The sequence below is a fragment of the Lepisosteus platostomus genome, chromosome 5 (assembly GCF_059453375.1).
Source record: "Lepisosteus platostomus isolate fLepPlt1 chromosome 5, fLepPlt1.hap1, whole genome shotgun sequence".
Taxonomy (NCBI): Eukaryota; Metazoa; Chordata; class Actinopteri; order Semionotiformes; family Lepisosteidae; genus Lepisosteus; species Lepisosteus platostomus.
The window spans coordinates 6,744,104-6,812,940 of record NC_142615.1 but is presented as its reverse complement, the minus strand read 5'-3'; the positions used below and the strand labels follow the sequence as shown (position 1 = coordinate 6,812,940).

Genomic DNA, 68,837 nt, shown 5'->3' with positions numbered 1-68,837 from the left:
TTAAAAATGATTAAAATGTATAATCTTTCCATGTGTAATGTCATTAGAAAGTACAATAAGTCCCTGTTTTGTTTAAAGATCATTTAAAAAATAAAACGAACTGGTGAGAAAGCTATGTTTAATAGTAAAATATTTCAAGTTAAAATAAATTATTTACACTCTATTATTAAGTTTTAAAGGCAGGCGCACTCAGAGCCAAAAACACTGCGCTGCAGAATGGTGTCCTTACGGCGCCCTCCTTTTCTCTGACTGAGCTCAGTGGGTGCACCGTTTTCTCAATCTCCTGCTAATTCATTTCACACCACGGGAAAACAGGAGATTGTGATTGTTCTGTATCTGTAAGAAATTTGTGTTGCGTTTACAATATTAAAGTCTTTAAAATGTTTAATTTAAAAGTTTTAAAAATGTACAGCTTGCACAAAGATTCTAAGCTGATCACACAAAAGAAAAATGTTTTTTTAACTAAACCAGTTTTTATGGGTTTTAAAACCATGCAATGTCTATTTGAGACACACACTTTATTGTTTCCTATTTTTGATTTTCTTTAAAATTAAAAGAATCGGTTGCCCATCGTGCCACACAATATTATGTTACATTTTTATGTTTTTGAGAGACTTCAGCATGCTTCAAGTGATGCATAAAAAATATACCATAATGTCTTCTCACGTTATCACTTGCACCTGGGATCCGCTTTATTCAAACTAGGATTTCTAAAACTGCAAGCAGGTACTAGATATTGTTTAAAATAAAGCTGTGAAATTTTTCACAAATCACAATCTTTAAAACTGTAGGTTGCAGGCTCTGTCATTTGTTCACAAAATTATCGACATCTGAAACATTGTGTCTCTTAAACAGGTATATTAATAAGCGAAGCTTATGAAAACCGAAGAAAAAAATGACTCTGAAAAAGATACTTGAAATTATTATTATTAAATTAATACTGTTAATAATGACCAGACACATTATTATAGTTTCAATGGTATTTTTAATTTGTTATTCTCGATTCTAATTACAATATATACAACTTCATTTTAAGGCTTGAGGCGTCTGTTTAACTGCCCAACTGAATAAAAGTGTTTTGAATCAAATCGGTTGAACAGTTGACAGTATTCCCGTTTGATAATTCACGTTTTTATTTCATTATTAATATAAATTAACATTGAATATGTTATGATAAATATATATAAATATATATATATAAACATGTTAATATAGTGTACATAATACTTACTATTTTTTTTTTTCAGTATTTGTTAGAAGAAAAACTTGTGCCGTAAGCAGGTATTGAACTTGGATTGTCAAGGGCTCCTCGAAAACACAGCTGAGACGAACAGTTTTAAAATGTTTTGAAAGTAATCATGCGCGATTGAGTCAAATTAAAAATAAACCATGTTTACAAAGAATGTGGAGTACAGTAAATTAATATCATTATAATTTCTTTAGATAAGCAATTCCATCTTATATTTCCTATTTAGCGGATTCTAAAAAGTATGAGGTTTTTTACTGCGATAACGAGCACAAGTATTCATAGAAAAGGTTAATCACTTAACTCAGTTAACTTTAAATGTGTTGTGATATTTAGAAATACCATCAAATTCAATATATTTTCAATAATATTTACTATTTTAGTTTTTCAAAGAAATGTTTATCTGTTAAAAGAAAACTCATGGCAAGAGCTGGGTTCAATCCTCCAACTTACAGCATACAAGTCAGATGCCTAAGCCATTATACCAACACACTGCTTGACAGTTCAAGTTATAACTGAACAGGGCAGGCCAAAAGTTTCCAAGTAATCGCGGGTGAATGAGTCAAATTGATGCAGATGTTTACAAAGAAAGTCTACTACTGTAATATTTTGAGCTATATGAATAAAATAATATTGTTATCAATTTATTTAGATACACGGTTCCATATTATATTCCCTATTAATCAAATTATAAAACGTATGTGGTTTTTTACTGTGATATCGAGCCCAATTAAATATGAATAAATATTAATGAAGTTAATACTTATACTTTTACTTAGTATATACTTTTATATACATTTTATGAAGTTCTGTCTATAAACTTAATACAGTCAGAAGTACGTAAAACCTTTTCCAAAATAACCACAGTATGTAACCGAATGAAAGACTGATGCTTAAAATGTTTATGAAGAAAGTGGAATACTGGTGTGTATTTTTTATTTAAATTACCAAAACCAGACATATACATTTTACATAATATGTTTATGTTCCTAAATTAATATTATTTATGACCTTCAGACGCGTTATACTCCTCTTCTTTTAATGCTCAGCTACTAAAATTTTCCTTTAGTTGTAAAATGTCCATATTAATATTCAATATTAAGCGGATTTAAACATGCACAGTAAAGAGATCAAATGAAGCAATCGTTTCACTAACAACCAATTCATCATGAGTGCTGCCTGTCAGTCATTTTGGCCAGCCAATCACTTACTGCGGTACAACTCGGTGAACTGTAGAAAATTTCCACAGTACGGGGTCGTACTGTGCATTTTCAATGGCTGTATCTGTATACAGTATAGAAAAAAGGTGAGTGTGAATCTGGTATGTTATCGTCCAACTGTAAAAGGAGACAGGAAACCCTGTTATACTGTAGTTCAGAGTCATTTGTTTTCTCCGGTTTTCATAACCTTCGCTTATTAAAATGACTGTTTTTGAGACCACTATTTTTCAGATGTCAATAACTAAATCACACGCGTTTAAGAGATCGCGATTTGTGAAAAGTGTCGCAGCTTTTATTTAAACAATATCCAGTACCTGGCTGCATATTTAGAAAACTTAGTTTGAATAAAGTGAGTTCATAACGTGAGAACACATGATGTTACATTTTTATGCATTAGTTGAAGCCTTCTGAAGTCTCTCAAAAAATATAACATGATTGTAAATGTAACCTCTATGACTAAAGTGCGAAGAGGAATGGCTTAAGCTATAAGCCGAACAGAGCCGAAAAGGTCTGGTGCCGTTTTCTCTGCTTTAAAGGTACCGTCCTCGCAGAAGAATTTTCACGCCGAACGTTTGCCCACCAGCACGCAGACAAACCGAATAACAATACAGGATGTATTTTGCAAGAATAGCAATTACAGACGTTTAAAAACCGTACGTGCAAGATCACAGTAATCCACTGATATAATAAAACTAACACTCTATGGGCACCACACCGCGACTTCACAGGGGCAGCGTCACGTAGCTAAATCATGGCTGGATACAATTTTATCTTCCCTCCTGAAACCGAAAATCCAGACATATAAACAAAATCCAGACATATCAACATTACTAAATTTACTAAAATTATCCATCTCAGTAATCTCACTGTGCGCCCCGGTGTTCAGGCAATTTTCACACCCCATTATAATAAAAAACAAGAGCAAGGTGACTTTCTGCTCACGTAAATAAAAAATAAAGCTACATAACAGACAGATGTTTAATTCTTCAAACAAAATTATCTGTTTGTCAAAATCAGCTACTTTGCAATCAGTACACGACTTCTCTAAAGGTACCTTTTGTCTCTCGTGCACAAAGGTTTATTTTTTTATCATTCCGAAAGTTGGACGACACGCCCCCCGCGGGTCTCGCCTCCCGCTGTTCCACACACGCCAATCACAGGAAGTCAGATACACAGATATACTGAAACAGTAGCGCACACGGCAGTGAACGGCAGTGTACAAATATACTGCACTGTACCACGTGTGTCCTCTGGCTCATGTTGATTCTGAAGTCCGCTGGACTGACTTTGTCAGTGTTTTTGAGGATTTAGGATATTTCGAACCGTGATCCCTCATAGTTTTCTATCTCCGCAGTTTTCACAGTTCAAGACTAAAGAGAATCTGGACCATTAGATTCGTAGGGCGATGTGCATACTAAATAATTCATGACACGCAAAGCAACAGCTGGAAATCAAGTGTTGTCGGTAGTTTTCACTGCAGTCCGGCTCTGGGCTGAATTTAAGATTTTTACCAGGTGCTAATGCGATTCCTTTCAAATAAATGTGCTTGTTTCACATATCTAAATGCAAAGAAAACAAGATTACCCCATCTTAAAACTCTTAAAGAGCTGCAGGGTTATTGTTTATACTATAATCAAGATTGTCCTGTAAAGACTGTAAAAAGACAGAGTTTGGGCACAGCAACACCTAGTGGTCCAGAGCTGCAGCACCACAAGAGCCCAGTCTCACGTTCCATGTGACGCTTTTACTGCAATAAAAACTATGAATCACAAATTAAAAATATACAAGCAACTTTAATTTCAATTTTTTTTTTTTACCTACAGTACAATATTAAACTACATTAACAAAGAAAAAAAAATCATGTTACTTATTTCATCCATCCATTTGCAGTCTGCTTTATCCAGTCCAGGGCTGTGGGTGCAGCCAAGCCTGTTTCAGCAAGAAAGGGCCCCAGGCAGGGCACCCCATGGCAGGACGCCAGTCCAGCTCAAGACAGATGGACACACAGGCCCAGCAACAGCTCTGGCAGCAGCAACACTGAACACTATGCCACTGCGCTCCCCTGAACTCGGTTTAATAGTATGGAAATTAAGATAAAGCTCAATCATTTTACAGATTTTGTTTGACTACCTAAAAAACTGTAGCTTCTTACTACACTTTAACAAAAAGCCCCCAGCAGTGATCAGCGCATCAATACTGTACATGGCCACAATATTTGACGTGATTGGTCAGGGACAAATTTAATCTCTAATTCTGCATTTTAAAGAGTTTAAGTCATGTCCACATCATATTCTCCAGTGACTCACAAAACAGATGTAGAGTCGTGGGCCAAATCTGTATTATAATCTAAAATTCAGTATAATCTTGATGATATAAAAGTTTATTTACAAAAGTCATTAAAAAACTTCTTCAGCGTCTCTTCTGCATTTCTGAACCTCATGATAGCCAGTTAAAAGACTGAAATAAACTACAGATCAGTAATTACTGCAGACCAGGAGTTTGAATGCTTGGAGCTTTATTGAGTTTTTAAGGAGTGATCCTTCACAGCAGGCAGAACAGAGCCAAGAGTCTCACCAGGGAGAGAGGTCAGAAGATACACTGAAAGAAGAAAACACAGAATCTCCATGTAATAAACACCAACAACAGGACAGGAGATACAGTGAGAGGAAGAGAGGAGATAAAGATAGATAGATAAAGAGTTTATTGATCCCAAAGGGAAACTGATGTGTTACAGCAGTCCAGCCCAAGACAGGCAAAAACAGACATCAGAATAGACAAAAAATTAAAATACGTACAGTAATACAACATACATATAAAATAAATATATAGGTATATGCATAGGTATATACAGATTGAGTGTCCAAAAAGTACAATGGAGCAACATGCTATCCATAGACGAGCATATGAAGGGCTAACAGTCTAAGCCTAGGACAGTGTTATACATCCTGACAGCCACCGGGAGGAAAGACCTGCGGAAACGTTCCCTTGAACACTGTAGCTGGAGCAGTCTGTTGCTAAAGGTGATCCGCTGCCCAATAACAGTCCCATGAAGTGGCTGAGAGGTGCTGTTCATGATGGCTGTGAGCTTGGTCAGCATTCTCCTCTCAGCCACCATCTCCAGGGGGTCAAGACTCAGCCCCAACACAGAGCCAGCCTTCTTGGTGAGTTTATTGAGCCTATTTGCATCTCTAGTCATGATGCTGCTGCCCCAGCACACAACAGCGTAGAAGAAGGTTGCTTAAGAGGAAGGTTACGAGTAGATAACCAAACAAACTGACCACGTCGAAGTCTGGGTGGGATACAACGGCGCCGATCAGTCACCTTCTTCTGCTGAGCTGAGGTGCGAAGAAGGGTGGCTTTGGCCTTCCTCCAGAAGGTCTTCAGGTTAGAGATGTAGTCCTGAACCGAAGGTACCTCTGTGTTGGGATGGGAGTCAGGGATAAGAGGAGGCTGATAACCTAAAGCACACTTAAAGGGAGACATGCCAGTAGATGTGGTATACAAAGAATTGTGTGCATACTCTGCCCATGGGAGCAAGGACACCCAATTATCATGGGTAGAGGAGATATAAGTCCGTAAATAGGTTAGCAGTTCCTGATTCATTCGTTGGCCTGAGGGTGATAAGCTGAGGTAAGTGAGACTGAGGTGCCCAGTGACTTACAGAAGGCCCTCCAAAATCGGGAGACAAACTGAGGGCCCCTATCAGAAACAATATCCTTAGGGATGCCATGCAGTCGGAAGATATGTTGTACAAACAATTCTGCTAGTTCTCGAGCAGTAGGTAAGGATGGTAGTAGAATAAAATGGGTAGATTTGGAAAAACGGTCTACCACCACCATAATAGTCGTGTGTCCATGGCTGGGTGGAAGGTCAGTAATAAAATCTACTGAGAGGTGGGTCCAAGGACGGTCCGGGATGGGTAAGGGTTGAAGAAGGCCCGCTGCCCTCATCCGGGAAGACTTCATTTGGGAGCAGATAGAGCAGGCCTGGACATATTCCTTGACATCCTTGGCCATAGTTGGCCACCAGAAGTCTCTGGAGATGAAATCCAAGGTACAGTGGAATCCAGGGTGTCCGGCGAAGCGGGAGTCGTGTCCCCATTGTAAAACTGCCGATCTGACGGAATTAGAGACAAATAACTTGTCCTGAGGGCACTGAGGAGGTACCGTCTGCCCTACCAAGGCTCGTGGGACAATTACCTCAATGTCCCATCTTACCGCTGCCAGGAACTTACCAGACGGGATGATGGGTTCTGGAATCAATTCGGCCTCAGGGGGGTCGTGGATCCGTGAAAGGGCGTCTGCCTTGATGTTCTTGGAACCTGGAGTGTAGGTGATCAAGAAATTAAATCTGGAAAAAAAAAGGGACCACCTTGCCTGGCGAGGACAAAGACGTTTGGCCGACTGCAGATACTCCAGGTTTTTATGATCAGTGTAAATTAAAAAAGGGTGATGAGCACCCTCTAACCAGTGCCTCCATTCCTCCAATGCCAGCTAAATGGCCAAGAGCTCACGGTTACCGACGTCGTAGTTCATTTGGGCAGGGGATAGCTTCTTAGAGAAGAAGGCACAGCGATGAAGAACCTGTTTTTCTCCATGACATTGGGAGAGAACAGCACCCACACCATGGCCAGAAGCATCCACTTCGACCACAAAGGGCAAAGTTGGATCAGGGTGTTTTAGGATGGGGGCTGTAGTGAACAGGTGTTTCAGACGCTGAAATGCATCTTCGGCTTGAGGGGTCCATTTGCCTTGTTTAGGTCCTTTACGGGTCAAAGAGGTTATGGGAGTGACCACCGCGCTGAAGTTTCGAATAAACTTCCTGTAAAAGTTAGCAAAGCCGAGAAATCGTTGAATGTGTTTTAGATTCTTGGGAGTGGGCAAATCAGTAATCGCCGAGACTTTACTCGAATCCATTTCCACCCCCTCCGGCGAGATGACGTACCCTAAAAAGTGAATCCTCGAAGCATGGAAGGTACACTTCTCTAGTTTGACATATAGCTTATTCCTTAATGAGCCGGGAGAGTACTTCTCTGACATGGAGAACATGATCCTGGAAGGAATCAGAAAAAATTAATATGTCATCTAGATAAACCAAGACAAATCTTTGTAGGAGATCACGAAAGATGTCATTAATAAAAGATTGAAACACTGCTGGAGCATTAACCAAACCAAAGGGCATGACCAAATATTTGTAATGTCCATGGGTTGTCATAAATGCCATCTTCCATTCATCCACCTCCCGAATGCGGATTAGGTTATAGGCCCCTCGTAAATCCAGTTTTGTAAAGATCTTGGCTCCATGCACAGACTCAAGAGCTACTGGAATTAGAGGCAAAGGGTACAGATTCTTGATGGTGATCTCATTGAGGCCACGATAGTCGATGCAGGGACGGAGCCCACCATCCTTCTTCTCCACAAAAAAAAAACTGGCACATGCTGGTGAAGTGGATGGACGTATAAGCCCAGCCTTCAGAGAATCTTGTATATAGACTTTCAGGGCCTCAGACTCAGAATTGGAGAGTGGAAAAATACGACCTTTGGGAGGGATAGTACGAGGCAAAAGGTCAATGGCACAATCGTAAGGTCGATGAGGGGGGAGGGCCAAGGCCTCCTGCTCATTAAAGGCTTCCTGTAGATCAGAGTATTGAGGGGGTATGGTAGGAACCCCTGAAGGGGACGTCGCCATGAGTGCAATCTTCACTGGTAGGCGACAGCATTTTCTAATACATCTGGGTCCCCAAGCTACTTTCTCTTTACGGGACCAAGAAATGTGTGGGTCATGCTGCTGTAGCCAAGGAAAGCCTAGCACCAGAGGATGTCTTGGGGTCTCAAGGAGATAAAACCAGATGTCTTCCACATGGGTGGCGCATATCTGCAGGCTTATAATTTCCATTTGCCACCTAATAAGTCCTGGAAATACGGGGGAGCCATCAATAGACTGGACACGAAGGGTGAAGGGTAGTTTCCAAGCTCGAGCGACGGCGGCGTCTATAAAGTTACCCGCCGCCCCTGAGTCTATAAAAGCAAGAAGGGGTCTCCTTTCATTACCCCAGAATAGTGTAGAAAAAATAAAAAATCCTGAGGAAAGGTGAGGGAATTGAGTATTCTCACTCACTTTAGGATTCTGAGAAGGTGGGCGGCGCTTCAAGGATGAGTATGCAGCAGGGCAGGCCGCTTTAAAGTGCCCAAATTTCCCACAGTACAGGCAGCGACCCTCTCTTTGGCGCCTCTCACGTTCTTCAGGGGTTACCCGGGTGCGGGCTATTTCCAAAGGTTGTTCTGAGTCGGCAGATCTGAAAGGTGATAGCCGAGGAGCCTCTAGTATAGGGGACCGAGATCTCTCAGCACTCCTATGACGAATTCTGAGTTCTAATTGCAGTACCTGTGAAATAACTTCCTCCAAGGTATTGCCCAATTGCGGCATATTTACCAGATGGTCCTTAATTTCTTCACTGAGTCCTTGACGGAAAAAAAAAATAAGGACCTCATCGTCCCAGTGAGTCTCTGCTGCTGCTACTTGAAAATCAATAGCATAATCATGTACAGACCGACGGCCTTGATGGATGGAGGAGAGGCGGAAGGCAGAGTCTTGGCCAACTATGGGACGACAAAAAACCCCCTTAAATTGTTCTAAAAAAAAATCATAATCCTGAATTTCAGGAGCCCCGCGATCAAACAGAGCAATAGCCCATTCCAAAGCGCGGCCGGTTAGCCGTGAAACTATGAAGGCGATCTTGTCCTGAGGAGAAAAAAAAGTCTCCGGGTGAAGCCTGAGAACCAGCGCACACTGTGCTAAAAAGCCCCAACATTTCGTAGGGTTGCCGTCAAACCTGTCAGGTGGAGTTAGTGGAAGAGGTCGAGGGGCAGGTGTAGGAGCTGGCGGAGGCGGAGCCGAAGTGGCAGCTCCAGCGTTGCTTCCTCAATTGCCGATGGGCGGCATTGCAGACAGGTGCGCAGAGATCTGTTGGACAGAAGCCTGGAGCTGGAGTAAGGCTTGTCCGTGCTGATCCAAAGCCGAGCGAATCTCCTCTTGCTCCGCTGGGTCCATGTTAAGTGGCTCAGTATTCTGTTATGGGTTCGGTAATAGGGACCGAACCAGTGAGTGAACCCACTTGCAGGAGCGAACAAAACCAAGTCGTAATCCGAAAGCAAACCATAATCGTAGGAACGAGCCGAGAGTCCAGGGGAAGCCAGAAATCCGAAAGGGAACGAGTACCGAAGCCGAAGCGAGATCTGAAGTCGTAGTCCGTAGAGCAATCCAAGAATCCAGGGGTAGCCAGTAATCCAAACAGAGCGAAAGTAACCAATCCAAGCCGAGATCCGAAAAGCCGAAGTCCAAAGGGAAAAACCGCAAACCGAAAGCCAAGACGAACACAGAGTAGAAGTAGCGCAACCAGGAAGCTCGAAAGGGAAAACCAATACTGAGCAATGAGGTAGGGAAGGACAGGTGTTTAAGTAGGATGAGACGGGGGTGTGGTGTTGAATGGGAAAACTGATAGGTGAACTGATGGATAGGGGCTACGCCTACTTCTGCCTCCTCCGTTGCCGGGAGGCAGGGATCGTAACACTAATGAGTTTTATTGCCCTTGACATCTAACTTACTCCAGCCCCCCTTGTGGAAACAACCCCTAATTACTGTTCATGAGCTCCTGGCCACACTTGTTCCCAGTGGAACCAACCTGGAGCAGCAGAACAGAGGTTTTTGTTTCTTTAAGTTGTCTGCTGTTGTAAAACAAGTCATCCCTTAGGAATAAAAACTCTCCCTCTAGTCTGGTTGCTATCTCCTTTATTTGCCCTATATTCCCAGGGCAAAGCAGCTGAGTGATCCAAAGCTGAACTGCAAGGAGCTGAATTTCACACTGGGTTACAACAGACCCTGGTGGGAGAATGGGCAGGAGAGGGCCGGTTGTGCTCCTGAACTAGTCCCCTCCTCTCCTACTCTCGTATTTGCATCACAGTCTATAAACTCCAGGCCTATTGCTTTTCTTCCAGTTCATTTTTTTTAATACAGCTCATGCATTATGTATACTCTTGTGAAGTATCAAGAAAGCACTCTTATCTTTATTTCACGTACAGTATACAACAGACTGCTTGATAGTAACCACAACTCCAATAACTTTAACTAGAGGAAGAAACCCAGCTTCTGCTCAAAAGGAAAAAAAACATTGAAATCATAAATCTCCAACACTGGCTGGAGACTCTGTGTGTCCGTGCTCAACGGTTATATAGGACAGGACTCAGCGCGCAGCAGGTGCGGCTCATTGCTCTACGCTCCCCGTGCGGAATGCACGTCTCCTCCTTCCAGACTCGTAACACCGCTGCATACTGTACATCCCTCTTAAATCCCAGAAACACAGAAACTCCGGGGTTTCTGTGAGTCAGTACTGGGTTTCTCTGTTCGAGGTTACAAGCAGAAACCAAAAAAGCGCTGAAAGCAGGAAGTTATTTCTGTTCGTAGGCATAAACGTGTAAAAATACATTTTCTGATTCCTAAAACCCTAATAAAATCCATCTAAGTCTCCCTTTCGTTCCCAATGCACATAACTGAATATAAACCAGTCAAGTTCAGGTACTTTTCTGATGTACAGTATCTGAATAGTTCTGGCGCGGCTGTTGTAACAAAGATACTTACGAACTTTTTTTTCATACGAGCTCTTGCTGTTTTTAAAATGAATATTTTTTTGAATTCGCTAAATCACACGAAACACCAGCATCACTTATCGTAAGCATCTGACCAATTACATTGCTGAATGTTAAACCCATTTAGTCTTATATTTATTTATTTTATTTATTTATTTATTTTTATTTATTTTTAACTTGTTTTATTTTTTTTTAAATTACACACCTGTTAATGTAGTCCGGATCGCGGTCACCGAGGACCACTCCTGTCTCCCCAGGTGACACTTTTTATTTTTAAGATAAACGCGAGATAAACGTTTGTTTGAAACCGCTCCACAAATTTTCTCACATGCACATATTCTCCAATATCACCACAACAAAACCATAAAGTTTGTTTCCACAGACATGACACTATTATGCAATAAACCAATAAATTAATGAACTAGCAGAATCCCAAAACACATGGCAACCCGGCAAGCACAGCATGTCAATATCATACATTTTTACCAACAAAACCGCAAAAGCAAAAACCAGCAAATATATATATATATCCCATGTTTTTACCTTATTCTGGAGCATGATATATATCCAAAATAACCCAGACTAGTTTATCTCAAGAGCTAGAGACTAGTAAACGTTACTGATTACGTAGTAAATGTTTGAAGAACGAGCGCCAGAAATAAGGCGATTTGATTGGTAAAAACCGCTGTCATTCTTTGTATTTTCAGGCATTCAGAGCCCTTCGGGGGTGAGACTTCCTCTAGAAGCTTCAGGCTGCATTTTTAGCTGTCAATCATTGACTCAGAAGGGATAATCAATCAGTTTTTTATCAGTTTCTTATCAGTGCTCCTTTTTTTCACACCAGAAGGCAACTCTGAGGTTTTTTTTCATTGCATAACAGCAGATAAAGGCTCTCTAGCAGTGTCTTAAGGTTTTTATAGCAATTGCAATGGTTTTTATTCTTATTATTTTCAATATTTTTATGATTTTTTATTATAGGCGTGAAATTTCATTCCAGGTCCAGTCTTCACAAAACATGATGTAGAATTTTTTCTAATTGATCAATTTGTCCCAAATTTTATCCAAGCTAGAAGCCACCTAGAACAAGGTTTTCAAATCATTCCCAGGCCCTTGACATGCATATAGTTGAAAAATCTGACATCTGAAGACCAAAAAAAAAAATGTTCGCCAGCTTTTTTTTTTTTTCATATGTTTGTCTGCTGAGTGGACACATTAAGAAATACAAGACATTTGACTATTCACACTCAAAGCCATGGGGGCTAGCTTCAATTTAAGACCTGAACCAGGCTCCTGCTATGTTCTGCTGCAGAGATATAACAAATGTTTAAGGGGGAGGAAATTCCAGGCAGACATTGGCTAAATATGTCACTGGTAGTAAAAGGTTAAGTATTCTTGCCATTTTTAGCATATTGTAAGTGGATTTTTTGCAAACATTTTATTTTTTAAATCACATGAAACACAATCAACCCATTGTAACTTCACATTGATAATTCCTGAGCTTTATAACTGTGTATTATTTCTTTTTACCTTGTTTTAATATTTTTTATTATTTTTGCATTTTACAGAGCTTTTTAATATATTGTGAGCATTTTAGTGTCATTTTAAAATAGGACGATCAATGGTCCTGACTTTTAAACCTGTATTTATTCTGACATTATTCTCTCCACCTGCAGATGAGGGAGGTATTTGATTTTAAATTTGTTGATTTGGGGGGAAAATATACATTCATTTCCTTGTATGTATCACCAGTGGGAAACTTGGCATTTTTGGATGAATTGCAATCTTTACTGCAAGGCCTTCAGACTGATATAGAAATGACTGGAGATTTAAATGACACATTTGATAAATCAGACAGGAACTGCATAACATCTAAAATGGCAAAACCCTCTAAAGTACTGAAAAATTTCCGACACTTTCATAATAAATAAAATTTAATTTAAAGCATAAAATTTGCTTTAAAAAGAAAACCACAATTTGTACGATATCATATTTCAATATCGACATTCAGATGAAGAATTTGAGGATTTGAATATCATTGAAGAGTACATCGATTTTGGGACAATGTTTGCATCTGAATAATCCTTCCTCCTGGAAAGAAGGAAAAAAAAAGTTTTGAGTCTCAGTCTTCAGGATCCCCCCCAAAAAACGTGCAAATTTGTTTCCGATGTATTTTGGATAAGATATAACTCTCATAGAAGATACATTTTATCAGTTGAATGCAGTCGATACTTTCGACTTTTTATATGATGATAGGACCTACATTTAGGGCTCAGTACTGATAACACTGCTGCTATTGATGGAGTAGAAATATCTGGCAGTTTTTTTTTTCTGAGGCAAGAAGTCCTAGAACACCTCCTATAAAAATGTTAAGATTCAGAGCAAGAAATATTTTTCCACCTCACCTAATGCTATTGCATTAACGAGGCTGAAGTTGGCTTCTTATTCGCCAGCTGCTGCTTTGCGTTTTTCGTTCCATATTAAATGCTGCTGCTGTGATGTTATGTCGTCTTTCGCCTGTAGATGGCTCTCTACAGTCATTTTTAAAAATACTTATCCCGATGTATTACTGTATATTTCCTCAGTAAAGGGGAATATGTAAGTAGAGACTGTCCAAATTGCATTTTTGTATGAAACACATTTCAGAAACACAACTCACAATAAAACAAACTGGCATGTTATACCACGAGTAAATAAGACAAAGGCAAAACGTAAATTCACCGGCACTTCCTGCATATTTTCCACGACCTTGCCTTCTGATCATAAAAAGACTCAAACTCTTGCATTTGACAAGAAATTTTAATATAGCAGTTTTAAATTGGACATTTAGAACATGGTATATGAGACTATATGGTTAACTGAGGATGAGCAGAGGGTGATCGAACCTACCTCCTGGTTATAAAAATGTCTAAAAATTCTGACACAGATGTATGAGAGACAATGGAAAAGACTATAAAAATCCTGAACTTCAGGACATTGTACTGTACCGTTTTTTAAATACAACCCTCTGAACATGGCATGAGAGAATACATTGTCAAATGGTAAATGCAATGTTTGCTATATTTCTAGGGCCCTCCCTCCTGATTTTAAAATCGTCTCATATTTCTGACATCAAGGTGTGAGACACAATATAACAGACTGTCAAATTCCTGAACTTCAGGACATTTTATGATACCATTTTAAAAATATGACCCTCTGAGCATGGCATGTGAGAAAATGGCATGTGAGAATGCATTGGGAAAAGATGAATGCAATTTCTGCTGAATTGCTATGGCCCTCCCTCCTGATTACAAACTCGTCTCACAATTCTGACACTGAGGTGTGAGACACAATGTAACAGACACTATTAAATTGTGAAGTACAAGAGATTATACTGTTACATTTTTTTTAATATTGACCCTCTGGCATGTGAGGACTAAAAATAGCACACATTCTGCGAATTTGCTTTGTCCCTCCTTCCTCGTTACCAAAACATCTTAGTATACCGACACTAAGGTAAATGTCTCTTAATCCAGAAGTTAAGTTGTCAAAGTATATCGGAGTCAACCGATACTGATCAGGTTCTGCTGATGCTGAGCCCGCAGCCTTCACCATAAGGTCCAATTCCCCAAGCCTGCTGACCTTATATGTCCATCTCTTTGCAGTATAGAATGAAAAAAACTCCAATAGATATCGGCCACTGTTGGCGATTTTCCTTTAAGATGGAGTGTATCACTTTCACTGAGACCGAGAAGTGTTAAGCTGTACATGAGTCTTTGTGGCTCGGTTGTTAACCAAAAGGGTGGTGGTTTGAGACCTCCCTGGGACGCTATGAGCCTTTTAATGAACACACCCTCTTCACTTCATTTCTCCATGGCCGGTCTTGTACCGCAATCAAATACAGAGCCCGTAGGGGGCAGTAAGCCCGCATATATAGCTCACTGTGTATATAATGAAGAAGCGGAGGTTAGTTTCTAATCTGCATGTTGCAGAGCCTTACGCAACTCATACCAACAGTTGGGGTTTGATCCCTGCACGGGCTATTAGTTGAAAGACCATTGTAAATGACGTGTAACAGATTTATCCAGCTGGCTTTTATGTTTCATACTAAATTGCTATCTTGAAACCAAAATCATTAGAAATATGGAACACAACTGTTGTTCCCCATGAAGGAAAGCTGTTTTACACTGACGTCACTCCTTTTTATTTAATCCAGATTTTAAAAACAACTCCGACCTATCAAAGGAAAATGTTACACAAAAGCTGGAAAGCACACTCTGAATCCATCTGTATATTTGATTTCCGCAATCCGTTCAAGGCTGCCTATGTTAATCGTAAGTGTATAGATGAAACATTTAATATATTGTTCAGTTTAAATCAAAATGCTTTACTACTACAAGAGAGAAGTATAGTATGGAGGATGCGACAAATGTGTGATTTCTTGGAAGAAAACTACTTTTCTTTGCGTTCGAAATTAATTCGAAACAATTGACACACAAACCCTTTGTCTTTTTTAAAGAGATTATATCTTTAAACAGACAAATGTATAAAATGTGTTTTTTTTACCTAGAGATTTTGGACAGGGGCGATGTATTACTAGTAGAGGCTGCTGACTAACACTGTACTGTCTGGAGATCAGCTCCATTTGCAATAAAAAAACGTGCGTAACAAAGCTGGAGAGCAGCTGAACTTGTGCTCAGTAGTCAGTATGGTGCTGAGGGTTCAATACTGTCGTTGTTGTATTACCACGAGCTGCACAGGCTCTGAATCAGACCATTTCAATTAGTCTGATCAGTGCAGGACAAGTTAATGTAGAATTATTGCTTTGTCTGTCTCTTGTTTGTATATAAATGGATGTCTCTGATAACTTAATGTTAGTTTTTATTTTAGTTTTACGATGTAGGTCATGCGTTGATATTCCTGATTCAGCTCATGTTCCATAGGAGAGAAGAGATTCCTCCTGTTTCTCGTACAACCATATCAGAAAAGAAGCCCATGTCACCCAGCTCTGATTCAAGATCAAGTTGCATCTTCAACATTTTGTTTTTGTTTCTGATCATAATTTTCTTTAGTTATGATCAATATTGAACTTTTTCTAAGTAAAACAAAACTAATCAAACATGCAGGCAGATTTTTGAAAAGTATTAGGAGTTGATAGGGCGCTCCTTCGGAATAGTCGTCAGAAAATGTGAGAAAAAGAAAAGTTACGTAAACTCTCACACAGAGCATTAAAGACTGGAATCTGATCATAAAAAAACTAGCTGTCTCCCCGTCGGTAATCAAACCCCGGTTTCCCGCGTGACAGGCTGGGACACAAACAACTTTACTAACTAGGAGCGCTTGCTAGCTATTAGGAGGCATTTACTCTTAAATATGTTACTGTTTTGGGTTTCGACTTTAATTTTCCCGATACCAGTTTTTTACAAAAGTAAAGGCACATGGCACATGTGTGGCACATCACGTCCGAGTTTAGTGACAACTACCTCAGAGATTGTAAGCTGGGTAGTTTCAGATCACTTTTTTTTAAAGGTTCAAGCAAACCCGAATACCTTTGTGTAATCGTTTTTCATAAAGTGTCATTGTATTATAGCATGTGCCCTTAATGATTTTCTTGATACGTTATATGTGCTCTTGTTTGTATTGTATGTAGTTTTGTTGTTCAAATAAAACGTAAAAGATACAACTTTCCGGATGCGGCTGCTGTAAAAATAAAATGACATCAAGGGTGCTGTACGCAGAGGTCTGAAACCTGCTCCACAGAAGATCTTTATCCAGAGGTGTTAAAGAAGTCGAGATCTCGCCATGAGAGGGGAAGCATCTCAGAAAAAGCAGGTGCAGTCGGTTCCACGGTCATAACGCCACTAATTCGGGCGACAAGAGCAAAACCCACCTGGCTTCCTCCAGGCAAGTAATGAGACAAAGAGACAGTGCACAGCGGGTAGCGTGGCCGAGCGGTCTAAGGCGCTGGATTAAGGCTCCAGTCTCTTCGGGGGCGTGGGTTCAAATCCCACCGCTGCCAGGTGCTTCTGTCGAGACCCCCTTTCAGCTGGCTTCAGACGAAGGGAGCTGCTTTTTGGCAGTCTCTCGAGAAACTAAGCAAAGTGTTTAAAGATACTTTCTCAGCTTGACATCAAGGCACAAAACAAAAACCTTCTTGCGTCCTCTCAACCCAAAAGCGCTTTGCCACTTTTTGCGTTATGCAGGGAACGACGTCTGCCCAGATCACTTTTGTGTCAATGCAAATCGTAGTGTGCCCTCCGTTTTAATGTTGGCTGTGCTGGCGTGCTGCTTCTGTCTGTGAAACTTGAATGTTCTGCTTCTTCACACCAAATCGTCGGCGGGGGTTGAGCTTGTTAAATCTTTGCGCATAGCGCTCCTTTGGAAGTACTTTGTCCAAGTTCAAAAGCGATCGTGGGATTTACTTCATGCGTGCAAAAAGCATGCCTCGCACGACAGATTTAAATGGCGAATGGAGCCTGCTTCTTGCTGTTTTTCCTGTGGTTGCAGTTACAAAGTTGATCGTGCTTTCACATTCTGTTAACAGTATTCACTGGCTGAGCTTTATCAGTTGGTTCGTAAAGGAATCTCTGCTTCGGTTCCAGAAAAGTCATCTGTGGTGTGTTTTTTTCCGTGCCCATGGCAGTCTTTTAAAGCTGGTAGTAGTGGCGGCGAAGTTAATTTTTTATCCTCTTTCAAAGAATAAGGACGGGCTGGGGCGAGCTCCATTTACCACTCTTTCAGCTAACCGCCGAACTCGCGAACTGATTACACTGCAGAGCCACAGGCGCCTCGCTTTTCTCCATTCTCTGGGTCAGGGTGAAAAAAAACTTGCTGGTATTAGCTGGCCTGCTGGGAGCACCTCTTCTTCACTGATAAGCAAGATTTGTGTTTCATCTTTCTCAAGCTGTATAGATTGCTTTCAAAACAAGTTGTTCCCGAAAGGAAACGAACACTTGCATTCACCTGAATTAAAAGGCATGGGATTTGCCCGTAAGGATAAATTCTGTACAGTAAGACAGGAAGAAAGGCACCGCTGGGAATCGGACCCAGGATCTCCTGTTTACTAGGCAGGCGCTTTAGCCAACTAAGCCACGGCACCGGCAAAGTGCTGTCCTTTGACAGCCATTTGGACACGTCTCAACTGCTCTGAGACATCTGCATTCGGTGTGCACCGAGCCTGCTCGCCTTGCAAGTTGCCTCATTTACATGCGATAGCTCCACCACTAAGAGAAAGGATGAGAAATGGCTTTTATCTGGCACTTTTCATGTCAGAGGATCTCAATCTGCTTTCCGTGTACAAGAGGATGTCCAACTCATGTAGCTAAAGACGTAGACGACAGTGCTCCACTGAAATCTTGATCTCACAACCCTCAGCATGACTCCGCTGTGTTCTGCTTTAGACAAAGGGGGGAAAAGACTTCTTTCATCACACGTTTTGCACTGTTTACGGTGTTTGCAGTGCTCTTTCTTAAATGAAAACCAGGAATCGGCACCATATGAGGTGAGACTAGATAATATTGGATCAAGTAGCCTCGCCATTCCATGCGTGACGTGCGCAAAGTGTAATTCCTGTCTTTATAGTGTGCTTGTTAGAGACTAAGCTGGCACCCAGAGCGCTTTAAATCCGGGAGTCAGCAGCCCAAAACAATAGAGCTTCCTTCGTCTATGTTTTTTGCGTGAAGGGGGAAACCATGCGTGTGCTGCAAACGATCTTAGTATCGAAGTGCCATCCCACATAACCGATCCGAACAATCTGCTTTACAGAGGAGCACTGCCGGAGCTTATCGTTGGCAAACTGAAGACCAGGCTGACCTCTTCTATGACTCTTGAACACTGAGTCTCAAGGTTGTGAATTCAAGCTCCACGCTGGCGGGAAATTCCATAGGTAATGATCACATTTTCTTGCATGCTAATCAAAAGAAATATTAAGAAACTTTTCCCGATACCAGTTTTTTACAAAAGTAAAGGCACACGGCACATGTGTGCCACATCACGTCCGAGTTTAGTGACAACTACCTCAGAGATTGTAAGCTGGGTAGTTTCAGATCAGATCACTTTTTGTATCAAAGGTTCAAGCAAACCCGAATACTTTTGCAAGAGACATTTCAGAATCCCAGTCAAATCCAGTACGATTGCTGGATCCTTTGAATTCGACTGAACTATAGCACAGATCTGCAGTCCACCATTAGAATACTGTGGGTGTGCTGTATAAGCCATACCGCCCAAAATAGTTCTAAAGCAGGAGAAGCATCCTCGTTTAGGAATGTGGTATAAAGTGAAATGGTCTGGGAAGAGTCCTACGTTTGAACAGTTCAAAATAGACGTCAAGGGGTATTTACGGACTCTTTCGAAATGTAAGAACAAGCTGTGCGGACCTTATCTTTATTTACCTTGTGTAATCGTTTTTCATAAAGTGTAATTGTATTATAGCATGTGCCCCTGACGATTTTCTTGATACGTTATATGTGCTCTTGTTTGTATTGTATGTAGTTTTGTTGTTCAAATAAAACGTAAAAAACACAACTTTCCGGATGCGGCTGCTGTAAAAATAAAATGACATCAAGGGTGCTGTACGCAGAGGTCTGAAACCTGCTCCACAGAAGATCTTTATCCAGAGGTGTTAAAGAAGTCGAGATCTCGCCATGAGAGGGGAAGCATCTCAGAAAAAGCAGGTGCAGTCGGTTCCACGGTCATAACGCCACTAAGTCGGGCGACAAGAGCAAAACCCACCCGGCTTCCTCCGGGCAAGTAATGAGACAAGGAGACAACGCACAGCGGGTAGCGTGGCCGAGCGGTCTAAGGCGCTGGATTAAGGCTCCAGTCTCTTCGGGGGCGTGGGTTCGAATCCCACCGCTGCCAGGTGCTTCTGTCGAGACCCCCTTTCAGCTGGCTTCAGACGAAAGGGAGGGAACTGCTTTTTGGCAGTCTCTCGAGAAACTAAGCAAAGTGTTTAAAGATACTTTCTCAGCTTGACATCAAGGCACAAAACAAAAACCTTCTTGCGTCCTCTCAACCCAAAAGCGCTTTGCCACTTTTTGCGTTATGCAGGGAACGACGTCTGCCCAGATCACTTTTGTGTCAATGCAAATCGTAGTGTGCCCTCCGTTTTAATGTTGGCTGTGCTGGCGTGCTGCTTCTGTCTGTGAAACTTGAATGTTCTGCTTCTTCACACCAAATCATCGGCGGGGGTTGAGCTTGTTAAATCTTTGCGCATAGCGCTCCTTTGGAAGTACTTTGTTCAAGTTCAAAAGCATGCCTCGCACGACAGATTTAAATGGGGAATGGAGCCTGCTTCTTGCTGTTTTTCCTGTGGTTGCAGTTACAAAGTTGATCGTGCTTTCACATTCTGTTAACAGTATTCACTGGCTGAGCTTTATCAGTTGGTTCGTAAAGGAATCTCTGCTTCGGTCATCTGTGTGTGTTTTTTTCCGTGCCCATGGCAGTCTTTTAAAGCTGGTAGTAGTGGCGGCGAAGTTAATTTTTTATCCTCTTTAAAAGAATAAGGACGGGCTGGGGCGAGCTCCATTTACCACTCTTTCAGCTAACCGCCGAACTCCCGAACTGATTACACTGCAGAGCCACAGGCGCCTCGCTTTTCTCCATTCTCTGGGTCAGGGTGAAAAAAAACTTGCTGGTATTAGCTGGCCTGCTGGGAGCACCTCTTCTTCACTGATAAGCAAGATTTGTGTTTCATCTTTCTCAAGCTGTATAGATTTCTTTCAAAACAAGTTGTTCCAGAAAGGAAACGAACACTTGCATTCACCTGAATTAAAAGGCATGGGATTTGCCCGTAAGGATAAATTCTGTACAGTAAGACAGGAAGAAAGGCACCGCTGGGAATCGGACCCAGGATCTCCTGTTTACTAGACAGGCGCTTTAGCCAACTAAGCCACGGCGCCGGCAAAGTGCTGTCCTTTGACAGCCACATGGACACGTCTCAACTGCTCTGAGACATCTGCATTCGGTGTGCACCGAGCCTGCTCGCCTTGCAAGTTTCCTCATTTACATGCGATAGCTCCACCACTAAGAGAAAGGATGAGAAATGGCTTTTATCTGGCACTTTTCATGTCAGAGGATCTCAATCTGCTTTCCGTGTACAAGAGGATGTCCAACTCATGTAGCTAAAGACGTAGACGACAGTGCTCCACTGAAATCTTGATCTCACAACCCTCGGCATGACTCCGCTGTGTTCTGCTTTAGACAAAGGGGGGAAAAGACTTCTTTCATCACACGTTTTGCACTGTTTATGGTGTTTGCAGTGCTCTTTCTTAAATGAAAACCAGGAATCGGCACCATATGAGGTGAGACTAGATAATATTGGATCAAGTAGCCTCGCCATTCCATGCGTGACGTGCGCAAAGTGTAATTCCTGTCTTTATAGTGTGCTTGTTAGAGACTAAGCTGGCACCCAGAGCGCTTTAAATCCGGGAGTCAGCAGCCCAAGACAATAGAGCTTCCTTCGTCTATGTTTTTTGCGTGAAGGGGGAAACCATGCGTGTGCTGCAAACGATCTTAGTATCGAAGTGCCCTCCCACATAACCGATCCGAACAATCTGCTTTACAGAGGAGCACTGCCGGAGCTTATCGTTGGCAAACTGAAGACCAGGCTGACCTCTTCTGTGACTCTTGAACACTGAGTTTCAAGGTTGTGAATTCAAGCTCCACGCTGGCGGGAAATTCCATAGGTAATGATCACATTTTCTTGCATGCTAATCAAAAGAAATATTAAGAAACTTTTCCCGATACCAGTTTTTTACAAAAGTAAAGGCACACGGCACATGTGTGCCACATCACGTCCGAGTTTAGTGACAACTACCTCAGAGATTGTAAGCTGGGTAGTTTCAGATCAGATCACTTTTTGTATCAAAGGTTCAAGCAAACCCGAATACTTTTGCAAGAGACATTTCAGAATCCCAGTCAAATCCAGTACGATTGCTGGATCCTTTGAATTCGACTGAACTATAGCACAGATCTGCAGTCCACCATTAGAATACTGTGGGTGTGCTGTATAAGCCATACCGCCCAAAATAGTTCTAAAGCAGGAGAAGCATCCTCGTTTAGGAATGTGGTATAAAGTGAAATGGTCTGGGAAGAGTCCTACGTTTGAACAGTTCAAAATAGACGTCAAGGGGTATTTACGGACTCTTTCGAAATGTAAGAACAAGCTGTGCGGACCTTATCTTTATTTACCTTGTGTAATCGTTTTTCATAAAGTGTAATTGTATTATAGCATGTGCCCCTGACGATTTTCTTGATACGTTATATGTGCTCTTGTTTGTATTGTATGTAGTTTTGTTGTTCAAATAAAACGTAAAAGACACAACTTTCCGGACGCGGCTGCTGTAAAAATAAAATGACATCAAGGGTGCTGTACGCAGAGGTCTGAAACCTGCTCCACAGAAGATCTTTATCCAGAGGTGTTAAAGAAGTCGAGATCTCGCCATGAGAGGGGAAGCATCTCAGAAAAAGCAGGTGCAGTCGGTTCCACGGTCATAACGCCACTAAGTCGGGCGACAAGAGCAAAACCCACCCGGCTTCCTCCGGGCAAGTAATGAGACAAAGAGACAACACACAGCGGGTAGCGTGGCCGAGCGGTCTAAGGCGCTGGATTAAGGCTCCAGTCTCTTCGGGGGCGTGGGTTCGAATCCCACCGCTGCCAGGTGCTTCTGTCGAGACCCCCTTTCAGCTGGCTTCAGACGAAAGGGAGGGAACTGCTTTTTGGCAGTCTCTCGAGAAACTAAGCAAAGTGTTTAAAGATACTTTCTCAGCTTGACATCAAGGCACAAAACAAAAACCTTCTTGCGTCCTCTCAACCCAAAAGCGCTTTGCCACTTTTTGCGTTATGCAGGGAACGACGTCTGCCCAGATCACTTTTGTGTCAATGCAAATCGTAGTGTGCCCTCCGTTTTAATGTTGGCTGTGCTGGGTGCTGCTTCTGTCTGTGAAACTTGAATGTTCTGCTTCTTCACACCAAATCATCGGCGGGGGTTGAGCTTGTTAAATCTTTGCGCATAGCGCTCCTTTGGAAGTACTTTGTCCAAGTTCAAAAGCGATCGTGGGATTTACTTCATGCGTGCCAAAAAGCATGCCTTGCACGACAGATTTAAATGGGGAATGGAGCCTGCTTCTTGCTGTTTTTCCTGTGGTTGCAGTTACAAAGTTGATCGTGCTTTCACATTCTGTTAACAGTATTCACTGGCTGAGCTTTATCAGTTGGTTCGTAAAGGAATCTCTGCTTCGGTTCCAGAAAAGTCATCTGTGGTGTGTTTTTTTCCGTGCCCATGGCAGTCTTTTAAAGCTGGTAGTAGTGGCGGCGAAGTTATTTTTTTATCCTCTTTAAAAGAATAAGGACGGGCTGGGGCGAGCTCCATTTACCACTCTTTCAGCTAACCGCCGAACTCCCGAACTGATTACACTGCAGAGCCACAGGCGCCTCGCTTTTCTCCATTCTCTGGGTCAGGGTGAAAAAAAACTTGCTGGTATTAGCTGGCCTGCTGGGAGCACCTCTTCTTCACTGATAAGCAAGATTTGTGTTTCATCTTTCTCAAGCTGTATAGATTTCTTTCAAAACAAGTTGTTCCAGAAAGGAAACGAACACTTGCATTCACCTGAATTAAAAGGCATGGGATTTGCCCGTAAGGATAAATTCTGTACAGTAAGACAGGAAGAAAGGCACCGCTGGGAATCGGACCCAGGATCTCCTGTTTGCTAGACAGGCGCTTTAGCCAACTAAGCCACGGCGCCGGCAAAGTGCTGTCCTTTGACAGCCACATGGACACGTCTCAACTGCTCTGAGACATCTGCATTCGGTGTGCACCGAGCCTGCTCGCCTTGCAAGTTTCCTCATTTACATGCGATAGCTCCACCACTAAGAGAAAGGATGAGAAATGGCTTTTATCTGGCACTTTTCATGTCAGAGGATCTCAATCTGCTTTCCGTGTACAAGAGGATGTCCAACTCATGTAGCTAAAGACGTAGACGACAGTGCTCCACTGAAATCTTGATCTCACAACCCTCGGCATGACTCCGCTGTGTTCTGCTTTAGACAAAGGGGGGAAAAGACTTCTTTCATCACACGTTTTGCACTGTTTACGGTGTTCGCAGTGCTCTTTCTTAAATGAAAACCAGGAATCGGCACCATATGAGGTGAGACTAGATAATATTGGATCAAGTAGCCTCGCCATTCCATGCGTGACGTGCGCAAAGTGTAATTCCTGTCTTTATAGTGTGCTTGTTAGAGACTAAGCTGGCACCCAGAGCGCTTTAAATCCGGGAGTCAGCAGCCCAAGACAATAGAGCTTCCTTCGTCTATGTTTTTTGCGTGAAGGGGGAAACCATGCGTGTGCTGCAAACGATCTTAGTATCGAAGTGCCCTCCCACATAACCGATCCGAACAATCTGCTTTACAGAGGAGCACTGCCGGAGCTTATCGTTGGCAAACTGAAGACCAGGCTGACCTCTTCTGTGACTCTTGAACACTGAGTCTCAAGGTTGTGAATTCAAGCTCCGAGCTGGCGGGAAATTCCATAGGTAATGATCACATTTTCTTGCATGCTAATCAAAAGAAATATTAAGAAACTTTTCCCGATACCAGTTTTTTACAAAAGTAAAGGCACACGGCACATGTGTGCCACATCACGTCCGAGTTTAGTGACAACTACCTCAGAGATTGTAAGCTGGGTAGTTTCAGATCAGATCACTTTTTGTATCAAAGGTTCAAGCAAACCCGAATACTTTTGCAAGAGACATTTCAGAATCCCAGTCAAATCCAGTACGATTGCTGGATCCTTTGAATTCGACTGAACTATAGCACAGATCTGCAGTCCACCATTAGAATACTGTGGGTGTGCTGTATAAGCCATACCGCCCAAAATAGTTCTAAAGCAGGAGAAGCATCCTCGTTTAGGAATGTGGTATAAAGTGAAATGGTCTGGGAAGAGTCCTACGTTTGAACAGTTCAAAATAGACGTCAAGGGGTATTTACGGACTCTTTCGAAATGTAAGAACAAGCTGTGCGGACCTTATCTTTATTTACCTTGTGTAATCGTTTTTCATAAAGTGTAATTGTATTATAGCATGTGCCCCTGACGATTTTCTTGATACGTTATATGTGCTCTTGTTTGTATTGTATGTAGTTTTGTTGTTCAAATAAAACGTAAAAAACACAACTTTCCGGATGCGGCTGCTGTAAAAATAAAATGACATCAAGGGTGCTGTACGCAGAGGTCTGAAACCTGCTCCACAGAAGATCTTTATCCAGAGGTGTTAAAGAAGTCGAGATCTCGCCATGAGAGGGGAAGCATCTCAGAAAAAGCAGGTGCAGTCGGTTCCACGGTCATAACGCCACTAAGTCGGGCGACAAGAGCAAAACCCACCCGGCTTCCTCCGGGCAAGTAATGAGACAAGGAGACAACGCACAGCGGGTAGCGTGGCCGAGCGGTCTAAGACGCTGGATTAAGGCTCCAGTCTCTTCGGGGGCGTGGGTTCGAATCCCACTGCTGCCAGGTGCTTCTGTCGAGACCCCCTTTCAGCTGGCTTCAGACGAAAGGGAGGGAACTGCTTTTTGGCAGTCTCTCGAGAAACTAAGCAAAGTGTTTAAAGATACTTTCTCAGCTTGACATCAAGGCACAAAACAAAAACCTTCTTGCGTCCTCTCAACCCAAAAGCGCTTTGCCACTTTTTGCGTTATGCAGGGAACGACGTCTGCCCAGATCACTTTTGTGTCAATGCAAATCGTAGTGTGCCCTCCGTTTTAATGTTGGCTGTGCTGGCGTGCTGCTTCTGTCTGTGAAACTTGAATGTTCTGCTTCTTCACACCAAATCATCGGCGGGGGTTGAGCTTGTTAAATCTTTGCGCATAGCGCTCCTTTGGAAGTACTTTGTTCAAGTTCAAAAGCATGCCTCGCACGACAGATTTAAATGGGGAATGGAGCCTGCTTCTTGCTGTTTTTCCTGTGGTTGCAGTTACAAAGTTGATCGTGCTTTCACATTCTGTTAACAGTATTCACTGGCTGAGCTTTATCAGTTGGTTCGTAAAGGAATCTCTGCTTCGGTCATCTGTGGTGTGTTTTTTTCCGTGCCCATGGCAGTCTTTTAAAGCTGGTAGTAGTGGCGGCGAAGTTAATTTTTTATCCTCTTTAAAAGAATAAGGACGGGCTGGGGCGAGCTCCATTTACCACTCTTTCAGCTAACCGCCAACTCCCGAACTGATTACACTGCAGAGCCACAGGCGCCTCGCTTTTCTCCATTCTCTGGGTCAGGGTGAAAAAAAACTTGCTGGTATTAGCTGGCCTGCTGGGAGCACCTCTTCTTCACTGATAAGCAAGATTTGTGTTTCATCTTTCTCAAGCTGTATAGATTTCTTTCAAAACAAGTTGTTCCAGAAAGGAAACGAACACTTGCATTCACCTGAATTAAAAGGCATGGGATTTGCCCGTAAGGATAAATTCTGTACAGTAAGACAGGAAGAAAGGCACCGCTGGGAATCGGACCCAGGATCTCCTGTTTACTAGACAGGCGCTTTAGCCAACTAAGCCACGGCGCCGGCAAAGTGCTGTCCTTTGACAGCCACATGGACACGTCTCAACTGCTCTGAGACATCTGCATTCGGTGTGCACCGAGCCTGCTCGCCTTGCAAGTTTCCTCATTTACATGCGATAGCTCCACCACTAAGAGAAAGGATGAGAAATGGCTTTTATCTGGCACTTTTCATGTCAGAGGATCTCAATCTGCTTTCCGTGTACAAGAGGATGTCCAACTCATGTAGCTAAAGACGTAGACGACAGTGCTCCACTGAAATCTTGATCTCACAACCCTCGGCATGACTCCGCTGTGTTCTGCTTTAGACAAAGGGGGGAAAAGACTTCTTTCATCACACGTTTTGCACTGTTTATGGTGTTTGCAGTGCTCTTTCTTAAATGAAAACCAGGAATCGGCACCATATGAGGTGAGACTAGATAATATTGGATCAAGTAGCCTCGCCATTCCATGCGTGACGTGCGCAAAGTGTAATTCCTGTCTTTATAGTGTGCTTGTTAGAGACTAAGCTGGCACCCAGAGCGCTTTAAATCCGGGAGTCAGCAGCCCAAGACAATAGAGCTTCCTTCGTCTATGTTTTTTGCGTGAAGGGGGAAACCATGCGTGTGCTGCAAACGATCTTAGTATCGAAGTGCCATCCCACATAACCGATCCGAACAATCTGCTTTACAGAGGAGCACTGCCGGAGCTTATCGTTAGCAAACTGAAGACCAGGCTGACCTCTTCTGTGACTCTTGAACACTGAGTCTCAAGGTTGTGAATTCAAGCTCCACGCTGGCGGGAAATTCCATAGGTAATGATCACATTTTCTTGCATGCTAATCAAAAGAAATATTAAGAAACTTTTCCCGATACCAGTTTTTTACAAAAGTAAAGGCACACGGCACATGTGTGCCACATCACGTCCGAGTTTAGTGACAACTACCTCAGAGATTGTAAGCTGGGTAGTTTCAGATCAGATCACTTTTTGTATCAAAGGTTCAAGCAAACCCGAATACTTTTGCAAGAGACATTTCAGAATCCCAGTCAAATCCAGTACGATTGCTGGATCCTTTGAATTCGACTGAACTATAGCACAGATCTGCAGTCCACCATTAGAATACTGTGGGTGTGCTGTATAAGCCATACCGCCCAAAATAGTTCTAAAGCAGGAGAAGCATCCTCGTTTAGGAATGTGGTATAAAGTGAAATGGTCTGGGAAGAGTCCTACGTTTGAACAGTTCAAAATAGACGTCAAGGGGTATTTACGGACTCTTTCGAAATGTAAGAACAAGCTGTGCGGACCTTATCTTTATTTACCTTGTGTAATCGTTTTTCATAAAGTGTAATTGTATTATAGCATGTGCCCCTGACGATTTTCTTGATACGTTATATGTGCTCTTGTTTGTATTGTATGTAGTTTTGTTGTTCAAATAAAACGTAAAAGACACAACTTTCCGGATACGGCTGCTGTAAAAATAAAATGACATCAAGGGTGCTGTACGCAGAGGTCTGAAACCTGCTCCACAGAAGATCTTTATCCAGAGGTGTTAAAGAAGTCGAGATCTCGCCATGAGAGGGGAAGCATCTCAGAAAAAGCAGGTGCAGTCGGTTCCACGGTCATAACGCCACTAAGTCGGGCGACAAGAGCAAAACCCACCCGGCTTCCTCCGGGCAAGTAATGAGACAAAGAAACAACACACAGCAGGTAGCGTGGCCGAGCGGTCTAAGGCGCTGGATTAAGGCTCCAGTCTCTTCGGGGGCGTGGGTTCGAATCCCACTGCTGCCAGGTGCTTCTGTCAAGACCCCCTTTCAGCTGGCTTCAGACGAAAGGGAGGGAACTGCTTTTTGGCAGTCTCTCGAGAAATTAAGCAAAGTGTTTAAAGATACTTTCTCAGCTTGACATCAAGGCACAAAACAAAAACCTTCTTGCATCCTCTCAACCCAAAAGCGCTTTGCCACTTTTTGCGTTATGCAGGGAACGACGTCTGCCCAGATCACTTTTGTGTCAATGCAAATCGTAGTGTGCCCTCCGTTTTAATGTTGGCTGTGCTGGCGTGCTGCTTCTGTCTGTGAAACTTGAATGTTCTGCTTCTTCACACCAAATCATCGGTGGGGGTTGAGCTTGTTAAATCTTTGCGCATAGCGCTCCTTTGGAAGTACTTTGTCCAAGTTCAAAAGCGATCGTGGGATTTACTTCATGCGTGCCAAAAAGCATGCCTCGCACGACAGATTTAAATGGGGAATGGAGCCTGCTTCTTGCTGTTTTTCCTGTGGTTGCAGTTACAAAGTTGATCATGCTTTCACATTCTGTTAACAGTATTCACTGGCTGAGCTTTATCAGTTGGTTCGTAAAGGAATCTCTGCTTCGGTTCCAGAAAAGTCATCTGTGGTGTGTTTTTTTCCGTGCCCATGGCAGTCTTTTAAAGCTGGTAGTAGTGGCGGCGAAGTTAATTTTTTATCCTCTTTAAAAGAATAAGGACGGGCTGGGGCGAGCTCCATTTACCACTCTTTCAGCTAACCGCCGAACTCCCGAACTGATTACACTGCAGAGCCACAGGCGCCTCGCTTTTCTCCATTCTCTGGGTCAGGGTGAAAAAAAACTTGCTGGTATTAGCTGGCCTGCTGGGAGCACCTCTTCTTCACTGATAAGCAAGATTTGTGTTTCATCTTTCTCAAGCTGTATAGATTTCTTTCAAAACAAGTTGTTCCAGAAAGGAAACGAACACTTGCATTCACCTGAATTAAAAGGCATGGGATTTGCCCGTAAGGATAAATTCTGTACAGTAAGACAGGAAGAAAGGCACCGCTGGGAATCGGACCCAGGATCTCCTGTTTACTAAACAGGCGCTTTAGCCAACTAAGCCACGGCGCCGGCAAAGTGCTGTCCTTTGACAGCCACATGGACACGTCTCAACTGCTCTGAGACATCTGCATTCGGTGTGCACCGAGCCTGCTCGCCTTGCAAGTTTCCTCATTTACATGCGATAGCTCCACCACTAAGAGAAAGGATGAGAAATGGCTTTTATCTGGCACTTTTCATGTCAGAGGATCTCAATCTGCTTTCCGTGTACAAGAGGATGTCCAACTCATGTAGCTAAAGACGTAGACGACAGTGCTCCACTGAAATCTTGATCTCACAACCCTCGGCATGACTCCGCTGTGTTCTGCTTCAGACAAAGGGGGGAAAAGACTTCTTTCATCACACGTTTTGCACTGTTTACGGTGTTTGCAGTGCTCTTTCTTAAATGAAAACCAGGAATCGGCACTATATGAGGTGAGACTAGATAATATTGGATCAAGTAGCCTCGCCATTCCACGCGTGACGTGCGCAAAGTGTAATTCCTGTCTTTATAGTGTGCTTGTTAGAGACTTAGCTGGCACCCAGAGCGCTTTAAATCCGGGAGTCAGCAGCCCAAGACAATAGAGTTTCCTTCGTCTATGTTTTTTGCGTGAAGGGGGAAACCATGCGTGTGCTGCAAACGATCTTAGTATCGAAGTGCCGTCCCACATAACCGATCCGAACAATCTGCTTTACAGAGGAGCACTGCCGGAGCTTATCGTTGGCAAACTGAAGACCAGGCTGACCTCTTCTGTGACTCTTGAACACTGAGTCTCAAGGTTGTGAATTCAAGCTCCACGCTGGCGGGAAATTCCATAGGTAATGATCACATTTTCTTCCATGCTAATCAAAAGAAATATTAAGAAACTTTTCCCGATACCAGTTTTTTACAAAAGTAAAGGCACACGGCACATGTGTGCCACATCACGTCCGAGTTGAGTGACAACTACCTCAGAGATTGTAAGCTGGGTAGTTTCAGATCAGATCACTTTTTGTATCAAAGGTTCAAGCAAACCCGAATACTTTTGCAAGAGACATTTCAGAATCCCAGTCAAATCCAGTACGATTGCTGGATCCTTTGAATTCGACTGAACTATAGCACAGATCTGCAGTCCACCATTAGAATACTGTGGGTGTGCTGTATAAGCCATACCGCCCAAAATAGTTCTAAAGCAGGAGAAGCATCCTCGTTTAGGAATGTGGTATAAAGTGAAATGGTCTGGGAAGAGTCCTACGTTTGAACAGTTCAAAATAGACGTCAAGGGGTATTTACGGACTCTTTCGAAATGTAAGAACAAGCTGTGCGGACCTTATCTTTATTTACCTTGTGTAATCGTTTTTCATAAAGTGTAATTGTATTATAGCATGTGCCCCTGACGATTTTCTTGATACGTTATATGTGCTCTTGTTTGTATTGTATGTAGTTTTGTTGTTCAAATAAAACGTAAAAGACACAACTTTCCGGATGCGGCTGCTGTAAAAATAAAATGACATCAAGGGTGCTGTACGCAGAGGTCTGAAACCTGCTCCACAGAAGATCTTTATCCAGAGGTGTTAAAGAAGTCGAGATCTCGCCATGAGAGGGGAAGCATCTCAGAAAAAGCAGGTGCAGTCGGTTCCACGGTCATAACGCCACTAAGTCGGGCGACAAGAGCAAAACCCACCCGGCTTCCTCCGGGCAAGTAATGAGACAAAGAAACAACACACAGCAGGTAGCGTGGCCGAGCGGTCTAAGGCGCTGGATTAAGGCTCCAGTCTCTTCGGGGGCGTGGGTTCGAATCCCACTGCTGCCAGGTGCTTCTGTCAAGACCCCCTTTCAGCTGGCTTCAGACGAAAGGGAGGGAACTGCTTTTTGGCAGTCTCTCGAGAAATTAAGCAAAGTGTTTAAAGATACTTTCTCAGCTTGACATCAAGGCACAAAACAAAAACCTTCTTGCGTCCTCTCAACCCAAAAGCGCTTTGCCACTTTTTGCGTTATGCAGGGAACGACGTCTGCCCAGATCACTTTTGTGTCAATGCAAATCGTAGTGTGCCCTCTGTTTTAATGTTGGCTGTGCTGGCGTGCTGCTTCTGTCTGTGAAACTTGAATGTTCTGCTTCTTCACACCAAATCATCGGCGGGGGTTGAGCTTGTTAAATCTTTGCGCATAGCGCTCCTTTGGAAGTACTTTGTTCAAGTTCAAAAGCATGCCTCGCACGACAGATTTAAATGGGGAATGGAGCCTGCTTCTTGCTGTTTTTCCTGTGGTTGCAGTTACAAAGTTGATCGTGCTTTCACATTCTGTTAACAGTATTCACTGGCTGAGCTTTATCAGTTGGTTCGTAAAGGAATCTCTGCTTCGGTCATCTGTGGTGTGTTTTTTTCCGTGCCCATGGCAGTCTTTTAAAGCTGGTAGTAGTGGCGGCGAAGTTAATTTTTTATCCTCTTTAAAAGAATAAGGACGGGCTGGGGCGAGCTCCATTTACCACTCTTTCAGCTAACTGCCGAACTCCCGAACTGATTACACTGCAGAGCCACAGGCGCCTCGCTTTTCTCCATTCTCTGGGTCAGGGTGAAAAAAAACTTGCTGGTATTAGCTGGCCTGCTGGGAGCACCTCTTCTTCACTGATAAGCAAGATTTGTGTTTCATCTTTCTCAAGCTGTATAGATTTCTTTCAAAACAAGTTGTTCCAGAAAGGAAACGAACACTTGCATTCACCTGAATTAAAAGGCATGGGATTTGCCCGTAGGGATAAATTCTGTACAGTAAGACAGGAAGAAAGGCACCGCTGGGAATCGGACCCAGGATCTCCTGTTTACTAGACAGGCGCTTTAGCCAACTAAGCCACGGCGCCGGCAAAGTGCTGTCCTTTGACAGCCACATGGACACGTCTCAACTGCTCTGAGACATCTGCATTCGGTGTGCACCGAGCCTGCTCGCCTTGCAAGTTTCCTCATTTACATGCGATAGCTCCACCACTAAGAGAAAGGATGAGAAATGGCTTTTATCTGGCACTTTTCATGTCAGAGGATCTCAATCTGCTTTCCGTGTACAAGAGGATGTCCAACTCATGTAGCTAAAGACGTAGACGACAGTGCTCCACTGAAATCTTGATCTCACAACCCTCGGCATGACTCCGCTGTGTTCTGCTTTAGACAAAGGGGGGAAAAGACTTCTTTCATCACACGTTTTGCACTGTTTACGGTGTTCGCAGTGCTCTTTCTTAAATGAAAACCAGGAATCGGCACCATATGAGGTGAGACTAGATAATATTGGATCAAGTAGCCTCGCCATTCCATGCGTGACGTGCGCAAAGTGTAATTCCTGTCTTTATAGTGTGCTTGTTAGAGACTTAGCTGGCACCCAGAGCGCTTTAAATCCGGGAGTCAGCAGCCCAAGACAATAGAGCTTCCTTCGTCTATGTTTTTTGCGTGATGGGGGAAACCATGCGTGTGCTGCAAACGATCTTAGTATCGAAGTGCCGTCCCACATAACCGATCCGAACAATCTGCTTTACAGAGGAGCACTGCCGGAGCTTATCGTTGGCAAACTGAAGACCAGGCTGACCTCTTCTGTGACTCTTGAACACTGAGTCTCAAGGTTGTGAATTCAAGCTCCACGCTGGCGGGAAATTCCATAGGTAATGATCACATTTTCTTGCATGCTAATCAAAAGAAATATTAAGAAACTTTTCCCGATACCAGTTTTTTACAAAAGTAAAGGCACATGGCACATGTGTGCCACATCACGTCAGAGTTTAGTGACAACTACCTCAGAGATTGTAAGCTGGGTAGTTTCAGATCAGATCACTTTTTGTATCAAAGGTTCAAGCAAACCCGAATACTTTTGCAAGAGACATTTCAGAATCCCAGTCAAATCCAGTACGATTGCTGGATCCTTTGAATTCGACTGAACTATAGCACAGATCTGCAGTCCACCATTAGAATACTGTGGGTGTGCTGTATAAGCCATACCGCCCAAAATAGTTCTAAAACAGGAGAAGCATCCTCGTTTAGGAATGTGGTATAAAGTGAAATGGTCTTGGAAGAGTCCTACGTTTGAACAGTTCAAAATAGACGTCAAGGGGTATTTACGGACTCTTTCGAAATGTAAGAACAAGCTGTGCGGACCTTATCTTTATTTACCTTGTGTAATCGTTTTTCATAAAGTGTAATTGTATTATAGCATGTGCCCCTGACGATTTTCTTGATACGTTATATGTGCTCTTGTTTGTATTGTATGTAGTTTTGTTGTTCAAATAAAACGTAAAAGACACAACTTTCCGGATGCGGCTGCTGTAAAAATAAAATGACATCAAGGGTGCTGTACGCAGAGGTCTGAAACCTGCTCCACAGAAGATCTTTATCCAGAGGTGTTAAAGAAGTCGAGATCTCGCCATGAGAGGGGAAGCATCTCAGAAAAAGCAGGTGCAGTCGGTTCCACGGTCATAACGCCACTAAGTCGGGCGACAAGAGCAAAACCCACCCGGCTTCCTCCGGGCAAGTAATGAGACAAAGAGACAACACACAGCGGGTAGCGTGGCCGAGCGGTCTAAGGTGCTGGATTAAGGCTCCAGTCTCTTCGGGGGCGTTGGTTCGAATCCCACCGCTGCCAGGTGCTTCTGTCGAGACCCCCTTTCAGCTGGCTTCAGACGAAAGGGAGGGAACTGCTTCTTGGCAGTCTCTCGAGAAGTTAAGCAAAGTGTTTAAAGATACTTTCTCAGCTTGACATCAAGGCACAAAACAAAAACCTTCTTGCGTCCTCTCAACCCAAAAGCGCTTTGCCACTTTTTGCGTTATGCAGGGAACGACGTCTGCCCAGATCACTTTTGTGTCAATGCAAATCGTAGTGTGCCCTCCGTTTTAATGTTGGCTGTGCTGGCGTGCTGCTTCTGTCTGTGAAACTTGAATGTTCTGCTTCTTCACACCAAATCATCGGCGGGGGTTGAGCTTGTTAAATCTTTGCGCATAGCGCTCCTTTGGAAGTACTTTGTCCAAGTTCAAAAGCGATCGTGGGATTTACTTCATGCGTGCCAAAAAGCATGCCTCGCACGACAGATTTAAATGGGGAATGGAGCCTGCTTCTTGCTGTTTTTCCTGTGGTTGCAGTTACAAAGTTGATCGTGCTTTCACATTCTGTTAACAGTATTCACTGGCTGAGCTTTATCAGTTGGTTCGTAAAGGAATCTCTGCTTCGGTTCCAGAAAAGTCATCTGTGGTGTGTTTTTTTCCGTGCCCATGGCAGTCTTTTAAAGCTGGTAGTAGTGGCGGCGAAGTTAATTTTTTATCCTCTTTAAAAGAATAAGGACGGGCTGGGGCGAGCTCCATTTACCACTCTTTCAGCTAACTGCCGAACTCCCGAACTGATTACACTGCAGAGCCACAGGCGCCTCGCTTTTCTCCATTCTCTGGGTCAGGGTGAAAAAAAACTTGCTGGTATTAGCTGGCCTGCTGGGAGCACCTCTTCTTCACTGATAAGCAAGATTTGTGTTTCATCTTTCTCAAGCTGTATAGATTTCTTTCAAAACAAGTTGTTCCAGAAAGGAAACGAACACTTGCATTCACCTGAATTAAAAGGCATGGGATTTGCCCGTAAGGATAAATTCTGTACAGTAAGACAGGAAGAAAGGCACCGCTGGGAATCGGACCCAGGATCTCCTGTTTACTAGACAGGCGCTTTAGCCAACTAAGCCACGGCGCCGGCAAAGTGCTGTCCTTTGACAGCCACATGGACACGTCTCAACTGCTCTGAGACATCTGCATTCGGTGTGCACCGAGCCTGCTCGCCTTGCAAGTTTCCTCATTTACATGCGATAGCTCCACCACTAAGAGAAAGGATGAGAAATGGCTTTTATCTGGCACTTTTCATGTCAGAGGATCTCAATCTGCTTTCCGTGTACAAGAGGATGTCCAACTCATGTAGCTAAAGACGTAGACGACAGTGCTCCACTGAAATCTTGATCTCACAACCCTCGGCATGACTCCGCTGTGTTCTGCTTTAGACAAAGGGGGGAAAAGACTTCTTTCATCACACGTTTTGCACTGTTTACGGTGTTCGCAGTGCTCTTTCTTAAATGAAAACCAGGAATCGGCACCATATGAGGTGAGACTAGATAATATTGGATCAAGTAGCCTCGCCATTCCATGCGTGACGTGCGCAAAGTGTAATTCCTGTCTTTATAGTGTGCTTGTTAGAGACTAAGCTGGCACCCAGAGCGCTTTAAATCCGGGAGTCAGCAGCCCAAGACAATAGAGCTTCCTTCGTCTATGTTTTTTGCGTGAAGGGGGAAACCATGCGTGTGCTGCAAACGATCTTAGTATCGAAGTGCCCTCCCACATAACCGATCCGAACAATCTGCTTTACAGAGGAGCACTGCCGGAGCTTATCGTTGGCAAACTGAAGACCAGGCTGACCTCTTCTGTGACTCTTGAACACTGAGTCTCAAGGTTGTGAATTCAAGCTCCGAGCTGGCGGGAAATTCCATAGGTAATGATCACATTTTCTTGCATGCTAATCAAAAGAAATATTAAGAAACTTTTCCCGATACCAGTTTTTTACAAAAGTAAAGGCACACGGCACATGTGTGCCACATCACGTCCGAGTTTAGTGACAACTACCTCAGAGATTGTAAGCTGGGTAGTTTCAGATCAGATCACTTTTTGTATCAAAGGTTCAAGCAAACCCGAATACTTTTGCAAGAGACATTTCAGAATCCCAGTCAAATCCAGTACGATTGCTGGATCCTTTGAATTCGACTGAACTATAGCACAGATCTGCAGTCCACCATTAGAATACTGTGGGTGTGCTGTATAAGCCATACCGCCCAAAATAGTTCTAAAGCAGGAGAAGCATCCTCGTTTAGGAATGTGGTATAAAGTGAAATGGTCTGGGAAGAGTCCTACGTTTGAACAGTTCAAAATAGACGTCAAGGGGTATTTACGGACTCTTTCGAAATGTAAGAACAAGCTGTGCGGACCTTATCTTTATTTACCTTGTGTAATCGTTTTTCATAAAGTGTAATTGTATTATAGCATGTGCCCCTGACGATTTTCTTGATACGTTATATGTGCTCTTGTTTGTATTGTATGTAGCTTTGTTGTTCAAATAAAACGTAAAAGACACAACTTTCCGGATGCGGCTGCTGTAAAAATAAAATGACATCAAGGGTGCTGTACGCAGAGGTCTGAAACCTGCTCCACAGAAGATCTTTATCCAGAGGTGTTAAAGAAGTCGAGATCTCGCCATGAGAGGGGAAGCATCTCAGAAAAAGCAGGTGCAGTCGGTTCCACGGTCATAACGCCACTAAGTCGGGCGACAAGAGCAAAACCCACCCGGCTTCCTCCGGGCAAGTAATGAGACAAAGAAACAGCACACAGCAGGTAGCGTGGCCGAGCGGTCTAAGGCGCTGGATTAAGGCTCCAGTCTCTTCGGGGGCGTGGGTTCGAATCCCACTGCTGCCAGGTGCTTCTGTCAAGACCCCCTTTCAGCTGGCTTCAGACGAAAGGGAGGGAACTGCTTTTTGGCAGTCTCTCGAGAAATTAAGCAAAGTGTTTAAAGATACTTTCTCAGCTTGACATCAAGGCACAAAACAAAAACCTTCTTGCGTCCTCTCAACCCAAAAGCGCTTTGCCACTTTTTGCGTTATGCAGGGAACGACGTCTGCCCAGATCACTTTTGTGTCAATGCAAATCGTAGTGTGCCCTCTGTTTTAATGTTGGCTGTGCTGGCGTGCTGCTTCTGTCTGTGAAACTTGAATGTTCTGCTTCTTCACACCAAATCATCGGCGGGGGTTGAGCTTGTTAAATCTTTGCGCATAGCGCTCCTTTGGAAGTACTTTGTTCAAGTTCAAAAGCATGCCTCGCACGACAGATTTAAATGGGGAATGGAGCCTGCTTCTTGCTGTTTTTCCTGTGGTTGCAGTTACAAAGTTGATCGTGCTTTCACATTCTGTTAACAGTATTCACTGGCTGAGCTTTATCAGTTGGTTCGTAAAGGAATCTCTGCTTCGGTCATCTGTGGTGTGTTTTTTTCCGTGCCCATGGCAGTCTTTTAAAGCTGGTAGTAGTGGCGGCGAAGTTATTTTTTTATCCTCTTTAAAAGAATAAGGACGGGCTGGGGCGAGCTCCATTTACCACTCTTTCAGCTAACCGCCGAACTCCCGAACTGATTACACTGCAGAGCCACAGGCGCCTCGCTTTTCTCCATTCTCTGGGTCAGGGTGAAAAAAAACTTGCTGGTATTAGCTGGCCTGCTGGGAGCACCTCTTCTTCACTGATAAGCAAGATTTGTGTTTCATCTTTCTCAAGCTGTATAGATTTCTTTCAAAACAAGTTGTTCCAGAAAGGAAACGAACACTTGCATTCACCTGAATTAAAAGGCATGGGATTTGCCCGTAAGGATAAATTCTGTACAGTAAGACAGGAAGAAAGGCACCGCTGGGAATCGGACCCAGGATCTCCTGTTTACTAGACAGGCGCTTTAGCCAACTAAGCCACGGCGCCGGCAAAGTGCTGTCCTTTGACAGCCACATGGACACGTCTCAACTGCTCTGAGACATCTGCATTCGGTGTGCACCGAGCCTGCTCGCCTTGCAAGTTTCCTCATTTACATGCGATAGCTCCACCACTAAGAGAAAGGATGAGAAATGGCTTTTATCTGGCACTTTTCATGTCAGAGGATCTCAATCTGCTTTCCGTGTACAAGAGGATGTCCAACTCATGTAGCTAAAGACGTAGACGACAGTGCTCCACTGAAATCTTGATCTCACAACCCTCGGCATGACTCCTCTGTGTTCTGCTTTAGACAAAGGGGGAAAAGACTTCTTTCATCACACGTTTTGCACTGTTTACGGTGTTTGCAGTGCTCTTTCTTAAATGAAAACCAGGAATCGGCACCATATGAGGTGAGACTAGATAATATTGGATCAAGTAGCCTCGCCATTCCATGCGTGACGTGCGCAAAGTGTAATTCCTGTCTTTATAGTGTGCTTGTTAGAGACTTAGCTGGCACCCAGAGCGCTTTAAATCCGGGAGTCAGCAGCTCAAGACAATAGAGCTTCCTTCGTCTATGTTTTTTGCGTGAAGGGGGAAACCATGCGTGTGCTGCAAACGATCTTAGTATCGAAGTGCCGTCCCACATAACCGATCCAAACAATCTGCTTTAAAGAGGAGCACTGCCGGAGCTTATCGTTGGCAAACTGAAGACCAGGCTGACCTCTTCTGTGACTCTTGAACACTGAGTCTCAAGGTTGTGAATTCAAGCTCCACGCTGGCGGGAAATTCCATAGGTAATGATCACATTTTCTTGCATGCTAATCAAAAGAAATATTAAGAAACTTTTCCCGATACCAGTTTTTTACAAAAGTAAAGGCACACGGCACATGTGTGCCACATCACGTCCGAGTTGAGTGACAACTACCTCAGAGATTGTAAGCTGGGTAGTTTCAGATCAGATCACTTTTTGTATCAAAGGTTCAAGCAAACCCGAATACTTTTGCAAGAGACATTTCAGAATCCCAGTCAAATCCAGTACGATTGCTGGATCCTTTGAATTCGACTGAACTATAGCACAGATCTGCAGTCCACCATTAGAATACTGTGGGTGTGCTGTATAAGCCATACCGCCCAAAATAGTTCTAAAACAGGAGAAGCATCCTCGTTTAGGAATGTGGTATAAAGTGAAATGGTCTTGGAAGAGTCCTACGTTTGAACAGTTCAAAATAGACGTCAAGGGGTATTTACGGACTCTTTCGAAATGTAAGAACAAGCTGTGCGGACCTTATCTTTATTTACCTTGTGTAATCGTTTTTCATAAAGTGTAATTGTATTATAGCATGTGCCCCTGACGATTTTCTTGATACGTTATATGTGCTCTTGTTTGTATTGTATGTAGTTTTGTTGTTCAAATAAAACGTAAAAGACACAACTTTCCGGATGCGGCTGCTGTAAAAATAAAATGACATCAAGGGTGCTGTACGCAGAGGTCTGAAACCTGCTCCACAGAAGATCTTTATCCAGAGGTGTTAAAGAAGTCGAGATCTCGCCATGAGAGGGGAAGCATCTCAGAAAAAGCAGGTGCAGTCGGTTCCACGGTCATAACGCCACTAAGTCGGGCGACAAGAGCAAAACCCACCCGGCTTCCTCCGGGCAAGTAATGAGACAAAGAGACAACACACAGCGGGTAGCGTGGCCGAGCGGTCTAAGGCGCTGGATTAAGGCTCCAGTCTCTTCGGGGGCGTGGGTTCGAATCCCACTGCTGCCAGGTGCTTCTGTCGAGACCCCCTTTCAGCTGGCTTCAGACGAAAGGGAGGGAACTGCTTTTTGGCAGTCTCTCGAGAAACTAAGCAAAGTGTTTAAAGATACTTTCTCAGCTTGACATCAAGGCACAAAACAAAAACCTTCTTGCGTCCTCTCAACCCAAAAGCGCTTTGCCACTTTTTGCGTTATGCAGGGAACGACGTCTGCCCAGATCACTTTTGTGTCAATGCAAATCGTAGTGTGCCCTCCGTTTTAATGTTGGCTGTGCTGGCGTGCTGCTTCTGTCTGTGAAACTTGAATGTTCTGCTTCTTCACACCAAATCATCGGCGGGGGTTGAGCTTGTTAAATCTTTGCGCATAGCGCTCCTTTGGAAGTACTTTGTCCAAGTTCAAAAGCGATCGTGGGATTTACTTCATGCGTGCCAAAAAGCATGCCTCGCACGACAGATTTAAATGGGGAATGGAGCCTGCTTCTTGCTGTTTTTCCTGTGGTTGCAGTTACAAAGTTGATCGTGCTTTCACATTCTGTTAACAGTATTCACTGGCTGAGCTTTATCAGTTGGTTCGTAAAGGAATCTCTGCTTCGGTTCCAGAAAAGTCATCTGTGGTGTGTTTTTTTCCGTGCCCATGGCAGTCTTTTAAAGCTGGTAGTAGTGGCGGCGAAGTTAATTTTTTATCCTCTTTAAAAGAATAAGGACGGGCTGGGGCGAGCTCCATTTACCACTCTTTCAGCTAACTGCCGAACTCCCGAACTGATTACACTGCAGAGCCACAGGCGCCTCGCTTTTCTCCATTCTCTGGGTCAGGGTGAAAAAAAACTTGCTGGTATTAGCTGGCCTGCTGGGAGCACCTCTTCTTCACTGATAAGCAAGATTTGTGTTTCATCTTTCTCAAGCTGTATAGATTTCTTTCAAAACAAGTTGTTCCAGAAAGGAAACGAACACTTGCATTCACCTGAATTAAAAGGCATGGGATTTGCCCGTAAGGATAAATTCTGTACAGTAAGACAGGAAGAAAGGCACCGCTGGGAATCGGACCCAGGATCTCCTGTTTACTAGACAGGCGCTTTAGCCAACTAAGCCACGGTGCCGGCAAAGTGCTGTCCTTTGACAGCCACATGGACACGTCTCAACTGCTCTGAGACATCTGCATTCGGTGTGCACCGAGCCTGCTCGCCTTGCAAGTTTCCTCATTTACATGCGATAGCTCCACCACTAAGAGAAAGGATGAGAAATGGCTTTTATCTGGCACTTTTCATGTCAGAGGATCTCAATCTGCTTTCCGTGTACAAGAGGATGTCCAACTCATGTAGCTAAAGACGTAGACGACAGTGCTCCACTGAAATCTTGATCTCACAACCCTCGGCATGACTCCGCTGTGTTCTGCTTTAGACAAAGGGGGGAAAAGACTTCTTTCATCACACGTTTTGCACTGTTTACGGTGTTCGCAGTGCTCTTTCTTAAATGAAAACCAGGAATCGGCACCATATGAGGTGAGACTAGATAATATTGGATCAAGTAGCCTCGCCATTCCATGCGTGACGTGCGCAAAGTGTAATTCCTGTCTTTATAGTGTGCTTGTTAGAGACTTAGCTGGCACCCAGAGCGCTTTAAATCCGGGAGTCAGCAGCCCAAGACAATAGAGCTTCCTTCGTCTATGTTTTTTGCGTGATGGGGGAAACCATGCGTGTGCTGCAAACGATCTTAGTATCGAAGTGCCGTCCCACATAACCGATCCGAACAATCTGCTTTACAGAGGAGCACTGCCGGAGCTTATCGTTGGCAAACTGAAGACCAGGCTGACCTCTTCTGTGACTCTTGAACACTGAGTCTCAAGGTTGTGAATTCAAGCTCCACGCTGGCGGGAAATTCCATAGGTAATGATCACATTTTCTTGCATGCTAATCAAAAGAAATATTAAGAAACTTTTCCCGATACCAGTTTTTTACAAAAGTAAAGGCACATGGCACATGTGTGCCACATCACGTCAGAGTTTAGTGACAACTACCTCAGAGATTGTAAGCTGGGTAGTTTCAGATCAGATCACTTTTTGTATCAAAGGTTCAAGCAAACCCGAATACTTTTGCAAGAGACATTTCAGAATCCCAGTCAAATCCAGTACGATTGCTGGATCCTTTGAATTCGACTGAACTATAGCACAGATCTGCAGTCCACCATTAGAATACTGTGGGTGTGCTGTATAAGCCATACCGCCCAAAATAGTTCTAAAACAGGAGAAGCATCCTCGTTTAGGAATGTGGTATAAAGTGAAATGGTCTTGGAAGAGTCCTACGTTTGAACAGTTCAAAATAGACGTCAAGGGGTATTTACGGACTCTTTCGAAATGTAAGAACAAGCTGTGCGGACCTTATCTTTATTTACCTTGTGTAATCGTTTTTCATAAAGTGTAATTGTATTATAGCATGTGCCCCTGACGATTTTCTTGATACGTTATATGTGCTCTTGTTTGTATTGTATGTAGTTTTGTTGTTCAAATAAAACGTAAAAGACACAACTTTCCGGATGCGGCTGCTGTAAAAATAAAATGACATCAAGGGTGCTGTACGCAGAGGTCTGAAACCTGCTCCACAGAAGATCTTTATCCAGAGGTGTTAAAGAAGTCGAGATCTCGCCATGAGAGGGGAAGCATCTCAGAAAAAGCAGGTGCAGTCGGTTCCACGGTCATAACGCCACTAAGTCGGGCGACAAGAGCAAAACCCACCCGGCTTCCTCCGGGCAAGTAATGAGACAAAGAGACAGCACACAGCGGGTAGCGTGGCCGAGCGGTCTAAGGCGCTGGATTAAGGCTCCAGTCTCTTCGGGGGCGTGGGTTCAAATCCCACCGCTGCCAGGTGCTTCTGTCGAGACCCCCTTTCAGCTGGCTTCAGACGAAAGGGAGGGAGCTGCTTCTTGGCAGTCTCTCGAGAAGCTAAGCAAAGTGTTTAAAGATACTTTCTCAGCTTGACATCAAGGCACAAAACAAAAATCTTCTTGCGTCCTCTCAACCCAAAAGCGCTTTGCCACTTTTTGCGTTATGCAGGGAACGACGTCTGCCCAGATCACTTTTGTGTCAATGCAAATCGTAGTGTGCCCTCCGTTTTAATGTTGGCTGTGCTGGCGTGCTGCTTCTGTCTGTGAAACTTGAATGTTCTGCTTCTTCACACCAAATCATCGGCGGGGGTTGAGCTTGTTAAATCTTTGCGCATAGCGCTCCTTTGGAAGTACTTTGTCCAAGTTCAAAAGCGATCGTGGGATTTACTTCATGCGTGCCAAAAAGCATGCCTCGCACGACAGATTTAAATGGGGAATGGAGCCTGCTTCTTGCTGTTTTTCCTGTGGTTGCAGTTACAAAGTTGATCGTGCTTTCACATTCTGTTAACAGTATTCACTGGCTGAGCTTTATCAGTTGGTTCGTAAAGGAATCTCTGCTTCGGTTCCAGAAAAGTCATCTGTGGTGTGTTTTTTTCCGTGCCCATGGCAGTCTTTTAAAGCTGGTAGTAGTGGCGGCGAAGTTAATTTTTTATCCTCTTTAAAAGAATAAGGACGGGCTGGGGCGAGCTCCATTTACCACTCTTTCAGCTAACTGCCGAACTCCCGAACTGATTACACTGCAGAGCCACAGGCGCCTCGCTTTTCTCCATTCTCTGGGTCAGGGTGAAAAAAAACTTGCTGGTATTAGCTGGCCTGCTGGGAGCACCTCTTCTTCACTGATAAGCAAGATTTGTGTTTCATCTTTCTCAAGCTGTATAGATTTCTTTCAAAACAAGTTGTTCCAGAAAGGAAACGAACACTTGCATTCACCTGAATTAAAAGGCATGGGATTTGCCCGTAAGGATAAATTCTGTACAGTAAGACAGGAAGAAAGGCACCGCTGGGAATCGGACCCAGGATCTCCTGTTTACTAGACAGGCGCTTTAGCCAACTAAGCCACGGTGCCGGCAAAGTGCTGTCCTTTGACAGCCACATGGACACGTCTCAACTGCTCTGAGACATCTGCATTCGGTGTGCACCGAGCCTGCTCGCCTTGCAAGTTTCCTCATTTACATGCGATAGCTCCACCACTAAGAGAAAGGATGAGAAATGGCTTTTATCTGGCACTTTTCATGTCAGAGGATCTCAATCTGCTTTCCGTGTACAAGAGGATGTCCAACTCATGTAGCTAAAGACGTAGACGACAGTGCTCCACTGAAATCTTGATCTCACAACCCTCGGCATGACTCCTCTGTGTTCTGCTTTAGACAAAGGGGGGAAAAGACTTCTTTCATCACACGTTTTGCACTGTTTACGGTGTTTGCATTGCTCTTTCTTAAATGAAAACCAGGAATCGGCACCATATGAGGTGAGACTAGATAATATTGGATCAAGTAGCCTCGCCATTCCATGCGTGACGTGCGCAAAGTGTAATTCCTGTCTTTATAGTGTGCTTGTTAGAGACTTAGCTGGCACCCAGAGCGCTTTAAATCCGGGAGTCAGCAGCTCAAGACAATAGAGCTTCCTTCGTCTATGTTTTTTGCGTGAAGGGGGAAACCATGCGTGTGCTGCAAACGATCTTAGTATCGAAGTGCCGTCCCACATAACCGATCCAAACAATCTGCTTTACAGAGGAGCACTGCCGGAGCTTATCGTTGGCAAACTGAAGACCAGGCTGACCTCTTCTGTGACTCTTGAACACTGAGTCTCAAGGTTGTGAATTCAAGCTCCACGCTGGCGGGAAATTCCATAGGTAATGATCACATTTTCTTGCATGCTAATCAAAAGAAATATTAAGAAACTTTTCCCGATACCAGTTTTTTACAAAAGTAAAGGCACATGGCACATGTGTGCCACATCACGTCAGAGTTTAGTGACAACTACCTCAGAGATTGTAAGCTGGGTAGTTTCAGATCAGATCACTTTTTGTATCAAAGGTTCAAGCAAACCCGAATACTTTTGCAAGAGACATTTCAGAATCCCAGTCAAATCCAGTACGATTGCTGGATCCTTTGAATTCGACTGAACTATAGCACAGATCTGCAGTCCACCATTAGAATACTGTGGGTGTGCTGTATAAGCCATACCGCCCAAAATAGTTCTAAAACAGGAGAAGCATCCTCGTTTAGGAATGTGGTATAAAGTGAAATGGTCTTGGAAGAGTCCTACGTTTGAACAGTTCAAAATAGACGTCAAGGGGTATTTACGGACTCTTTCGAAATGTAAGAACAAGCTGTGCGGACCTTATCTTTATTTACCTTGTGTAATCGTTTTTCATAAAGTGTAATTGTATTATAGCATGTGCCCCTGACGATTTTCTTGATACGTTATATGTGCTCTTGTTTGTATTGTATGTAGTTTTGTTGTTCAAATAAAACGTAAAAGACACAACTTTCCGGATGCGGCTGCTGTAAAAATAAAATGACATCAAGGGTGCTGTACGCAGAGGTCTGAAACCTGCTCCACAGAAGATCTTTATCCAGAGGTGTTAAAGAAGTCGAGATCTCGCCATGAGAGGGGAAGCATCTCAGAAAAAGCAGGTGCAGTCGGTTCCACGGTCATAACGCCACTAAGTCGGGCGACAAGAGCAAAACCCACCCGGCTTCCTCCGGGCAAGTAATGAGACAAAGAGACAGCACACAGCGGGTAGCGTGGCCGAGCGGTCTAAGGCGCTGGATTAAGGCTCCAGTCTCTTCGGGGGCGTGGGTTCAAATCCCACCGCTGCCAGGTGCTTCTGTCGAGACCCCCTTTCAGCTGGCTTCAGACGAAAGGGAGGGAGCTGCTTCTTGGCAGTCTCTCGAGAAGCTAAGCAAAGTGTTTAAAGATACTTTCTCAGCTTGACATCAAGGCACAAAACAAAAATCTTCTTGCGTCCTCTCAACCCAAAAGCGCTTTGCCACTTTTTGCGTTATGCAGGGAACGACGTCTGCCCAGATCACTTTTGTGTCAATGCAAATCGTAGTGTGCCCTCCGTTTTAATGTTGGCTGTGCTGGCGTGCTGCTTCTGTCTGTGAAACTTGAATGTTCTGCTTCTTCACACCAAATCATCGGCGGGGGTTGAGCTTGTTAAATCTTTGCGCATAGCGCTCCTTTGGAAGTACTTTGTCCAAGTTCAAAAGCGATCGTGGGATTTACTTCATGCGTGCCAAAAAGCATGCCTCGCACGACAGATTTAAATGGGGAATGGAGCCTGCTTCTTGCTGTTTTTCCTGTGGTTGCAGTTACAAAGTTGATCGTGCTTTCACATTCTGTTAACAGTATTCACTGGCTGAGCTTTATCAGTTGGTTCGTAAAGGAATCTCTGCTTCGGTTCCAGAAAAGTCATCTGTGGTGTGTTTTTTTCCGTGCCCATGGCAGTCTTTTAAAGCTGGTAGTAGTGGCGGCGAAGTTAATTTTTTATCCTCTTTAAAAGAATAAGGACGGGCTGGGGCGAGCTCCATTTACCACTCTTTCAGCTAACTGCCGAACTCCCGAACTGATTACACTGCAGAGCCACAGGCGCCTCGCTTTTCTCCATTCTCTGGGTCAGGGTGAAAAAAAACTTGCTGGTATTAGCTGGCCTGCTGGGAGCACCTCTTCTTCACTGATAAGCAAGATTTGTGTTTCATCTTTCTCAAGCTGTATAGATTTCTTTCAAAACAAGTTGTTCCAGAAAGGAAACGAACACTTGCATTCACCTGAATTAAAAGGCATGGGATTTGCCCGTAAGGATAAATTCTGTACAGTAAGACAGGAAGAAAGGCACCGCTGGGAATCGGACCCAGGATCTCCTGTTTACTAGACAGGCGCTTTAGCCAACTAAGCCACGGCGCCGGCAAAGTGCTGTCCTTTGACAGCCACATGGACACGTCTCAACTGCTCTGAGACATCTGCATTCGGTGTGCACCGAGCCTGCTCGCCTTGCAAGTTTCCTCATTTACATGCGATAGCTCCACCACTAAGAGAAAGGATGAGAAATGGCTTTTATCTGGCACTTTTCATGTCAGAGGATCTCAATCTGCTTTCCGTGTACAAGAGGATGTCCAACTCATGTAGCTAAAGACGTAGACGACAGTGCTCCACTGAAATCTTGATCTCACAACCCTCGGCATGACTCCTCTGTGTTCTGCTTTAGACAAAGGGGGGAAAAGACTTCTTTCATCACACGTTTTGCACTGTTTACGGTGTTTGCAGTGCTCTTTCTTAAATGAAAACCAGGAATCGGCACCATATGAGGTGAGACTAGATAATATTGGATCAAGTAGCCTCGCCATTCCATGCGTGACGTGCGCAAAGTGTAATTCCTGTCTTTATAGTGTGCTTGTTAGAGACTTAGCTGGCACCCAGAGCGCTTTAAATCCGGGAGTCAGCAGCTCAAGACAATAGAGCTTCCTTCGTCTATGTTTTTTGCGTGAAGGGGGAAACCATGCGTGTGCTGCAAACGATCTTAGTATCGAAGTGCCGTCCCACATAACCGATCCAAACAATCTGCTTTACAGAGGAGCACTGCCGGAGCTTATCGTTGGCAAACTGAAGACCAGGCTGACCTCTTCTGTGACTCTTGAACACTGAGTCTCAAGGTTGTGAATTCAAGCTCCACGCTGGCGGGAAATTCCATAGGTAATGATCACATTTTCTTGCATGCTAATCAAAAGAAATATTAAGAAACTTTTCCCGATACCAGTTTTTTACAAAAGTAAAGGCACATGGCACATGTGTGCCACATCACGTCAGAGTTTAGTGACAACTACCTCAGAGATTGTAAGCTGGGTAGTTTCAGATCAGATCACTTTTTGTATCAAAGGTTCAAGCAAACCCGAATACTTTTGCAAGAGACATTTCAGAATCCCAGTCAAATCCAGTACGATTGCTGGATCCTTTGAATTCGACTGAACTATAGCACAGATCTGCAGTCCACCATTAGAATACTGTGGGTGTGCTGTATAAGCCATACCGCCCAAAATAGTTCTAAAACAGGAGAAGCATCCTCGTTTAGGAATGTGGTATAAAGTGAAATGGTCTTGGAAGAGTCCTACGTTTGAACAGTTCAAAATAGACGTCAAGGGGTATTTACGGACTCTTTCGAAATGTAAGAACAAGCTGTGCGGACCTTATCTTTATTTACCTTGTGTAATCGTTTTTCATAAAGTGTAATTGTATTATAGCATGTGCCCCTGACGATTTTCTTGATACGTTATATGTGCTCTTGTTTGTATTGTATGTAGTTTTGTTGTTCAAATAAAACGTAAAAGACACAACTTTCCGGATGCGGCTGCTGTAAAAATAAAATGACATCAAGGGTGCTGTACGCAGAGGTCTGAAACCTGCTCCACAGAAGATCTTTATCCAGAGGTGTTAAAGAAGTCGAGATCTCGCCATGAGAGGGGAAGCATCTCAGAAAAAGCAGGTGCAGTCGGTTCCACGGTCATAACGCCACTAAGTCGGGCGACAAGAGCAAAACCCACCCGGCTTCCTCCGGGCAAGTAATGAGACAAAGAGACAGCACACAGCGGGTAGCGTGGCCGAGCGGTCTAAGGCGCTGGATTAAGGCTCCAGTCTCTTCGGGGGCGTGGGTTCAAATCCCACCGCTGCCAGGTGCTTCTGTCGAGACCCCCTTTCAGCTGGCTTCAGACGAAAGGGAGGGAGCTGCTTCTTGGCAGTCTCTCGAGAAGCTAAGCAAAGTGTTTAAAGATACTTTCTCAGCTTGACATCAAGGCACAAAACAAAAATCTTCTTGCGTCCTCTCAACCCAAAAGCGCTTTGCCACTTTTTGCGTTATGCAGGGAACGACGTCTGCCCAGATCACTTTTGTGTCAATGCAAATCGTAGTGTGCCCTCCGTTTTAATGTTGGCTGTGCTGGCGTGCTGCTTCTGTCTGTGAAACTTGAATGTTCTGCTTCTTCACACCAAATCATCGGCGGGGGTTGAGCTTGTTAAATCTTTGCGCATAGCGCTCCTTTGGAAGTACTTTGTCCAAGTTCAAAAGCGATCGTGGGATTTACTTCATGCGTGCCAAAAAGCATGCCTCGCACGACAGATTTAAATGGGGAATGGAGCCTGCTTCTTGCTGTTTTTCCTGTGGTTGCAGTTACAAAGTTGATCGTGCTTTCACATTCTGTTAACAGTATTCACTGGCTGAGCTTTATCAGTTGGTTCGTAAAGGAATCTCTGCTTCGGTTCCAGAAAAGTCATCTGTGGTGTGTTTTTTTCCGTGCCCATGGCAGTCTTTTAAAGCTGGTAGTAGTGGCGGCGAAGTTAATTTTTTATCCTCTTTAAAAGAATAAGGACGGGCTGGGGCGAGCTCCATTTACCACTCTTTCAGCTAACTGCCGAACTCCCGAACTGATTACACTGCAGAGCCACAGGCGCCTCGCTTTTCTCCATTCTCTGGGTCAGGGTGAAAAAAAACTTGCTGGTATTAGCTGGCCTGCTGGGAGCACCTCTTCTTCACTGATAAGCAAGATTTGTGTTTCATCTTTCTCAAGCTGTATAGATTTCTTTCAAAACAAGTTGTTCCAGAAAGGAAACGAACACTTGCATTCACCTGAATTAAAAGGCATGGGATTTGCCCGTAAGGATAAATTCTGTACAGTAAGACAGGAAGAAAGGCACCGCTGGGAATCGGACCCAGGATCTCCTGTTTACTAGACAGGCGCTTTAGCCAACTAAGCCACGGCGCCGGCAAAGTGCTGTCCTTTGACAGCCACATGGACACGTCTCAACTGCTCTGAGACATCTGCATTCGGTGTGCACCGAGCCTGCTCGCCTTGCAAGTTTCCTCATTTACATGCGATAGCTCCACCACTAAGAGAAAGGATGAGAAATGGCTTTTATCTGGCACTTTTCATGTCAGAGGATCTCAATCTGCTTTCCGTGTACAAGAGGATGTCCAACTCATGTAGCTAAAGACGTAGACGACAGTGCTCCACTGAAATCTTGATCTCACAACCCTCGGCATGACTCCTCTGTGTTCTGCTTTAGACAAAGGGGGGAAAAGACTTCTTTCATCACACGTTTTGCACTGTTTACGGTGTTTGCAGTGCTCTTTCTTAAATGAAAACCAGGAATCGGCACCATATGAGGTGAGACTAGATAATATTGGATCAAGTAGCCTCGCCATTCCATGCGTGACGTGCGCAAAGTGTAATTCCTGTCTTTATAGTGTGCTTGTTAGAGACTTAGCTGGCACCCAGAGCGCTTTAAATCCGGGAGTCAGCAGCTCAAGACAATAGAGCTTCCTTCGTCTATGTTTTTTGCGTGAAGGGGGAAACCATGCGTGTGCTGCAAACGATCTTAGTATCGAAGTGCCGTCCCACATAACCGATCCAAACAATCTGCTTTACAGAGGAGCACTGCCGGAGCTTATCGTTGGCAAACTGAAGACCAGGCTGACCTCTTCTGTGACTCTTGAACACTGAGTCTCAAGGTTGTGAATTCAAGCTCCACGCTGGCGGGAAATTCCATAGGTAATGATCACATTTTCTTGCATGCTAATCAAAAGAAATATTAAGAAACTTTTCCCGATACCAGTTTTTTACAAAAGTAAAGGCACACGGCACATGTGTGCCACATCACGTCCGAGTTGAGTGACAACTACCTCAGAGATTGTAAGCTGGGTAGTTTCAGATCAGATCACTTTTTGTATCAAAGGTTCAAGCAAACCCGAATACTTTTGCAAGAGACATTTCAGAATCCCAGTCAAATCCAGTACAATTGCTGGATCCTTTGAATTCGACTGAACTATAGCACAGATCTGCAGTCCACCATTAGAATACTGTGGGTGTGCTGTATAAGCCATACCGCCCAAAATAGTTCTAAAACAGGAGAAGCATCCTCGTTTAGGAATGTGGTATAAAGTGAAATGGTCTGGGAAGAGTCCTACGTTTGAACAGTTCAAAATAGACGTCAAGGGGTATTTACGGACTCTTTCGAAATGTAAGAACAAGCTGTGCGGACCTTATCTTTATTTACCTTGTGTAATCGTTTTTCATAAAGTGTAATTGTATTATAGCATGTGCCCCTGACGATTTTCTTGATACGTTATATGTGCTCTTGTTTGTATTGTATGTAGTTTTGTTGTTCAAATAAAACGTAAAAGGCACAACTTTCCGGATGCGGCTGCTGTAAAAATAAAATGACATCAAGGGTGCTGTACGCAGAGGTCTGAAACCTGCTCCACAGAAGATCTTTATCCAGAGGTGTTAAAGAAGTCGAGATCTCGCCATGAGAGGGGAAGCATCTCAGAAAAAGCAGGTGCAGTCGGTTCCACGGTCATAACGCCACTAAGTCGGGCGACAAGAGCAAAACCCACCCGGCTTCCTCCGGGCAAGTAATGAGACAAAGAGACCACACACAGCGGGTAGCGTGGCCGAGCGGTCTAAGGCACTGGATTAAGGCTCCAGTCTCTTCGGGGGTGTGGGTTCGAATCCCACCGCTGCCAGGTGCTTCTGTTGAGACCCCCTTTCAGCTGGCTTCAGACGAAAGGGAGGGAACTGCTTTTTGGCAGTCTCTCGAGAAACTAAGCAAAGTGTTTAAAGATACTTTCTCAGCTTGACATCAAGGCACAAAACAAAAACCTTCTTGCGTCCTCTCAACCCAAAAGCGCTTTGCCACTTTTTGCGTTATGCAGGGAACGACGTCTGCCCAGATCACTTTTGTGTCAATGCAAATCGTAGTGTGCCCTCCGTTTTAATGTTGGCTGTGCTGGCGTGCTGCTTCTTTTTGTGAAACTTGAATGTTCTGCTTCTTCACACCAAATCATCGGCGGGGGTTGAGCTTGTTAAATCTTTGCGCATAGCGCTCCTTTGGAAGTACTTTGTCCAAGTTCAAAAGCGATCGTGGGATTTACTTCATGCGTGCCAAAAAGCATGCCTCGCACGACAGATTTAAATGGGGAATGGAGCCTGCTTCTTGCTGTTTTTCCTGTGGTTGCAGTTACAAAGTTGATCGTGCTTTCACATTCTGTTAACAGTATTCACTGGCTGAGCTTTATCAGTTGGTTCGTAAAGGAATCTCTGCTTCGGTTCCAGAAAAGTCATCTGTGGTGTGTTTTTTTCCGTGCCCATGGCAGTCTTTTAAAGCTGGTAGTAGTGGCGGCGAAGTTAAGTTTTTATCCTCTTTAAAAGAATAAGGACGGGCTGGGGCGAGCTCCATTTACCACTCTTTCAGCTAACCGCCGAACTCCCGAACTGATTACACTGCAGAGCCACAGGCGCCTCGCTTTTCTCCATTCTCTGGGTCAGGGTGAAAAAAAACTTGCTGGTATTAGCTGGCCTGCTGGGAGCACCTCTTCTTCACTGATAAGCAAGATTTGTGTTTCATCTTTCTCAAGCTGTATAGATTTCTTTCAAAACAAGTTGTTCCAGAAAGGAAACGAACACTTGCATTCACCTGAATTAAAAGGCATGGGATTTGCCCGTAAGGATAAATTCTGTACAGTAAGACAGGAAGAAAGGCACCGCTGGGAATCGGACCCAGGATCTCCTGTTTACTAGACAGGCGCTTTAGCCAACTAAGCCACGGCGCCGGCAAAGTGCTGTCCTTTGACAGCCACATGGACACGTCTCAACTGCTCTGAGACATCTGCATTCGGTGTGCACCGAGCCTGCTCGCCTTGCAAGTTTCCTCATTTACATGCGATAGCTCCACCACTAAGAGAAAGGATGAGAAATGGCTTTTATCTGGCACTTTTCATGTCAGAGGATCTCAATCTGCTTTCCGTGTACAAGAGGATGTCCAACTCATGTAGCTAAAGACGTAGACGACAGTGCTCCACTGAAATCTTGATCTCACAACCCTCGGCATGACTCCTCTGTGTTCTGCTTTAGACAAAGGGGGAAAAGACTTCTTTCATCACACGTTTTGCACTGTTTACGGTGTTTGCAGTGCTCTTTCTTAAATGAAAACCAGGAATCGGCACCATATGAGGTGAGACTAGATAATATTGGATCAAGTAGCCTCGCCATTCCATGCGTGACGTGCGCAAAGTGTAATTCCTGTCTTTATAGTGTGCTTGTTAGAGACTTAGCTGGCACCCAGAGCGCTTTAAATCCGGGAGTCAGCAGCTCAAGACAATAGAGCTTCCTTCGTCTATGTTTTTTGCGTGAAGGGGGAAACCATGCGTGTGCTGCAAACGATCTTAGTATCGAAGTGCCGTCCCACATAACCGATCCAAACAATCTGCTTTAAAGAGGAGCACTGCCGGAGCTTATCGTTGGCAAACTGAAGACCAGGCTGACCTCTTCTGTGACTCTTGAACACTGAGTCTCAAGGTTGTGAATTCAAGCTCCACGCTGGCGGGAAATTCCATAGGTAATGATCACATTTTCTTGCATGCTAATCAAAAGAAATATTAAGAAACTTTTCCCGATACCAGTTTTTTACAAAAGTAAAGGCACACGGCACATGTGTGCCACATCACGTCCGAGTTGAGTGACAACTACCTCAGAGATTGTAAGCTGGGTAGTTTCAGATCAGATCACTTTTTGTATCAAAGGTTCAAGCAAACCCGAATACTTTTGCAAGAGACATTTCAGAATCCCAGTCAAATCCAGTACGATTGCTGGATCCTTTGAATTCGACTGAACTATAGCACAGATCTGCAGTCCACCATTAGAATACTGTGGGTGTGCTGTATAAGCCATACCGCCCAAAATAGTTCTAAAACAGGAGAAGCATCCTCGTTTAGGAATGTGGTATAAAGTGAAATGGTCTGGGAAGAGTCCTACGTTTGAACAGTTCAAAATAGACGTCAAGGGGTATTTACGGACTCTTTCGAAATGTAAGAACAAGCTGTGCGGACCTTATCTTTATTTACCTTGTGTAATCGTTTTTCATAAAGTGTAATTGTATTATAGCATGTGCCCCTGACGATTTTCTTGATACGTTATATGTGCTCTTGTTTGTATTGTATGTAGTTTTGTTGTTCAAATAAAACGTAAAAGACACAACTTTCCGGATGCGGCTGCTGTAAAAATAAAATGACATCAAGGGTGCTGTACGCAGAGGTCTGAAACCTGCTCCACAGAAGATCTTTATCCAGAGGTGTTAAAGAAGTCGAGATCTCGCCATGAGAGGGGAAGCATCTCAGAAAAAGCAGGTGCAGTCGGTTCCACGGTCATAACGCCACTAAGTCGGGCGACAAGAGCAAAAACCCACCCGGCTTCCTCCGGGCAAGTAATGAGACAAAGAGACAGCGCACAGCGGGTAGCGTGGCCGAGCGGTCTAAGGCGCTGGATTAAGGCTCCAGTCTCTTCGGGGGCGTGGGTTCGAATCCCACCGCTGCCAGGTGCTTCTGTCGAGACCCCCTTTCAGCTGGCTTCAGACGAAAGGGAGGGAACTGCTTTTTGGCAGTCTCTCGAGAAACTAAGCAAAGTGTTTAAAGATACTTTCTCAGCTTGACATCAAGGCACAAAACAAAAACCTTCTTGCGTCCTCTCAACCCAAAAGCGCTTTGCCACTTTTTGCGTTATGCAGGGAACGACGTCTGCCCAGATCACTTTTGTGTCAATGCAAATCGTAGTGTGCCCTCCGTTTTAATGTTGGCTGTGCTGGCGTGCTGCTTCTTTTTGTGAAACTTGAATGTTCTGCTTCTTCACACCAAATCATCGGCGGGGGTTGAGCTTGATAAATCTTTGCGCATAGCGCTCCTTTGGAAGTACTTTGTCCAAGTTCAAAAGCGATCGTGGGATTTACTTCATGCGTGCCAAAAAGCATGCCTCGCACGACAGATTTAAATGGGGAATGGAGCCTGCTTCTTGCTGTTTTTCCTGTGGTTGCAGTTACAAAGTTGATCGTGCTTTCACATTCTGTTAACAGTATTCACTGGCTGAGCTTTATCAGTTGGTTCGTAAAGGAATCTCTGCTTCGGTTCCAGAAAAGTCATCTGTGGTGTGTTTTTTTCCGTGCCCATGGCAGTCTTTTAAAGCTGGTAGTAGTGGCGGCGAAGTTAAGTTTTTATCCTCTTTAAAAGAATAAGGACGGGCTGGGGCGAGCTCCATTTACCACTCTTTCAGCTAACCGCTGAACTCCCGAACTGATTACACTGCAGAGCCACAGGCGCCTCGCTTTTCTCCATTCTCTGGGTCAGGGTGAAAAAAAACTTGCTGGTATTAGCTGGCCTGCTGGGAGCACCTCTTCTTCACTGATAAGCAAGATTTGTGTTTCATCTTTCTCAAGCTGTATAGATTTCTTTCAAAACAAGTTGTTCCAGAAAGGAAACGAACACTTGCATTCACCTGAATTAAAAGGCATGGGATTTGCCCGTAAGGATAAATTCTGTACAGTAAGACAGGAAGAAAGGCACCGCTGGGAATCGGACCCAGGATCTCCTGTTTACTAGACAGGCGCTTTAGCCAACTAAGCCACGGCGCCGGCAAAGTGCTGTCCTTTGACAGCCACATGGACACGTCTCAACTGCTCTGAGACATCTGCATTCGGTGTGCACCGAGCCTGCTCGCCTTGCAAGTTTCCTCATTTACATGCGATAGCTCCACCACTAAGAGAAAGGATGAGAAATGGCTTTTATCTGGCACTTTTCATGTCAGAGGATCTCAATCTGCTTTCCGTGTACAAGAGGATGTCCAACTCATGTAGCTAAAGACGTAGACGACAGTGCTCCACTGAAATCTTGATCTCACAACCCTCGGCATGACTCCGCTGTGTTCTGCTTTAGACAAAGGGGGGAAAAGACTTCTTTCATCACACGTTTTGCACTGTTTACGGTGTTCGCAGTGCTCTTTCTTAAATGAAAACCAGGAATCGGCACCATATGAGGTGAGACTAGATAATATTGGATCAAGTAGCCTCGCCATTCCATGCGTGACGTGCGCAAAGTGTAATTCCTGTCTTTATAGTGTGCTTGTTAGAGACTTAGCTGGCACCCAGAGCGCTTTAAATCCGGGAGTCAGCAGCCCAAGACAATAGAGCTTCCTTCGTCTATGTTTTTTGCGTGATGGGGGAAACCATGCGTGTGCTGCAAACGATCTTAGTATCGAAGTGCCGTCCCACATAACCGATCCGAACAATCTGCTTTACAGAGGAGCACTGCCGGAGCTTATCGTTGGCAAACTGAAGACCAGGCTGACCTCTTCTGTGACTCTTGAACACTGAGTCTCAAGGTTGTGAATTCAAGCTCCACGCTGGCGGGAAATTCCATAGGTAATGATCACATTTTCTTGCATGCTAATCAAAAGAAATATTAAGAAACTTTTCCCGATACCAGTTTTTTACAAAAGTAAAGGCACATGGCACATGTGTGCCACATCACGTCCGAGTTGAGTGACAACTACCTCAGAGATTGTAAGCTGGGTAGTTTCAGATCAGATCACTTTTTGTATCAAAGGTTCAAGCAAACCCGAATACTTTTGCAAGAGACATTTCAGAATCCCAGTCAAATCCAGTACGATTGCTGGATCCTTTGAATTCGACTGAACTATAGCACAGATCTGCAGTCCACCATTAGAATACTGTGGGTGTGCTGTATAAGCCATACCGCCCAAAATAGTTCTAAAACAGGAGAAGCATCCTCGTTTAGGAATGTGGTATAAAGTGAAATGGTCTGGGAAGAGTCCTACGTTTGAACAGTTCAAAATAGACGTCAAGGGGTATTTACGGACTCTTTCGAAATGTAAGAACAAGCTGTGCGGACCTTATCTTTATTTACCTTGTGTAATCGTTTTTCATAAAGTGTAATTGTATTATAGCATGTGCCCCTGACGATTTTCTTGATACGTTATATGTGCTCTTGTTTGTATTGTATGTAGTTTTGTTGTTCAAATAAAACGTAAAAGACACAACTTTCCGGATGCGGCTGCTGTAAAAATAAAATGACATCAAGGGTGCTGTACGCAGAGGTCTGAAACCTGCTCCACAGAAGATCTTTATCCAGAGGTGTTAAAGAAGTCGAGATCTCGCCATGAGAGGGGAAGCATCTCAGAAAAAGCAGGTGCAGTCGGTTCCACGGTCATAACGCCACTAAGTCGGGCGACAAGAGCAAAACCCACCCGGCTTCCTCCGGGCAAGTAATGAGACAAAGAGACAACACACAGCGGGTAGCGTGGCCGAGCGGTCTAAGGCGCTGGATTAAGGCTCCAGTCTCTTCGGGGGTGTGGGTTCGAATCCCACCGCTGCCAGGTGCTTCTGTCGAGACCCCCTTTCAGCTGGCTTCAGACGAAAGGGAGGGAACTGCTTTTTGGCAGTCTCTCGAGAAACTAAGCAAAGTGTTTAAAGATACTTTCTCAGCTTGACATCAAGGCACAAAACAAAAACCTTCTTGCGTCCTCTCAACCCAAAAGCGCTTTGCCACTTTTTGCGTTATGCAGGGAACGACGTCTGCCCAGATCACTTTTGTGTCAATGCAAATCGTAGTGTGCCCTCCGTTTTAATGTTGGCTGTGCTGGCGTGCTGCTTCTGTCTGTGAAACTTGAATGTTCTGCTTCTTCACACCAAATCATCGGCGGGGGTTGAGCTTGTTAAATCTTTGCGCATAGCGCTCCTTTGGAAGTACTTTGTCCAAGTTCAAAAGCGATCGTGGGATTTACTTCATGCGTGCCAAAAAGCATGCCTCGCACGACAGATTTAAATGGGGAATGGAGCCTGCTTCTTGCTGTTTTTCCTGTGGTTGCAGTTACAAAGTTGATTGTGCTTTCACATTCTGTTAACAGTATTCACTGGCTGAGCTTTATCAGTTGGTTCGTAAAGGAATCTCTGCTTCGGTTCCAGAAAAGTCATCTGTGGTGTGTTTTTTTCCGTGCCCATGGCAGTCTTTTAAAGCTGGTAGTAGTGGCGGCGAAGTTAATTTTTTATCCTCTTTAAAAGAATAAGGACGGGCTGGGGCGAGCTCCATTTACCACTCTTTCAGCTAACCGCCGAACTCCCGAACTGATTACACTGCAGAGCCACAGGCGCCTCGCTTTTCTCCATTCTCTGGGTCAGGGTGAAAAAAAACTTGCTGGTATTAGCTGGCCTGCTGGGAGCACCTCTTCTTCACTGATAAGCAAGATTTGTGTTTCATCTTTCTCAAGCTGTATAGATTTCTTTCAAAACAAGTTGTTCCAGAAAGGAAACGAACACTTGCATTCACCTGAATTAAAAGGCATGGGATTTGCCCGTAAGGATAAATTCTGTACAGTAAGACAGGAAGAAAGGCACCGCTGGGAATCGGACCCAGGATCTCCTGTTTACTAGACAGGCGCTTTAGCCAACTAAGCCACGGTGCCGGCAAAGTGCTGTCCTTTGACAGCCACATGGACACGTCTCAACTGCTCTGAGACATCTGCATTCGGTGTGCACCGAGCCTGCTCGCCTTGCAAGTTTCCTCATTTACATGCGATAGCTCCACCACTAAGAGAAAGGATGAGAAATGGCTTTTATCTGGCACTTTTCATGTCAGAGGATCTCAATCTGCTTTCCGTGTACAAGAGGATGTCCAACTCATGTAGCTAAAGACGTAGACGACAGTGCTCCACTGAAATCTTGATCTCACAACCCTCGGCATGACTCCGCTGTGTTCTGCTTTAGACAAAGGGGGGAAAAGACTTCTTTCATCACACGTTTTGCACTGTTTACGGTGTTTGCAGTGCTCTTTCTTAAATGAAAACCAGGAATCGGCACCATATGAGGTGAGACAATCTGCTTTACAGAGGAGCACTGCCGGAGCTTATCGTTGACAAACTGAAGACCAGGCTGACCTCTTCTGTGACTCTTGAACACTGAGTCTCAAGGTTGTGAATTCAAGCTCCACGCTGGCGGGAAATTCCATAGGTAATGATCACATTTTCTTGCATGCTAATCAAAAGAAATATTAAGAAACTTTTCCCGATACCAGTTTTTTACAAAAGTAAAGGCACACGGCACATGTGTGCCACATCACGTCCGAGTTTAGTGACAACTACCTCAGAGATTGTAAGCTGGGTAGTTTCAGATCAGATCACTTTTTTTATCAAAGATTCAAGCAAACCCGAATACTTTTGCAAGAGACATTTCAGAATCCCAGTCAAATCCAGTACGATTGCTGGATCCTTTGAATTCAACTGAACTATAGCACAGATCTGCAGTCCACCATTAGAATACTGTGGGTGTGTTGTATAAGCCATACTGCCCAAAATAGTTCTAAAACAGGAGAAGCATCCTCGTCTAGGAATGTGGTATAAAGTGAAATGGTCTGGGAAGAGTCCTACGTTTGAACAGTTCAAAATAGACGTCAAGGGGTATTTACGGACTCTTTCGAAATGTAAGAACGAGCTGTGTGGACCTTATCTTTATTTACCTTGTGTAATCGTTTTTCATAAAGTGTAATTGTATTATAGCATGTGCCCCTGACGATTTTCTTGATACGTTATATGTGCTCTTGTTTGTATTGTATGTAGTTTTGTTGTTCAAATAAAACGTAAAAGACACAACTTTCCGGATGCGGCTGCTGTAAAAATAAAATGACATCAAGGGTGCTGTACGCAGAGGTCTGAAACCTGCTCCACAGAAGATCTTTATCCAGAGGTGTTAAAGAAGTCGAGATCTCGCCATGAGAGGGGAAGCATCTCAGAAAAAGCAGGTGCAGTCGGTTCCACTGTCATAACGCCACTAAGTCGGGCGACAAGAGCAAAACCCACCCGGCTTCCTCCGGGCAAGTAATGAGACAAAGAGACAACACACAGCGGGTAGCGTGGCCGAGCGGTCTAAGGCGCTGGATTAAGGCTCCAGTCTCTTTTGGGGTGTGGGCTTGAATCCCACTGCTGCTAGGAGTTTTTGTGTTACAACCACCAAATGGAGCAATGTGTTAAAAGCTACTTTATCAGCTTAACATCAAAGCAGGGAGAAAAAACTGTTTCTTCTTCTCAACACAAATTATCGTTTCCACCTTCAGCAGGGAAGTTTGTCTACCAAGATCACTTTTGAGTCAGTGCAAATCACACGGGCACACGGCACATGTATGGCACATCACGTCCGAGTTTAGTGACAACTACCTCAGAGATTGTAAAGCTGGGTAGTTTCAGATCACTTTTTTATTAAAGGATCAAGCAAACCCGAATACCTTTGCAAGAGACATTTCAGAATCCCAGTCAAATCCTTTGAATTCGACTGAACTATAGCACAGATCTGCAGTCCACCATTAGAATACTGTGGGTGTGTTGTATAAGCCATACCGCCCAAAATAGTTCTAAAACAGGAGAAGCATCCTCGTTTAGGAATGTGGTATAAAGTGAAATGGTCTGCGAAGAGTCCTACGTTTGAACAGTTCAAAATAGACGTAAGGGTATATTTACAGACTCTTTCGAAATGTAAGAACAAGCTGTGTGGACATCATCTTTATTTACCTTGTGTAATCGTTTTTTAAGTGTTATTGAATTATAGCATGTGCCCCTGACGATTTTCTTGATACGTTATATGTGCTCTTGTTTGTATTGTATGTAGTTTTGTTGTTCAAATAAAAAGTAAAAGACACAACTTTCCAGATGCGGCTGCTTTAAAAATAAAATGACATCAAGGGTGCTGTACGCAGAGGTCTGAAACCTGCTCCACAGAAGATCTTTATCCAGAGGTGTTAAAGAAGTCGAGATCTCGCCATGAGAGGGGAACCATCTCAGAAAAAGCAGGTGCAGTCGGTTCCACGGTCATAACGCCCCTAAGTTGGGCGACAAGAGCAAAACCCACCCGTCTTCCTCCAGGCAAGTAGAGACAAAAAAAGAGGGCCCAGTGGGTAGCGTGGCCGAGCAGTCTAAGGTGCTGGATTAAGGCTCCATTCTCTTTGGGAGCGTGGGCTTGAATCCCACTGCTGCTAGGAGTTTTTGTGTTACAACCACCAAATGGAGCAATGTGTTAAAAGCTACTTTATCAGCTTAAAATCAAAGCAGGGAGAAAAAAGTGTTTCTTCTTCTCAATACAATTTATCGTTTCCACCTTCAGCAGGGAAGTTTGTCTACCAAGATCACTTTTGAGTCAGTGCAAATCACAGTGCGCCCTCAATTTTAATGTCGGTTGTGCTCCTTTTATCTGTGAAACGTTAATGTTCTGCATTTTCAAGTCGAGTCATCCTCAGGGGTAGAGCTGATTATGTCTTTCCGCATAGCGCTCCATCAGAAATAACTTGTCAAAGTCCAAAAGAGATTGTGGGTTTCACTTCAAGCAATCACAAAGCATACCTCACATGTCAGTTCTAAATGGGGAATTTGTTGGTTACGAAGCTGAACGTTTGTCCATGTTCTGCTAGAGTATCCACTCGCTTGCCTTTATAAGCAGTCTTGGAAAGATAAGCTGTGCTTCATCTCAGGAAAAATCATCAGTACTGTCATTTTATTCTGTGTGTATGGCAGTTATTTAAAGTATATAAAAATCACGAGTTCATAGACTTATCCAAATATCAACGGGACCTTGTAAACCTGTCAGAAGAATTCCTTCAATCCAATAGTTTCACTCCAGGGAAAAGGCAGGGAAACATAGAGAATTCTTATTTAAAGACAACATCCGTATTGGATTGCATGTAAGCAGGCACCACTCAGAATTCCTAATATGATTTTGAATTCAGTTTTGCAGTGCTTTAGTGCTTTACTACTTTCAGAGAGTCCTTTATTGACCTTGCTGAAGCAGAGAAGCGACATAATCACAATTGTGACCAGTTTTTCTGCTGTTTCTGGTTAATACTGATTATTATTTTGTATTTTGATTAGTATTTTTTGTAGCGTTCTTCCTCAGCTTTTTAGTTATTTGGTGAGCAAGAACCACTGAGAACGAGTCTGAATCAATCAAGAACACATATGGTACTGCTGTCCAGTGTATTACTGCTTCATCCTAATTGAGCTTTTCAGTGTTGAAGAAGACGTTTCCAATTTCGATTGCTGGTTTCAGAGGATGTGCTACAAGATCACAGATTCATTTGAAAAGATTTGGAGATGCATTGGCTGGGATTCAAACCTGGCTCAATTGCATGAAGGCACCTATACTCAGCAACGAGAGGAAAGGAGAAGGGGCCAGAGGTAGTGTGGCTGAATGGTCTAATATGCTGGATTTTAGGCTCCACTCTCTCAGGGGCGTGGGTTTAAATCCCACTACTGCCCAATGTTTCAAGACCTTACTTCCTGTGATTTGTAATATGGTCAGTAAAAGCACTTTATGTAAGTATCTCTTATGTCAGCGCTACAAGTCACTTACTGCTCCACAGGACTGGGGTTCAATCCCTGGCATCTTCAGGTGTTTTTTATAACTGTACTCACATCGAAATCTTCTGTTGAGTGAGAACTCTCGTGTTCATAGAGAGCCAGGTTTACCTTTTGAATCTCACCCGGGATTTCCTGAGAGATCATTCAGCGAGCGAGTCCTCCCTCTGGACACGGCATTGAGCTGAAAGCTGCACGAATTCCTCACTGTGTGTCCTGTACTGTTACAGGTGGTCCAGCGTAAATGTGCAGCACAGTGATATGAACAACTTGAACTTTTTCTGTATGTGAAGGAAAATGCAAAAGAGCATGTAAAGTATTGATCATATAAAATATCCGTGGTACAACTCGAGAAAAAAGTGAAGCACAAAACAGCGACTTTTGATGATTACAAGAGATTCAAGAAACACAACCGTCCGCAGATGGGTTCGGATCCTGAACGCTTAAGTCAAAAGAACAAAAGCGAAGTAAACTCTCTTCATTGTCTTATAGTTTATGTAATAAAACAATTTTTTACTTTCTTTATAATTTCTTACTGTTGATAGACGATTTATTGAATTTTAACAGAATCACAATTACAAATATTTGGGGTTAAACTGTTATTCACATACTCTAACAAAGAGAAACGTTAGTGTCTTCCGGTGTGTGAGCCAATTTCTCAAAACATTAAAAAATAAGTTATAGAAATTGAATTGTTCTACTTTTTAGGCTTGCATAGTCTTATTCATATTTCAGTTAAGCCTTTTCTTCTGTAGTAATTTCCTTTGATATTAAAATTAGTACTGATTTACAAGAATTTTGGAATAAGTTTCAGTTTAGGAAAATCCCAGAAGCCCAGAAGCTACCAAAACTGGTAATGTTCACATAATGTGTAATGCCAAAGCAGCAGTTGGGGTGGGAAACAAAAGGCATTTCTTGGTATGAATCCTTAAACTTCATAGATGGCGTTCTAGGACTTCTCGCTTCAGATAAAGCTGTCAATACATCATAGATTTCTACTCAATCAATATTAGCAGTGTTATCACTACCGAACACTAAATATAGATCCTGGCAATAATTCATGAGTTGTTTGTAAGAAAATTGTTTATGTTTTTTTTTAAAACATATTTTCAATACCAGACAAAATGTCGAAAGTTTCAATTTCATGCAACTGCTGAAATCTCTCTTCAATGGAAGTTATAAGTACAGTACATCCAAAATACTGCGGAATCAATCAAATTTACATGTTTCTTGTGGATCCAGATGATCATTTTGAGACTCAAAACATGCCTGTCTTTTCTTTTTTCGAGGACGAAGGAGTAGCAGCAGGAGTAGCAGTTATGGCAAGAACGTGTTTAGAGTTCAGCACTTCTCATTTCTAATGCAGAGCCATCGACTCGGAAAGCACCGCCCGCGATAAAAGAAATTGCAGAATTGGTCTGTTCATGCTGCCTACACACTTTGAATTGCTGGCATTTTCTGCAAGCGTTCCTTTTTGAGGGTTCATGAAATTCCTCACATTTGAGCCAACACTAAAATATTTCATTCGGGGTCGCCTAATTCATAGTGCAAACCGAATCTACAGGGGAATGCTGTGGCACATGAAGCCGTTTGTTATTCTGTTGTGAGGTGTGAGGGGCGGAATGCAAATTGAGTTGGTGAATAGAAAATGAAACAGGAGTCACTTCTTGAGCTACGAATTCCAAAAAGTATGAAAACCTGTGCATTTTAACAGTGCAGAATACTCACAAATTGCACTGAGTTGCTTGCTTTCTTCTGCTGCTTTTATATTTCAGTCATTCACTGTAGCACTGGAACAATTCAAGAGAGGTAAAAGCAGAAGCTGTCAGGAGTGGGATTTGAACCCACGCCTCCATTTGGAGACCAGAACACCCAAGCCAGCTGGAAAAACACATGTCTTTGAGTCTGGCGCCTTAGACCTGTAGCGGTGAGGCTTAATAATAAGGCAGAATTAAGTGTTTCTGAGCTTTCCCAAATTAGGCCTCATTTTTCTGTTCATCTCTGCGGTGCAGCCACAGAGAAACCATTCATGCAAGGTGATTTAAGGTCCAAGGACAGCTCCCAAAGGGGGATGCACTTAGCTAAGCCTGGCTATCATGATCAATGGTCACCCATTGGCGCCTATCTGTCTAGGGAGTGCCAGTTGGACATCTGGACTGCATTACTAAGTGTCAGGAGTAAGTGACTCATATCTCACCTTGATCAACCAATCAGGGACTGGTAGGGCCGAGTAACCCACGTGGGACTCTGATGCCCATGGAACTTTCAGCCAATCAATGAGCTGAAGTTCCTCCAGGTAAAAACAGGCAACACAGAGAGCCTGGGAGCTTCAGATTGAGATTCAGATTCAGATTCAACAATTCTAAAGGGAATTCAAAGGAGAATCCCAAGGGCAGGACATTCTCGCAGCGCGCCTCCTGACCATCCTGAGACTCAGCCCGGACAACCACGGAACGGCCAGTGTGTCCGAGTGCCAGAACTTTCCTTTGTTCTAAGAGTCTAGAGTGGAGGTTGCCAGAGAGTAACCAGCAGCAGGCCTCGTGAACAGGTCGGAACTGTGGACAGCTGAATTACTATTCTCAACTAGCTCTTCATCAGGAACGAACCGGTCCTCTTCCTGACTTGCTGGGACCCACAGTCATCTTTTCTCCTGTGCACAAACTGTGCTAGTTAAAGCCAACAGTGAGCATCAGCAGCGCACCGTCGCAAGCCGCACAGCACAGCCTGGCACGGAGCCAGAGAGCGCGGATTGGACAGCAACAGCCTGCAACTGTTTCTTTGTGCCCGCAGGAGATCTGAATCCCCAAAGATTGGATGAGTATTCAACTTCAATGCATTACAGCTCGAGAATTCAATTGTTATCCCAACCAGTTGATATCAATTTAATTCCTAAGAGTTATGTACTTGTTTTGAGTATCTAATGTAGAAGTTGTAACCAAGTTCATTTATGAAACGGTCTAAATGAATGATATACTGAACGTATGTCCTCTTGATATGTGTAACTCTTTGTAACTGATTGAATATATATCTTTTGTATTCTGATAACCCTCTCGATAAGATCTGTTAGGTTTATATGCATATTCTATGTATTAATAAATGTATCCCCGTGTATTAGTACCTGTGTGTGCGCGTTGTTTGAGTTATGTCGCATGGTTGGATTCTAAAGCCATCAAAAGAATCAACTTTGTGATTTACTGCTACAATTAATAATTGTCTCAGTAAATGCCCAAACCCTACAGAACTGGTGCCTTCAGAGAGCCACTATGATTACATATTTGGCGTCCCTGAACCGGTTTTCCCTACAGACCACTTGGCCACCCTGACAAGCACAAGCAAGCGGTGTGCTGAATGCACCAGTAGTTGACTAAACTGAGTTTCTTCCCTGAAATGATTTGCTTGCGAAGAGCCAAGTTGCCTTGAATGGATCTTGGAAATCAAATATACGGATGGATTGTTATTCGGTTGGGAGTTTTTAGGGGCGTATTATAAATTGAGTTGGTGAAAAGGCGCTTTTTGTTAGTCTGTCGGGAGGCTGCACAAGGTGTTTAGAGGGAGAACTTCTAAAAGGCAGGCTCTCTATGTTTAAAATCAAGAAAGATTTTTTTTTTCTCAATGGAAATGCTCTTTGGCACTTTCAGCTTTACGTAGGGAACAACGTCTGCCGAGATAACTTTTGAGTCAGTGCAAATGGTAATGTGCCACCAAGTATATTTAATATTGGCTGTGGTAGCGAGCTGCTTTTGTTTGTGAAGCCTTTACTTCTTTAAGCTGAATCATCGGCAGGAGTAGCTTATTAAATCTTTGCTCATTGCGCTCCATCAGAAATACCTTATCCATGTTCAAAAGAGATCAGGGGATTTACTTCATGCTTTCACATGGCATACCTTACACGAAAGATTTAATTATGAGACTCAAAATATGCCTGTCTTTTCTTTTTTCGAGGACAAATGGATTATTGAGGTGTAAAGATGGGTTCAAAACCAAAATCATCTGCTATTGCTGCTGTTTCTTCAAATCCTTTAATTGATCATTGATATCGAGGAATAATATTATACAAATTGTGGTTTTCTGTGAATTGCCAATTTTATTGTAATTACATCTTCGTGTACAGATGTCTTGCATGTATCACAAGGTATTACAGATGCAGCAATTCAAAATGGGTGGGGTATTTCGCGGCATACCCCGGTGGGCGTGTCGCGGTGTCATGCAGTATCACGCGGTTAATTGCGTCATCCCGGAAACTATCCGGCGTCACCTTGTAAAACCGCCAGGGGGAGCTTAACCTCTCATGTACAGCATTTGAGCTTTTAATTTTGAATTGTATAACAGCATGTTAATCATCAGTCATTAAAATGTTGGTATATTTTATGAAAGCAAGATTGCTCAGTTGGACAAAAGTACACAACCTACCTTTATCAGAAATATTTATGCATCAAAACCTTTACCGAAGATATTACTAATAGTATTATTAATGGATGACTTTGGACAAGCTGTATACTCAAAGTATAATTTCATTAGCACATTTGTACAAGCACTTGGAATCTGTCCAAGCCATACTTTGTCAGGCATTTTGTTTTACTTCAACAGGCATAAAAACTCCCTTGCTTTTAACAGGGCGTTTCATAATTTCTAACTACGAAAATGATTTAAAATGCGACACTTATCATTCAACTAGAGCTCAAAATATCACATGGATACTCAAGAAGACAGCAAAGACTGTATTAAAAGATACTTGTATGTAGCAACGCTTTCTTTTCCGTATACCAGATTTTATGGAACCACTTCAGAGGGGTGTCAGCCAGTCAGATTCCAGGAATCGGTACTTTAAAGGAAAAATACACGCCGGTATTCCATTTCTCCCTAACGATTTTAAGCATCGAAGTATATAACTAGCATGTGAAATAGCGTGTAAAAAAGTGGTAGTTTTAAGCTTTTCTACTAATATAATATGGAATCACGTTTCTAAAGAATTTAATAACGATATGATTATATTTGTGTACTGCGACAGGGCTGTGTAGGGCTGTTTCGCCTCTCTCTTCATGCAACTTCCCTTGTAGCCTACTGGTCTACGTGCCCAATTATCAACTTACGGGTTGTGTGTTCAAATCCAGCTTGTGCAAACATTTCTTCTAAAAAACAGAATAGCGATATTATGGACAATCAATTGACTTTTATAATTCAAAATATCACAACATGATCGATTCTAAGTCATTTTTGATAACAATGAATAGTCACCTTCTTCCCTTCTGACAATGGTCCCTGTTTCTGCTTCCTGCTTCTAGTGTGTGTGTGTGCAATAGAGTAAATTTTTATAGAGAAATGCAGGCTGGACAGTATGCGTTACAATATAAACATTTATATTGATTTAAATCGTGTTCTGATTTAAATCGCAAACACGAGTTTAATTATATGTGTTTTTTAATCATAATCAGGCTAATGCAACATACATTGATACAGTATCTTTGTCTTCTAAGTATCTTAATAAACTTTCAGCATACCTTTCTACCCGTTTAGATTTATATTTCTTGGGATTTTGGGATCAAACGTGGAAGGATTAGATTGTAATCGTTTTTATTTTTCAAATATGAGATTGTATTTCTGAATGTTATGTTACACTTACAGTAGTTCACTGTTTTAAATACATCGAATTAAGAAAGTTATGTGTAGCACTTTAGATATTTTTTTCTGAACCAGGGAAAATCTGATCATGTTTCTCTATAACAATAATAAAAAACTTTATTTTACATATCACCTTTAAAAGTGGCATCTCAAAGCAAAAAAGTAGATGGGAAAAACAGTTAAAAGGGACCAAAGTAAATACCAGACAAACACAAACTTGTTTTTAATAAAATGCTTTTATTCATTCAGCAGAGAGTGAGAGGGACATCCAGCAGGGAGAGACACACACACCGGTTTCCATTGACAAAATTGATTTTTTCCAATTCCTCTTGTCTAACAGGAATGTTTTGTTCTGGACAGACTGTTAGACTAGAGGAAAAGAGCGCCTCCTTCTACGAAGCATTTCGTTGATCCGATCACTAATTCTTTTCCAGTCGCACGCAGTAAGGGTTGAGAATCTCCGATTCACCATGCTACTAATGGTTTCCCGGAGATTGCAAGGCAAGGCAGTTTTGCCTCTGGACCCATCGAAATTTACAGACGTGGTCCACCCCCAGTAAATTTCAAAAGTCACAAGATTTCGAAACACGAGGGCGGCGTAGCGGTCGACTCTTGCTTTCCCGTCTATGGCGATGCATTGCAAGTACAACCCCCCCTCCATCTCCTGAGTGATGGGTAAAAGTTGGATATCTGGGAGAATTATTCGTCCCACTGGCGTCTGTGAATTCCGCTCTGTAAATGGTGCTTCCTGGGGGGAGATAGACGGCGGGGACAGCATCAACAAATTCCTGCGCGGTGGTGAGCGGAGAGGCTGGGATGGAGTGTCCTGAGGCGGTGTGTGCTCTGCGGGGGGCAGAGCTTCCGCCAGGCATTGCAACCTGCGTGGCGGGGAGAGGCACTTTTCGGGAGACAGCTGCTCAACTGTTTGACTGCTGGAACATACTGTCTCCTTCCTCTGCATTTTCAGGAGTGTCTCTAGCCTCCCAATCCTCCCCAGTAATGCGTCGTACTGCTCCCGCTGCTGCCGAAAAGTCTCCACACAAGTGCTGCTTCTACAGGTTGGCACCCTGGCCAGTGGCCGAGAGCAGAGACCCACGGCCTGTGGCAAAATAACATAATTCATGTAAGAAATAAAGTCACACAGTAGTATTCATCAGTCGCGGAACAGAAGTCAAAATAAACTTTTCTTTTTTTCCGTCTTACCGCTTTCTTTTTTACTGTCCTGGTGGTAGATTTCGAAGATCGTTTCGCCCGTGCAGTGTTTTCTTGAAGAACAGGCTACGAAGAAATAATTATAATTGAATTTAAAATTCAAAACGGCAATAATACCTTATAATATGCGCTGAAATCGCGTATTTCAGATGAAGTCTGCTGTATTTGCTTACCCTTCGCTCTTTGGAAGCTGGGGCAGCAGAAGCACCCCGTCTCTTCCCGTAAAAGGTCTT

General features: G+C 43.6%; 28 non-coding genes across 28 annotated transcripts; 15 read left to right on the top strand and 13 right to left on the bottom strand.

Moving 5' to 3' along the window:
• Positions 1 to 17,021: 17,021 nt before the first annotated feature.
• trnal-aag (transfer RNA leucine (anticodon AAG)) lies at positions 17,022 to 17,103 on the top strand. Its single transcript has one exon. It is a non-coding gene; the product is annotated as a tRNA-Leu (tRNA).
• A 2,758-nt stretch (positions 17,104 to 19,861) lies between these two features.
• On the top strand, positions 19,862 to 19,943 carry trnal-aag (transfer RNA leucine (anticodon AAG)). The gene has a single exon. It is a non-coding gene; the product is annotated as a tRNA-Leu (tRNA).
• A 966-nt stretch (positions 19,944 to 20,909) lies between these two features.
• On the bottom strand, positions 20,910 to 20,983 carry trnat-agu (transfer RNA threonine (anticodon AGU)). The gene has a single exon. It is a non-coding gene; the product is annotated as a tRNA-Thr (tRNA).
• A 1,678-nt stretch (positions 20,984 to 22,661) lies between these two features.
• On the top strand, positions 22,662 to 22,743 carry trnal-aag (transfer RNA leucine (anticodon AAG)). Its single transcript has one exon. It is a non-coding gene; the product is annotated as a tRNA-Leu (tRNA).
• A 1,011-nt stretch (positions 22,744 to 23,754) lies between these two features.
• On the bottom strand, positions 23,755 to 23,828 carry trnaa-agc (transfer RNA alanine (anticodon AGC)). The gene has a single exon. It is a non-coding gene; the product is annotated as a tRNA-Ala (tRNA).
• Positions 23,829 to 25,506: 1,678 nt separating this feature from the next.
• trnal-aag (transfer RNA leucine (anticodon AAG)) lies at positions 25,507 to 25,588 on the top strand. The gene has a single exon. It is a non-coding gene; the product is annotated as a tRNA-Leu (tRNA).
• Positions 25,589 to 26,554: 966 nt separating this feature from the next.
• On the bottom strand, positions 26,555 to 26,628 carry trnat-agu (transfer RNA threonine (anticodon AGU)). Its single transcript has one exon. It is a non-coding gene; the product is annotated as a tRNA-Thr (tRNA).
• Positions 26,629 to 28,306: 1,678 nt separating this feature from the next.
• On the top strand, positions 28,307 to 28,388 carry trnal-aag (transfer RNA leucine (anticodon AAG)). Its single transcript has one exon. It is a non-coding gene; the product is annotated as a tRNA-Leu (tRNA).
• A 2,764-nt stretch (positions 28,389 to 31,152) lies between these two features.
• Positions 31,153 to 31,234, top strand: trnal-aag (transfer RNA leucine (anticodon AAG)). Its single transcript has one exon. It is a non-coding gene; the product is annotated as a tRNA-Leu (tRNA).
• A 967-nt stretch (positions 31,235 to 32,201) lies between these two features.
• Positions 32,202 to 32,275, bottom strand: trnat-agu (transfer RNA threonine (anticodon AGU)). The gene has a single exon. It is a non-coding gene; the product is annotated as a tRNA-Thr (tRNA).
• A 1,678-nt stretch (positions 32,276 to 33,953) lies between these two features.
• trnal-aag (transfer RNA leucine (anticodon AAG)) lies at positions 33,954 to 34,035 on the top strand. Its single transcript has one exon. It is a non-coding gene; the product is annotated as a tRNA-Leu (tRNA).
• A 1,012-nt stretch (positions 34,036 to 35,047) lies between these two features.
• trnat-agu (transfer RNA threonine (anticodon AGU)) lies at positions 35,048 to 35,121 on the bottom strand. The gene has a single exon. It is a non-coding gene; the product is annotated as a tRNA-Thr (tRNA).
• Positions 35,122 to 36,799: 1,678 nt separating this feature from the next.
• On the top strand, positions 36,800 to 36,881 carry trnal-aag (transfer RNA leucine (anticodon AAG)). The gene has a single exon. It is a non-coding gene; the product is annotated as a tRNA-Leu (tRNA).
• Positions 36,882 to 37,848: 967 nt separating this feature from the next.
• trnat-agu (transfer RNA threonine (anticodon AGU)) lies at positions 37,849 to 37,922 on the bottom strand. Its single transcript has one exon. It is a non-coding gene; the product is annotated as a tRNA-Thr (tRNA).
• A 1,677-nt stretch (positions 37,923 to 39,599) lies between these two features.
• Positions 39,600 to 39,681, top strand: trnal-aag (transfer RNA leucine (anticodon AAG)). The gene has a single exon. It is a non-coding gene; the product is annotated as a tRNA-Leu (tRNA).
• A 1,012-nt stretch (positions 39,682 to 40,693) lies between these two features.
• trnat-agu (transfer RNA threonine (anticodon AGU)) lies at positions 40,694 to 40,767 on the bottom strand. The gene has a single exon. It is a non-coding gene; the product is annotated as a tRNA-Thr (tRNA).
• A 1,678-nt stretch (positions 40,768 to 42,445) lies between these two features.
• trnal-aag (transfer RNA leucine (anticodon AAG)) lies at positions 42,446 to 42,527 on the top strand. The gene has a single exon. It is a non-coding gene; the product is annotated as a tRNA-Leu (tRNA).
• A 1,012-nt stretch (positions 42,528 to 43,539) lies between these two features.
• trnat-agu (transfer RNA threonine (anticodon AGU)) lies at positions 43,540 to 43,613 on the bottom strand. Its single transcript has one exon. It is a non-coding gene; the product is annotated as a tRNA-Thr (tRNA).
• Positions 43,614 to 45,291: 1,678 nt separating this feature from the next.
• Positions 45,292 to 45,373, top strand: trnal-aag (transfer RNA leucine (anticodon AAG)). Its single transcript has one exon. It is a non-coding gene; the product is annotated as a tRNA-Leu (tRNA).
• A 1,012-nt stretch (positions 45,374 to 46,385) lies between these two features.
• On the bottom strand, positions 46,386 to 46,459 carry trnat-agu (transfer RNA threonine (anticodon AGU)). The gene has a single exon. It is a non-coding gene; the product is annotated as a tRNA-Thr (tRNA).
• A 1,678-nt stretch (positions 46,460 to 48,137) lies between these two features.
• trnal-aag (transfer RNA leucine (anticodon AAG)) lies at positions 48,138 to 48,219 on the top strand. The gene has a single exon. It is a non-coding gene; the product is annotated as a tRNA-Leu (tRNA).
• A 1,012-nt stretch (positions 48,220 to 49,231) lies between these two features.
• On the bottom strand, positions 49,232 to 49,305 carry trnat-agu (transfer RNA threonine (anticodon AGU)). The gene has a single exon. It is a non-coding gene; the product is annotated as a tRNA-Thr (tRNA).
• Positions 49,306 to 50,983: 1,678 nt separating this feature from the next.
• On the top strand, positions 50,984 to 51,065 carry trnal-aag (transfer RNA leucine (anticodon AAG)). The gene has a single exon. It is a non-coding gene; the product is annotated as a tRNA-Leu (tRNA).
• A 1,012-nt stretch (positions 51,066 to 52,077) lies between these two features.
• trnat-agu (transfer RNA threonine (anticodon AGU)) lies at positions 52,078 to 52,151 on the bottom strand. Its single transcript has one exon. It is a non-coding gene; the product is annotated as a tRNA-Thr (tRNA).
• Positions 52,152 to 53,829: 1,678 nt separating this feature from the next.
• On the top strand, positions 53,830 to 53,911 carry trnal-aag (transfer RNA leucine (anticodon AAG)). The gene has a single exon. It is a non-coding gene; the product is annotated as a tRNA-Leu (tRNA).
• A 1,012-nt stretch (positions 53,912 to 54,923) lies between these two features.
• Positions 54,924 to 54,997, bottom strand: trnat-agu (transfer RNA threonine (anticodon AGU)). The gene has a single exon. It is a non-coding gene; the product is annotated as a tRNA-Thr (tRNA).
• Positions 54,998 to 56,675: 1,678 nt separating this feature from the next.
• trnal-aag (transfer RNA leucine (anticodon AAG)) lies at positions 56,676 to 56,757 on the top strand. The gene has a single exon. It is a non-coding gene; the product is annotated as a tRNA-Leu (tRNA).
• A 1,012-nt stretch (positions 56,758 to 57,769) lies between these two features.
• On the bottom strand, positions 57,770 to 57,843 carry trnat-agu (transfer RNA threonine (anticodon AGU)). The gene has a single exon. It is a non-coding gene; the product is annotated as a tRNA-Thr (tRNA).
• Between the last annotated feature and the right edge of the window lie 10,994 nt (positions 57,844 to 68,837).